Source organism: Tenrec ecaudatus, chromosome 13 (genome assembly GCF_050624435.1).
Source record: "Tenrec ecaudatus isolate mTenEca1 chromosome 13, mTenEca1.hap1, whole genome shotgun sequence".
Classification (NCBI taxonomy): domain Eukaryota; kingdom Metazoa; phylum Chordata; class Mammalia; order Afrosoricida; family Tenrecidae; genus Tenrec; species Tenrec ecaudatus.
The window spans coordinates 120,002,267-120,071,178 of NC_134542.1; positions in this window are offsets into that span (position 1 = coordinate 120,002,267).

The following is a 68,912-nucleotide window of genomic DNA, read 5'->3' on the forward strand; positions in this document are numbered from 1 at the left end:
TGCCATAGCCTTAGGCTGGAGGAGCCCTAGCCTTAGCCTAAGCCTAGGGGTGCCCTAGCCTAAGACTAGGGGTGCCCTAGCCTAAGCTTTGGGGTGCCCTAGCCTAAGCCTTGGGGTGCCCTATCCAAAGCTTAGGGCTGCCCTAGGGTTAGGCTAGGGGAACCCTAGCCTTAGCCTAACCCAAGGGGTGCCCTAGCCTAAGCCAAGGGGTGCCCTAGCCTAAGCCTAGGGGTGCCCTAGGCTAAGCCTAGGGGTGCCCTAACCTTAGGTGAGGGGAGCCCTAGCCTTAGCCTAAGCCTAGGGGTGCCCTAGCCTAAGAATAGGGGTGCCCTAGCCTAAGCTTAGGGGTGCCCTAGCGTAAGCCTAGGGGTGCCCTAGCCTAAGCCTAGGGGTACCCTAGCCTAAGCCTAGGGGTGCCCTAGCCTTAGGCTAGGGGAGCCCTAGCCTTAGCCTAAGCCTAGGGGTGCCCTATCCTAAGCCTAGGGGTTCCCTAGCCTTAGGCTAGGGGAGCCCTAAACTTAGCCTAAGCCTAGGGGTGCCCTAGCCCAAGCCTAGGGGTGACCTAGCCTAAGCCTTGGGGTACCCTAGCCTAAGCCTAGGGGTGCCCTAGCCTAAGCCTAGGGGTGCCCTAGCCTAAGCCTTGGGGTGCCCCAGCCTTAGTCTAGTGGAGCCCTAGCCTTAGGCTAGGGGAACACTAGCCTTAGCCTAAGCTTAGGGGTGCCCTAGCCAAAGCCTAGGCGTGCCCTAGCCTAAGCCGAGGGGTGCCCTACCCTAATCCTAGGAGTGCCCTACCCTAAGCCTAGGGGTGACCTAGCTTAAGCCTAGGCTTACCCTAGCCTTAGGCTAGCTGAGCCCTAGCCTAAGCCTAAGCCTAGGGGTGCCCTAGACTAAGCTTAGGGATGCCCTAGCCTAAGGCTAGGGGTGCCCTAGCCTAAGCCTAGGGGTGCCATAGCCTTAGCCTAGAGGAGCCCTAGCCTTAGCCTAAGCCTAGGGGTGCTTAGCCTAAGACTAAGGGTGCCCTAGCCTAAGCTTAGGGGTGCCCTAGCCTAAGCCTTGGGGTGCACTATGCTAAGCCTAGGGGTACCCTAGCCTAAGCCTAGGGGTGCCCTAACCTTAGATTAGGGGAGCCATAACCTTAGCCTAAGCATAGGGGTGCCCTAGCCCAAGCCTAGGGGTGCCCTAGCCTAAGACTAGGGGTGCCCTAGCCTAAGCCTATTGGAGCCATAGACTTAGCCTAAGCCTAGGGATGCCCTAGCCTAAGCCTAGATGAGCCCTAGCCTAAGCCTAGGGGTGCCCTACCCTAAGCCTTGGGGTGCCCTAGCCTAAGCCTAGGGGTGCCCTAGCCTTAGGCTAGCTGAGCCCTAGTCTTAGCCTAAGCCTAGGGGTGCCCTATCCTAAGCCTAGGGGTGCCCTAGCCTAAGCCTAGGGGTGCCCTAGCCTAAGCCACGAGGTGCCCTAGCCTATGCATAGGGGTGCCCTAGCCTTAGACTAGGGGGCTCTAGCCTTAGCCTAAACCTAGGGGTGCCCTATCCTAAGCCTAGGGGTGCCCTAGCCTAAGCCTAGGGGTGCCCTAGCCTAAGCCAAGGGGTGCCCTAGCCTATGCATAGGGGTGCCCTAGCCTTAGACTAGGGGGCCCTAGCCTTAGCCTAAACCTAGGGGTGCCCTAGCCTAAGCCTAGGCGTGCCCTAGACTAAGCCGAGGGGTGCCCTACCCTAAGCCTAGGAGTGCTCTACCAGAAGCCTAGGGGTGCCCTAGCTTAAGCCTAGGCTTACCCTAGCCTTAGGCTAGCTGAGCCCTAGCCTAAGCCTAAGCCTAGGGTTGCCCTAGCCTAAGCTTAGGGATGCCCTAGCCTAAGGCTAGGGGTGCCCTAGCCTAAGCCTAGGGGTGCCATAGCCTTAGGCTAGAGGAGGCCTAGCCTTAGCCTAAGCCTAGGAGTGCTTACCCTAAGACTAGGGGTGCCCTAGCCTAAGCTTAGGGGTGCCTTAGCCTAAGCTTATGGGTGCCCTAGCCTAAGCCTTGGGGTGCCCTATCCTAAGCCTAGGGGTACCCTAGCCTAAGCCTAGGGGTGCCCTAACCTTAGATTAGGGGAGCCTTAACCTTAGCCTAAGCCTAGGGGTGCCCTAGCCCAAGCCTAGGGGTGCCCTAGCCTAACACTAGGGGTGCCCTAGCCTAAGCCTAGGGGTGCCCTAGCCTTAGTCTAGTGGAGCCCTAGCCTTAGCCTAAGCCTAAGGATGCCCTAGCCTAAGCCTAGATGTGCCCTAGACTAAGCCTAGGGGTGCCCTACCCTAAGCCTAGGGGTGCCCTAGCCTAAGCCTAGGGGTGCCCTAGCCTTAGGCTAGCTGAGCCCTAGCCTTAGCCTAAGATTAGGGGTGCCCTATCCTAAGCCTAGGGGTGCCATAGCCTAAGCCTAGGGGTGCCCTAGCCTAAGCCTAGGGGTGCCCTAGCCTAAGCCTAGGGGTGCCCTAGCCTAAGCCTAGGGGTGCCCTAACCTTAGTCTAGTGGAGCCCTAGCCTTAGCCTAAGCCTAGGGGTGCCCTCTCCTAAGCCTAGATGTGCCCTAGCCTAAGCCTAGGGGTGCCCTACCCTAAGCCTAGGGGTGCCCTAGCCTAAGCCTAGGGATGCCCTAGCCTTAGGCTAGGGGAGCCCTAGCCTTATCCTAAGCCTAGGGGTGCCCTAGCCTAAGCTTTGGGGTGCCCTACCCTAAGCCTAGGGGTGCCCTAGCCTAAGCCTAGGGGTGCTCTAGCCTTAGGCTAGCTGAGCCCTTGCCTTAGCCTAAGCCTAGGAGTGCCCTAGCCTAAGCCTAGGGGTGCCCTACCCTAAGCCTAGGGGTGCCCTAACCTAAGCCTAGGGGTGCCCTAGCCTTAGGCTAGCTGAGCACTAGCCTTAGCCTAAGCCTAGGGGTGCCCTATCCTAAGCCTAGGGGTGCCCTAGCCTAAGTCTAGGGGTGCCCTAGCCTAAGCCAAGGGGTGCCCTAGCCTATTCATAGGGGTGCCGTAGCCTTAGACTAGGGGGCCCTAGCCTTAGCCTAAACCTAGGGGTGCCCTAGCCTAAGCCTAGGCGTGCCCTAGCCTAAGCCGAGGGGTGCCCTACCCTAAGCCTAGGAGTGCCCTACCATAAGCCTAGGGGTGCCCTAGCTTAAGCCTAGGCTTACCCTAGCCTTAGGCTAGCTGAGCCCTAGCCTAAGCCTAAGCCTAGGGGTGCCCTAGCCTAAGCTTAGGGATGCCCTAGCCTAAGGTTAGGGGTGCCCTAGACTAAGCCTCGGGGTGCCATAGCCTTAGGCTAGAGGAGGCCTAGCCTTAGCCTAAGCCTAGGAGTGCTTAGCCTAAGACTAGGGGTGCCCTAGCCTAAGCTTAGGGGTGCCCTAGCCTAAGCTTATGGGTGCCCTAGCCTAAGCCTTGGGGTGCCCTATCCTAAGCCTAGGGGTACCCTAGCCTAAGCCTAGGGGTGCCCTAACCTTAGATTAGGGGAGCCTTAACCTTAGCCTAAGCCTAGGGGTGCCCTAGCCCAAGCCTAGGGGTGCCCTAGCCTAAGACTAGGGGTGCCCTAGCCTAAGCCTAGGGGTGCCCTAGCCTTAGTCTAGTGGAGCCCTAGCCTTAGCCTAAGCCTAAGGATGCCCTAGCCTAAGCCTAGATGTGCCCTAGACTAAGCCTAGGGGTGCCCTACCCTAAGCCTAGGGGTGCCCTAGCCTAAGCCTAGGGGTGTCCTAGCCTTAGGCTAGCTGAGCCCTAGCCTTAGCCTAAGATTAGGGGTGCCCTATCCTAAGCCTAGGGGTGCCATAGCCTAAGCCTAGGGGTGCCCTACCCTAAGCCTAGGGGTGCCCTAGCCTAAGCCTAGGGGTGCCCTAGCCTAAGCCTAGGGGTGCCCTAACCTTAGTCTAGTGGAGCCCTAGCCTTAGCCTAAGCCTAGGGGTGCCCTTGCCTAAGCCTAGGAGTGCCTTAGCCAAAGCCTAGGGGTGCCCTAGCCTAAGCTTAGGGGTGCCCTAGCCTAAGCTTAGGGGTGCTCTAGCCTTAGGCTAGCTGAGCCCTTGCCTTAGCCTAAGCCTAGGATTGCCCTAGCCTAAGCCTAGGGGTGCCCTAGCCTAAGCCTAGGGGTGCCCTAGCCTAAGCTTAGGGGTGCCCTAGCCTAAGCTTAGGGGTGCCCTAGCCTAAGCTTAGGGGTGCCCTAGCCTTAGCCTAGCTGAGCCCTAGCCTTAGCCTAAGCCGAGGGGTGCCCTAGCCTAAGCCTAGGGGTGCCCTAGCCTAAGCTTAGGGGTGCCCTACCCTAAGCCTAGGGGTGCCCTAGCCTATGCTTAGGGGTGCCCTAGCCTAAGCCTACGGGTGCCCTAGCCTAAGCCTAGTGGTGCCTTAGCCTAAGCCTAGGGGTGCCCTAGCCTAACCCTAGGGGGGCCCTAGCCTTAGAGTAGGGGAGCACTAGCCTTAGCCTAAACCTAGGGGTGCCCTAGCCTAAGCCTAGGCGTGCCGTAGCCTAAGCCTAGGGTTGCCCTAGCCTTAGCCTAGGCGTGCCCTAGCCTAAGCCTAGGGGTGCTCTAGCCTAAACCTAGGGGTGCCGTAGCCTTAGCTTAGGGGTGCCCTATCCTAAGCCTAAGGGTGCCCTAGCCTAAGCTTAGGGGTGCCCTAGCCTTAACCTAAGCCTACGGGTGCCCTAGCTTAAGCCTAGGGGTGCCCTAGCCTAAGCCTAGGGGTTCCCTAACCTTAGGCTAGGGGAGCCCTAGCCTTAGCCTAAGCCTATGGGTGCCCTAGCCTCAGCCTAGGGGTGCCCTAGCCTAAGCCTAGGAGTGCCATAGCCTAAGCCGAAGGGTGCCCTAGCCTAAGCCTAGTGGTGCCTTAACCTAAGCCTAGGGTTGACCTAGCCTTAGCCTAAGCCTACGGGTGCCCTAGCCTAAACCTAGGGGTGCTCTAGCCTAAGCCTAGTGTTGCCTTAGCCTAAGCCTAGGGGTGACCTAGCCTTAGCCTAAGCCTAGGGGTGCCTTATCCTAAGCCTAGTGGTCCCCTAGCCTTAGCCTAAGCCTAGGGGTGCCCTAGCCTAAGCCTAGAGGTGCCCTAGCCTAAGCCTACGGGTGCCCTAGCATAAGCCTAGGGGTGCCCCAGCCTAAGCCTAGGGGTGCCCTAGCCTAAGCCTAGGGGTGCCCAGGCCTTAGGATAGAAGAGCCCTAGCCTTAGCCTAAGCCTAGGGGAGTCCTAGCCTAAGCCTAGGGGTGCCCTAGCCTAAGCCTAGGGGTGCCCTAGTCTAAGCCTATGGGTGCCCTAGCCTTAGTCTAGTGGAGCCCTAGCCTTAGCCTAAGCCTAAGGATGCCCTAACCTAAGCCTAGATGTGCCCTAGCCTAAGCCTAGGGGTGCCCTACCCTAAGCCTAAGGGTGCCCTAGCCTAAGCCTAGGGGTGCCCTAGACTTAGGCTAGCTGAGCCCTAGCCTTAGCCTAAGCCTAGGGGTGCCCTAGCATAAGACTAGGGGTGCCCTAGCCTAAGCTTAGGGGTGCCCAAGCCTAAGCCTAGGGGTGCCCTAGTCTAAGACTAGGGGTGCCCTAGCCTAAGCTTAGGGGTGCCCTAGCGTAAGCCTAGGGGTGCCCTAGCCTAAGCCTAGGGGTGCCCTAGCCTAAGCCTAGGGGTGCCCTAGCCTTAGGCTAGGGGAGCCCTAGCCGTAGCCTAAGCCTAGGGTGCCCTAGCCTAATCCTAGTGATGCCCTATCCTAAGCCTAGGGGTGCCCTAGCCTAAGCCTAGGGGTGCCCTAGACTTAGGCTAGGGGAGCCCTAACCTTAGCCTAAGCCTAGGGGTGCCCTAGCCTAAGCCTAGGGGTGCCCTAGCCTATTACTTGGGGAGCCCTAGCCTTAGTCTAGTGGAGCCCTAGCCTTAGGCTAGGGGAACACTAGCCTTAGCCTAAGCCTAGGGGTGCTCTAGCCTAAGCCTAGGCGTGCCCTAGCCTAAGCCGAGGGGTGCCCTACCCTAAGCTTTGGGGTGCCCTACCCTAATCCTAGGGGTGCCCTAGCCTAAGACTAGGGGTGCCCTAGCCTAAGCTTAGGGGTGCCCTAGCCTAAGCCTTGGGGTGCCCTATCCTAAGCCTAGTGGTAACCTCCCCTAAGCGTAGTGGTGCCCTAACCTTAGACTAGGGGAGCCCTAACCTTAGCCTAAGCCTAGGGGTGCCCTAGCCCAAGCCAAGGGGTGCCCTAGCCTAAGCCAAGGGTGCCCTAGCCTAAGCCTCGGGGTGCCCTAGCCTAAGCCTAGGGGTCCCCTAGCCTTAGTCTAGTGGAGCCCTAGCCTTAGCCTAAGCCTAGGGGTGCCCTAGCCTAAGCCTAGATGTGCCCTAGCCTAAGCCTAGGGGTGCCCTACCCTAAGCCTAGGGGTGCCCTAGTCAAAGCCTAGGGGTGCCCTAGCCTTAGGCTAGGGGAGCCCTAGCCTTATCCTAAGCCTAGGGGTGCCCTAGCCTAAGCTAGGGGTGCCCTACCCTAAGCCTAGGGGTGCCCTAGCCTAAGCCTAGGGTTGCTCTAGCCTTAGGCTAGCTGAGCCCTTGCCTTAGCCTAAGCCTAGGAGTGCCCTAGCCTAAGCCTAGGGGGGCCCTAGCCTAAGCCTAAGGGTGCCCTAGCCTAAGCTTAGGGGTGCCCTAGCCTAAGCCTAGGGGTGCCCTAGCCTAAGCTTAGGGATGCCCTACCCTAAGCCTAGGGGTGCCCTAGCCTATGCTTAGGGGTACCCTAGCCTAAGCCTACGGGTGCCCTAGCCTAAGCCTAGGGGTGCCCTAGCCTAAGCCTAGGGGTGCCCTAGCCTTAGGCTAGTGGGCCCTAGCCGTAGCCTAAGCCTAGGGGTGACCTAGCCTAAGTCTAGTGGTGTCCTAGCCTAAGCCTAAGGGTGCCCTAGCCTAAGCCTAGGTGTGCCCTAGCCTTAGACTAGGGGAGCCCTAGCCTTAGCCTAAGCCTATGGCTGCCCTAGCCTAATCCTAGGGGTGCCCTAGCCTAAGCCTAGGGGTGCCCTAGCCTAACCCTAGGGGTGCCCTAGCCTTAGGCTAGGGGAGCACTAGCCTTAGCCTAAGCCTAGGGGTGCCCTAGCCTAAGCCTAGGCGTGCCGTAGCCCAAGCCTAGGGGTGCCCTAGCCTTAGCCTAGGCGTGCCCTAGCCTAAGCCTAGGGGTGCCTTAGCCTAAGCCTAGGGGTGCCCTAGCCTAACCCTAGGGGGGCCCTAGCCTTAGAGTAGGGGAGCACTAGCCTTAGCCTAAACCTAGGGGTGCCCTAGCCTAAGCCTAGGCGTGCCGTAGCCTAAGCCTAGGGTTGCCCTAGCCTTAGCCTAGGCGTGCCCTAGCCTAAGCCTAGGGGTGCTCTAGCCTAAACCTAGGGGTGCCGTAGCCTTAGCTTAGGGGTGCCCTATCCTAAGCCTAAGGGTGCCCTAGCCTAAGCTTAGGGGTGCCCTAGCCTTAACCTAAGCCTACGGGTGCCCTAGCTTAAGCCTAGGGGTGCCCTAGCCTAAGCCTAGGGGTTCCCTAACCTTAGGCTAGGGGAGCCCTAGCCTTAGCCTAAGCCTATGGGTGCCCTAGCCTCAGCCTAGGGGTGCCCTAGCCTAAGCCTAGGAGTGCCATAGCCTAAGCCGAAGGGTGCCCTAGCCTAAGCCTAGTGGTGCCTTAACCTAAGCCTAGGGTTGACCTAGCCTTAGCCTAAGCCTACGGGTGCCCTAGCCTAAACCTAGGGGTGCTCTAGCCTAAGCCTAGTGTTGCCTTAGCCTAAGCCTAGGGGTGACCTAGCCTTAGCCTAAGCCTAGGGGTGCCTTATCCTAAGCCTAGTGGTCCCCTAGCCTTAGCCTAAGCCTAGGGGTGCCCTAGCCTAAGCCTAGAGGTGCCCTAGCCTAAGCCTACGGGTGCCCTAGCATAAGCCTAGGGGTGCCCCAGCCTAAGCCTAGGGGTGCCCTAGCCTAAGCCTAGGGGTGCCCAGGCCTTAGGATAGAAGAGCCCTAGCCTTAGCCTAAGCCTAGGGGAGTCCTAGCCTAAGCCTAGGGGTGCCCTAGCCTAAGCCTAGGGGTGCCCTAGTCTAAGCCTATGGGTGCCCTAGCCTTAGTCTAGTGGAGCCCTAGCCTTAGCCTAAGCCTAAGGATGCCCTAACCTAAGCCTAGATGTGCCCTAGCCTAAGCCTAGGGGTGCCCTACCCTAAGCCTAAGGGTGCCCTAGCCTAAGCCTAGGGGTGCCCTAGACTTAGGCTAGCTGAGCCCTAGCCTTAGCCTAAGCCTAGGGGTGCCCTAGCATAAGACTAGGGGTGCCCTAGCCTAAGCTTAGGGGTGCCCAAGCCTAAGCCTAGGGGTGCCCTAGTCTAAGACTAGGGGTGCCCTAGCCTAAGCTTAGGGGTGCCCTAGCGTAAGCCTAGGGGTGCCCTAGCCTAAGCCTAGGGGTGCCCTAGCCTAAGCCTAGGGGTGCCCTAGCCTTAGGCTAGGGGAGCCCTAGCCGTAGCCTAAGCCTAGGGTGCCCTAGCCTAATCCTAGTGATGCCCTATCCTAAGCCTAGGGGTGCCCTAGCCTAAGCCTAGGGGTGCCCTAGACTTAGGCTAGGGGAGCCCTAACCTTAGCCTAAGCCTAGGGGTGCCCTAGCCTAAGCCTAGGGGTGCCCTAGCCTATTACTTGGGGAGCCCTAGCCTTAGTCTAGTGGAGCCCTAGCCTTAGGCTAGGGGAACACTAGCCTTAGCCTAAGCCTAGGGGTGCTCTAGCCTAAGCCTAGGCGTGCCCTAGCCTAAGCCGAGGGGTGCCCTACCCTAAGCTTTGGGGTGCCCTACCCTAATCCTAGGGGTGCCCTAGCCTAAGACTAGGGGTGCCCTAGCCTAAGCTTAGGGGTGCCCTAGCCTAAGCCTTGGGGTGCCCTATCCTAAGCCTAGTGGTAACCTCCCCTAAGCGTAGTGGTGCCCTAACCTTAGACTAGGGGAGCCCTAACCTTAGCCTAAGCCTAGGGGTGCCCTAGCCCAAGCCAAGGGGTGCCCTAGCCTAAGCCAAGGGTGCCCTAGCCTAAGCCTCGGGGTGCCCTAGCCTAAGCCTAGGGGTGCCCTAGCCTTAGTCTAGTGGAGCCCTAGCCTTAGCCTAAGCCTAGGGGTGCCCTAGCCTAAGCCTAGATGTGCCCTAGCCTAAGCCTAGGGGTGCCCTACCCTAAGCCTAGGGGTGCCCTAGTCAAAGCCTAGGGGTGCCCTAGCCTTAGGCTAGGGGAGCCCTAGCCTTATCCTAAGCCTAGGGGTGCCCTAGCCTAAGCTAGAGGTGCCCTACCCTAAGCCTAGGGGTGCCCTAGCCTAAGCCTAGGGTTGCTCTAGCCTTAGGCTAGCTGAGCCCTTGCCTTAGCCTAAGCCTAGGAGTGCCCTAGCCTAAGCCTAGGGGGGCCCTAGCCTAAGCCTAAGGGTGCCCTAGCCTAAGCTTAGGGGTGCCCTAGCCTAAGCCTAGGGGTGCCCTAGCCTAAGCTTAGGGATGCCCTACCCTAAGCCTAGGGGTGCCCTAGCCTATGCTTAGGGGTACCCTAGCCTAAGCCTACGGGTGCCCTAGCCTAAGCCTAGGGGTGCCCTAGCCTAAGCCTAGGGGTGCCCTAGCCTTAGGCTAGTGGGCCCTAGCCGTAGCCTAAGCCTAGGGGTGACCTAGCCTAAGTCTAGTGGTGTCCTAGCCTAAGACTAAGGGTGCCCTAGCCTAAGCCTAGGTGTGCCCTAGCCTTAGACTAGGGGAGCCCTAGCCTTAGCCTAAGCCTATGGCTGCCCTAGCCTAATCCTAGGGGTGCCCTAGCCTAAGCCTAGGGGTGCCCTAGCCTAACCCTAGGGGTGCCCTAGCCTTAGGCTAGGGGAGCACTAGCCTTAGCCTAAGCCTAGGGGTGCCCTAGCCTAAGCCTAGGCGTGCCGTAGCCCAAGCCTAGGGGTGCCCTAGCCTTAGCCTAGGCGTGCCCTAGCCTAAGCCTAGGGGTGCCCTAGCCTAAACCTAGGGGTGCCGTAGCCTAAGCTTAGGGGTGCCCTATCCTAAGCCTAAGGGTGCCCTAGCCTAAGCTTAGGGGTGCCCTAGCCTAAGCCTATGGGTGCCCTAGTCTTAGGATAGGGGAGACCTAGCCTTAGCCTAAGCCTACGGGTGCCCTAGCTTAATCCTTGGGGTGCCTTAGCCTAAGCCTAGGGGTGTCCTAGCCTTAGGCTAGGGGAGCTCTAGCCATAGCCTAAGCCTAGGGGTGCCCTAGCCTAAGCCTAGGGGTCCCCTAGCCTAAGCCTAGGGGTGCCCTAGGTTTAGGCTAGGGGAGCCATAGCCTCAGCCTAATCCTAGGGGTGCCCTAGCCTAAGCCTAGGAGTGCCTTAGCCAAAGCCTAGGGGTGCCCTAGTTTTGGATAGGGGAGCCCTAGCCTTAACCTAAGCCTACGGGTGCCCTAGCTTAAGCCTAGGGGTGCCCTAGCCTAAGCCTAGGGGTTCCCTAGCCTTAGGCTAGGGGAGCCCTAGCCTTAGCCTAAGCCTATGGGTGCCCTAGCCTCAGCCTAGGGGTGCCCTAGCCTAAGCCTAGGAGTGCCATAGTCTAAGCCTAGGGGTGCCCTAGCCTAAGCCTAGTGGTGCCTTAACCTAAGCCTAGGGTTGACCTAGCCTTAGCCTAAGCCTAGGGGTGCCCTAGCCGAAGCCTAGGGGTGCCCTAGCCTAAGCCTCGTGGTGCCTTAGCCTAAGCCTAGGGGTGCATTAGCCTAAGCCTAGGGGACCCCTAGCCTTAGCGTAAGCCTAGGGGTGCCCTAGCCTAAGCCTAGGGGTGCCCTCGCCTAGCCTATGGGTGCCCTAGCATAAGCCTCGGGGTGCCCCAGCCTAAGCCTAGGGGTGCCCAGGCCATAGGATAGAAGAGCCCTAGCCTTAGCCTAAGCCTAGGGGTTCCCTAGCCTAAGCCTAGGGGTGCCCTAGCCTAAGCCTTGGGGTGCCCTAGCCTAAGCCTAGGGGTGCCCTAGCCTAAGCCTAGGGGTGCCCTAGCCTAAGACTAGGGGTGCCCTAGACTTAGGCTAGTGGAGCCCTAGCCTTAGCCTAAGCCTAGGGGTGCCCTAGCCTAAGCCTAGAGGTGCCCTAGCCTAAGCCTAGGGGTGCCCTAGCCTAAGCCTAGGGGTGCCCTTGCCTTAGGCTAGGGGAGCCCTAACCTTAGCCTAAGCCTAGGGGTGCCCTAGCCTAAGCCTAGATGTGCCCTAGCCTAAGACTAGGGGTGACCTACCCTAAGCCTAGGGGTGCCCTACCCTAAGCCTAGGGGTGCCCAAGCCTAAGCCTAGGCTTGCCCTAGCCTTAGTCTAGCTGATCCCTAGCATAAGTGTAAGCCTAGGGGTGCCTTAGCCTAAGCCTAGGGGTGCCCTAGCCTAAGCCTAGATGTGCCCTACCCTAAGCCTAGTGGTGCCTTAGCCTAAGCCTAGGGGTGACCTAGCCTTACCCTAAGCCTAGGGGTGCCTTAGCCTAAGCCTAGGGTTGACCTAGCCTTAGCCTAAGCCTAGGGGTGCATTAGCCTAAGCCTAGGGGTCCCCTAGCCTTAGCCTAAGCCTAGGGGTGCCCTAGCCTAAGCCTAGGGGTGCCCTAGCCTGACTCTAGGCGTGCCCTAGCCTTAGGCTAGTGGAGCACTAGCCTTAGCCTATGCCTAGGGGTGCCCTAGCCTAAGCCTAGGCGTGCCCTAGGCTAAGCCTTGGGGTGCCCTAGCCTAAGCCTAGGGGTGCCCTGGCCTAAGCTTAGGGGTGCCCTAGCCTAAGCCTAAGGGTGCCCTAGCCTAAGCCTAGTGGTGCCCTAGCCTTAGGATAGGGGAGCCCTAGCCTTAGCCTAATTATAGGGGTGCCCTAGCCTAAGCCTATGAGTGCCCTAGCCAAAGCCTAGGGGTGCCCTAGTCTTAGGATAGGGGAGACCTAGCCTTAGCCTAAGCCTACGGGTGCCCTAGCTTAAGCCTAGGGGTGCCCTAGCCTAAGCCTAGGGGTGTCCTAGCCTTAGGCTAGGGGAGCCCTGGCCTTAGCCTAAACCTATGGGTGCCCTAGCCTCAGCCTAGGGGTGCCCTAGCCTCAGCCTAGGGGTGCCCTAGCCTAAGCCTAAGAGTGCCCTAGCCTAAGCCTAGGGGTGCCCTAGCCCAAGCCTAGTGGTGCCTTAGACTAAGCCTAGGGGTGACCTAGCCTTAGACTAAGCCTTGGGGTGCCCTAGCCTAAGCCTAAGGGTGCCCTAACCTAAGCCTAGGGTGCCCTTGCCTAAGCCTAGCGGTGCCTTAGCTTAAGCCTAGGGGTCCCCTAGCCTTAGCCTAAGCCTAGGGGTGCCTTGGCCTTAGCCTAGGAGTACCCTAACCTAAGCCTAGGGGTGCCCTAGCCTAAGCCTAGGGGTGCCCAGGCCTTAGGCTAGAGGAGCCCTAGCCTTAGCCTAAGCCAAGGGGTGCCCTAGCCTACCACTAGGGGTGCGCTAGCCTTAGGCTAGGGGAGCACTACCATTAGCCTAAGCCTAGGGGTGACCTAGCCTAAGCCTAGGCGTGCCCTAGCCTAAGCCTAGGGGTGCCCTACCCTAAGCCTAGGGGTACCCTACCCTAAGCCTAGGAGGGCCAAGCCTAAGTCTAGGCTTGCCCTAGCCTTAGGCTAGCTGAGCCCTAGCCTAAGCCTAAGCCTAGGGGTGCCGTAACCTTAGGCTAGGGTAGCCCTAGCCTTAGCCTAAGCCTAGGGGTGTCCTAGCCTAAGCTTAGGGGTGCCCTACCCTAAGCCTAGGGTTGCCCTAGCCTAAGCCTAAGGGGGCCCTAGCCTAAGCCTAGGGGTGCCAAGGCCTTAGGGTAGAGGAGCCGTAGCCTTAGCCTAAGCTTATGGCTGCCCTAGCCTAAGCCTAGGGGTGCCCTAGCCTAAGCCTAGGGTTGCCCTAGCCTAACCCTAGGGGTGCCCTAGCCTTAGGCTAGGGGAGCACTAGCCTTAGCCTAAGCCTAGGGGTGCCCTAGCCTAAGCCTAGGCGTGCCCTAGCCTAAGCCTAGGGGTGCCCTAGCCTAAGCCTAGGGGTGCCCTAGCCTAAGCCTAGGGGTGCCCTAGCCTAAGCCTAGGGGTGCCTTAACCTAAGCTTAGGGGTGCCCTAGCCTAAGCTTAGGGGTGCCCAAGCCTAAGCCTACGGGTGCCCTAGCCTAAGCCTAATGGTGCCCTAGCCTTAGGCTAGGGGAGCCCTAGCCTTAACCAAAGCCTACGGGTGCCCTAGCTTAAGCCTAGGGGTGCCCTAGCCTAAGCCTAGGGGTGCCCTAGGCTTAGGCTAGTGGAGCCCTAGCCTTAGCTTAAGCCTATGGGTGCCCTAGCCTCAGTTTAGGGGTGCCCTAGCCTAAGCCTAGGGGTGCCCTAGCCTAAGACTAGGGGTGCCCTAGACTTAGGCTAGGGGAGCCCTAGCCTTAGCCTAAGCCTAGGGGTGCCCTAGCCTAAGCCTAGTGGTGCCCTAGCCTAAGCCTAGGGGTGCCCTTGCCTTAGGCTAGGGGAGCCCTAACCTTAGCCTAAGCCTAGGGGTGCCCTAGCCTAAGCCTAGATGTGCCCTAGCCTAAGACTAGGGGTGACCTACCCTAAGCCTAGGGGTGCCCTACCCTAAGCCTAGGGGTGCCCAAGCCTAAGCCTAGGCTTGCCCTAGCCTTAGTCTAGCTGATCCCTAGCATAAGTGTAAGCCTAGGGGTGCCCTAGCCTAAGTCTAGGGGTGCCCTAGCCTAAGCCTAGATGTGCCCTACCCTAAGCCTAGTGGTGCCTTAGCCTAAGCCTAGGGGTGACCTAGCCTTACCCTAAGCCTAGGGGTGCCTTAGCCTAAGCCTAGGGGTGACCTAGCCTTAGCCTAAGCCTAGGGGTGCATTAGCCTAAGCCTAGGGGTCCCCTAGCCTTAGCCTAAGCCTAGGGGTGCCCTAGCCTAAGCCTAGGGGTGCCCTAGCCTAACTCTAGGCGTGCCCTAGCCTTAGGCTAGTGGAGCACTAGCCTTAGCCTATGCCTAGGGGTGCCCTAGCCTAAGCCTAGGCGTGCCCTGGCTAAGCCTTGGGGTGCCCTAGCCTAAGCCTAGGGGTGCCCTGGCCTAAGCTTAGGGGTGCCCTAGCCTAAGCCTAAGGGTGCCCTAGCCTAAGCCTAGTGGTGCCCTAGCCTTAGGATAGGGGAGCCCTAGCCTTAGCCTAATTATAGGGGTGCCCTAGCCTAAGCCTATGAGTGCCCTAGCCAAAGCCTAGGGGTGCCCTAGTCTTAGGATAGGGGAGACCTAGCCTTAGCCTAAGCCTACGGGTGCCCTAGCTTAAGCCTAGGGGTGCCCTAGCCTAAGCCTAGGGGTGTCCTAGCCTTAGGCTAGGGGAGCCCTGGCCTTAGCCTAAGTCTATGGGTGCCCTAGCCTCAGCATAGGGGTGCCCTAGCCTCAGCCTTGGGGTGCCCTAGCCTAAGCCTAAGAGTGCCCTAGCCTCAGCCTAGGGGTGCCCTAGCCTAAGCCTAAGAGTGCCCTAGCCTAAGCCAAGGGGTGCCCTAGCCTACCACTAGGGGTGCGCTAGCCTTAGGCTAGGGGAGCACTACCATTAGCCTAAGCCTAGGGGTGACCTAGCCTAAGCCTAGGCGTGCCCTAGCCTAAGCCTAGGGGTGCCCTACCCTAATCCTAGGGGTACCCTACCCTAAGCCTAGGAGGGCCAAGCCTAAGTCTAGGCTTGCCCTAGCCTTAGGCTAGCTGAGCCCTAGCCTAAGCCTAAGCCTAGGGGTGCCGTAACCTTAGGCTAGGGTAGCCCTAGCCTTAGCCTAAGCCTAGGGGTGTACTAGCCTAAGCTTAGGGGTGCCCTACCCTAAGCCTAGGGTTGCCCTAGCCTAAGCCTAAGGGGGCCCTAGCCTAAGCCTAGGGGTGCCAAGGCCTTAGGGTAGAGGAGCCGTAGCCTTAGCCTAAGCCTATGGCTGCCCTAGCCTAAGCCTAGGGGTGCCCTAGCCTAAGCCTAGGGGTGCCCTAGCCTAACCCTAGGGGTGCCCTAGCCTTAGGCTAGGGGAGCACTAGCCTTAGCCTAAGCCTAGGGGTGCCCTAGCCTAAGCCTAGGCGTGCCCTAGCCTAAGCCTAGGGGTGCCCAAGCCTAAGCCTAGGGGTGCCCTAGCCTAAGCCTAGGGGTGCCCTAGCCTAAGCCTAGGGGTGCCTTAACCTAAGCTTAGGGGTGCCCTAGCCTAAGCTTAGGGGTGCCCAAGCCTAAGCCTACGGGTGCCCTAGCCTAAGCCTAGTGGTGCCCTAGCCTTAGGCTAGCTGAGCCCTAGCCTAAGCCTAAGTCTAGGGGTGCCCTAGCCTAAGCCTAGGGGTGCCCTAGCCTAAGCCTAGGGGTGCCCTAGCCTAAGCTTAGGGGTGCCCTAGCCTAAGCCTAGGGGTGCCCTAGCCTTAGGCTAGGGGAGCCCTAGCCTTAGCCTAAGCCTAGGGGTGTCCTAGCCTAAGCCTAGGGGTGTCCTAGCCTAAGCCTAGGGGTGCCTTACCCTAAGCCTAGGGGTGCCCTAGCCTAAGCCTAGGCTTGCCCTAGCCTTAGGCTAGCTGAGCCCTAGCCAAAGCCTAAGCCTAGGGGTGCCCTAGCCTAAGCCAAGGGGTGCCCTAGTCTAAGCCTAGGGGTGCCCTAGCCTAAGCCTTAGGGTGCCCTAGGCTAAGCCTAGGGGTGCCATAGCCTTAGGCTAGAGTAGCCCTAGCCTTAGCCTAAGCCTAGGGGTGCGCTAGCCTAAGACTAGGGGTGCCCTATCCTAAGCTTAGAGGTGCCCCCGCCTAAGCCTTGGGGTGCCCTATCCTAAGCCTAGGGGTGCCCTAGGGTTAGGCTAGGGTAGCCCTAGCCTTAGCCTAAGCCTAGGGGTGCCCTAGCCTAAGCCTAGGGGTGCCCTAGCCTAAGCTTAGGGGTGCCCCAGCCTTAGGCTAGGAGAGCCCTACCCTTAGCCTAAGCCTAGGGGTGCCCTAGCCCAAGCCTAGGGGTGCCATATCCTAAGCCTAGTTGTGCCCTAGCCTAAGCCTAGGGGTGCCCTAGCCTAAGCATAGGGGTGCCCTAGACTTAGGCTAGCTGAGCCCTAGTCTTAGCCTAAGCCTAGGGGTGCCCTAGCCCAAGCCTAGGGGTGCCCTAGCCTAAGCTTAGGGGTGCCCTAGCCTAAGCCAAGGGGTGCCCTAACCTATGCCTAGGGGTGCCCTAGCCTTAGTCTAGGGGAGCCCTAGCCTTAGCCTAACCCTAGGTGTGCCCTAGCCTAAGACTAGGGGTGCCCTAGCCTAAGCTTAGGGGTGCCCTAGCGTAAGCCTCGGGATGCCCTAGCCTAAGCCTAGGGGTGCCCTAGCCTAAGCCTAGGGGTGCACTACCCTAAGCCTAGGGGTGCCCTAGCCTAAGCCTAGGGGTTCTTTAGCCTTACGCTAGCTGAGCCCTTGCCTTAGACTAAGCCTAGGCTTGGCCTAGCCTAAGCCTAGGGGTGCCCTAGCCTAAGCATAGGGGTGCCCTAGCCTTAGGCTAGGGGAGTCCTAGCCTTAGCCTAAACCTAGGGGTGCCCTACCCTAAGCCTAGGGGTGCCCTAGCCAAAGCCTTGGGCTGCCCTAGCCTAAGCTTAGGGGTGCTCTAGCCTAAGTCTAGGGGTGCCCTAGCCTTAGGCTAGGTGAGCCCTAGCCTTAGCATAAGCCTAGGGGTGCCCTAGCCAAATCCTAGGGGTGCCCTAGCCTAAGCCTAGAGGTGCCCTCGCCTTAGGCTTGGGGAGCCCTAACAATAGCGTAAGCCTAGGGGTTCCTTAGCCTAAGCCTACGGGTGCCCTAGCCTAAGCCTAGGGGTGCCCTAGCCTAAACATAGGGGTGCCCTAGCCTTAGGCTAGGGGAGCCCTAGCCTTAGCCTAATCCTAGGGGTGCCCTAACCTAAGTCTAGGGGTGTCCTAGCCTAAGCCTACGGGTGCCCTACCCTAAGCCTAGGAGTGCCCTATCCATAGGCTAGGGGATCCGTAGCCTCAGCCTAAGCCTAGGGGTGCCCTAGCTTAAGCCTAGGGGTGCCATAGCCTAAGCCTAGGGGTGCACTATCCTAAGCCTCGGGGTGCCCTAGCCTTAGGCTAGGGGAGCCCTAACCTTAGCCTATGCCTAGGGGTGCCCTAGCCTAAGCCTCGGGTGCCCTAGCCAAAGCATAGGGGTGCCCTAGCCTAAGCCTAGGGGTGCCCTAGCCTTAGCCTAGGGGTTCCCTAGCCAAAACCTAGGGGTGCCCTAGCCTAAGGATAGGGGTGCCCTAGCATTAGGTTGGGGAGCCCTAGCCTTAGCCTAATCCAAGGGGTGCACTAGCATAAGCCTAGGGGTGCCCTAGCCTAAGCCTAGGGGTGCCCTAGCCTAAGCCTAGTGGTGCCTTAGACTAAGCCTAGGGTTGACCTAGCCTTAGACTAAGCCTTGGGGTGCCCTAGCCTAAGCCTAAGGGTGCCCTAACCTAAGCCTATGGTGCCCTTGCCTAAGCCTAGGGGTGCCTTAGCCTAAGCCTAGGGGTGCCCTGGCCTAAGCCTAGGAGTACCCTAACCTAAGCCTAGGGGTGCCCTAGCCTAAGCCTAGGGGTGCCCAGGCCTTAGGCTAGAGGAGCCCTAGCCTTAGCCTAAGCCAAGGGGTGCCCTAGCCTAACACTAGGGGTGCCCTAGCCTAAGCCTAGGCGTGCCCTAGCCTAAGCCTAGGGGTGCCCTACCCTAAGCCTAGGGGTGCCTTACCCTAAGCCTAGGGGGGCCAAGCCTAAGTCTAGGCTTGCCCTAGCCTTAGGCTAGCTGAGCCCTAGCCTAAGCCTAAGCCTAGGGGTGTCCTAGCCTAAGCTTAGTGGTGCCCTACCCTAAGCCTAGGGTTGCCCTAGCCTAAGCCTAGGGGTGCCCTAGCCTAAGCCTAGGGGTGCCAAGGCCTTAGGCTAGAGGAGCCGTAGCCTTAGCCTAACCCGATGGCTGCCCTAGCCTAAGCCTAGGGTGCCCTAGCCTAAGCCTAGGGGTGCCCTAGCCTAACCCTAGGGGTGCCCTAGCCTTAGGCTAGGGGAGAACTAGCCTTAGCCTAAGCCTAGGGGTGCCCTAGCCTAAGCCTAGGCGTGCCCTAGCCTAAGCCTAGGGGTGCCCTAGCCTAAGCCTAGGGGTGCCCTAGCCTAAGCCTAGGGGTGCCCTAGCCTAAGCCTAGGGGTGCCCTAGCCTAAGCCTAGGGGTGCCGTAGCCTAAGCTTTGGGGTGCCCTAGCCTAAGCCTAGGGGTGCCCTAGCCTAAGCCTAAGGGTGCCCTAACCTAAGCCTATGGTGCCCTTGCCTAAGCCTAGGGGTGCCTTAGCCTAAGCCTAGGGGTCCCCTAGCCTTAGCCTAAGCCTAGGGGTGCCCTAGCCCAAGCCTAGGGGTGCCATATCCTAAGCCTAGTTGTGCCCTAGCCTAAGCCTAGGGGTGCCCTAGCCTAAGCATAGGGGTGCCCTAGACTTAGGCTAGCTGAGCCCTAGTCTTAGCCTAAGCCTAGGGGTGCCCTAGCCCAAGCCTAGGGGTGCCCTAGCCTAAGCTTAGGGGTGCGCTAGCCTAAGCCAAGGGGTGCCCTAACCTATGCCTAGGGGTGCCCTAGCCTTAGTCTAGGGGAGCCCTAGCCTTAGCCTAACCCTAGGTGTGCCCTAGCCTAAGACTAGGGGTGCCCTAGCCTAAGCTTAGGGGTGCCCTAGCGTAAGCCTCGGGATGCCCTAGCCTAAGCCTAGGGGTGCCCTAGCCTAAGCCTAGGGGTGCACTACCCTAAGCCTAGGGGTGCCCTAGCCTAAGCCTAGGGGTTCTTTAGCCTTACGCTAGCTGAGCCCTTGCCTTAGACTAAGCCTAGGCTTGGCCTAGCCTAAGCCTAGGGGTGCCCTAGCCTAAGCATAGGGGTGCCCTAGCCTTAGGCTAGGGGAGTCCTAGCCTTAGCCTAAACCTAGGGGTGCCCTACCCTAAGCCTAGGGGTGCCCTAGCCTAAGCCTTGGGCTGCCCTAGCCTAAGCTTAGGGGTGCTCTAGCCTAAGTCTAGGGGTGCCCTAGCCTTAGGCTAGGTGAGCCCTAGCCTTAGCATAAGCCTAGGGGTGGCCTAGCCAAATCCTAGGGGTGCCCTAGCCTAAGCCTAGAGGTGCCCTCGCCTTAGGCTTGGGGAGCCCTAACAATAGCGTAAGCCTAGGGGTTCCTTAGCCTAAGCCTACGGGTGCCCTAGCCTAAGCCTAGGGGTGCCCTAGCCTAAACATAGGGGTGCCCTAGCCTTAGGCTAGGGGAGCCCTAGCCTTAGCCTAATCCTAGGGGTGCCCTAACCTAAGTCTAGGGGTGTCCTAGCCTAAGCCTACGGGTGCCCTACCCTAAGCCTAGGAGTGCCCTATCCATAGGCTAGGGGATCCGTAGCCTCAGCCTAAGCCTAGGGGTGCCCTAGCTTAAGCCTAGGGGTGCCATAGCCTAAGCCTAGGGGTGCACTATCCTAAGCCTCGGGGTGCCCTAGCCTTAGGCTAGGGGAGCCCTAACCTTAGCCTATGCCTAGGGGTGCTCTAGCCTAAGCCTCGGGTGCCCTAGCCAAAGCATAGGGGTGCCCTAGCCTAAGCCTAGGGGTGCCCTAGCCTTAGCCTAGGGGTTCCCTAGCCAAAACCTAGGGGTGCCCTAGCCTAAGGATAGGGGTGCCCTAGCATTAGGTTGGGGAGCCCTAGCCTTAGCCTAATCCAAGGGGTGCACTAGCATAAGCCTAGGGGTGCCCTAGCCTAAGCCTAGGGGTGCCCTAGCCTAAGCCTAGTGGTGCCTTAGACTAAGCCTAGGGGTGACCTAGCCTTAGACTAAGCCTTGGGGTGCCCTAGCCTAAGCCTAAGGGTGCCCTAACCTAAGCCTATGGTGCCCTTGCCTAAGCCTAGGGGTGCCTTAGCCTAAGCCTAGGGGTCCCCTAGCCTTAGCCTAAGCCTAGGGGTGCCCTGGCCTAAGCCTAGGAGTACCCTAACCTAAGCCTAGGGGTGCCCTAGCCTAAGCCTAGGGGTGCCCAGGCCTTAGGCTAGAGGAGCCCTAGCCTTAGCCTAAGCCAAGGGGTGCCCTAGCCTAACACTAGGGGTGCCCTAGCCTTAGGCTAGGGGAGCACTACCCTTAGCCTAAGCCTAGGGGTGCCCTAGCCTAAGCCTAGGCGTGCCCTAGCCTAAGCCTAGGGGTGCCCTACCCTAAGCCTAGGGGTGCCTTACCCTAAGCCTAGGGGGGCCAAGCCTAAGTCTAGGCTTGCCCTAGCCTTAGGCTAGCTGAGCCCTAGCCTAAGCCTAAGCCTAGGGGTGTCCTAGCCTAAGCTTAGTGGTGCCCTACCCTAAGCCTAGGGTTGCCCTAGCCTAAGCCTAGGGGTGCCCTAGCCTAAGCCTAGGGGTGCCAAGGCCTTAGGCTAGAGGAGCCGTAGCCTTAGCCTAACCCTATGGCTGCCCAAGCCTAAGCCTAGGGTGCCCTAGCCTAAGCCTAGGGGTGCCCTAGCCTAACCCTAGGGGTGCCCTAGCCTTAGGCTAGGGGAGAACTAGCCTTAGCCTAAGCCTAGGGGTGCCCTAGCCTAAGCCTAGGCGTGCCCTAGCCTAAGCCTAGGGGTGCCCTAGCCTAAGCCTAGGGGTGCCCTAGCCTAAGCCTAGGGGTGCCCTAGCCTAAGCCTAGGGGTGCCCTAGCCTAAGCCTAGGGGTGCCCTAGCCTAAGCCTAGGGGTGCCGTAGCCTAAGCTTTGGGGTGCCCTAGCCTAAGCCTAGGGGTGCCCTAGCCTAAGCTTAGGGGTGCCCAAGCCTAAGCCTACGGGTGCCCTAGCCTAAGCCTAGTGGTGCCCTAGCCTTAGGCTAGGGGAGCCCTAGCCTTAAACTAAGCCTACGGTCGCCTTAGCTTATGCTTAGGGGTGCCCTAGCCTAAGCCTAGGGGTGCCCTAGCCTTAGGCTAGTGGAGCCCTAGCCTTAGCTTAAGCCTATGGGTGCCCTAGCCTCAGCTTAGGGGTGCCCTAGCCTAAGCCTAGGAGTGCCCTAGCCTAAGCCTATGGGTGCCCTAGCCTAAGCCTAGTGGTGCCTTAACCTAAGCCTAGGGTTGACCTAGCCTTAGCCTAAGCCTAGTGGTGCCCTAGCCTAAGCCTAGAGGTGCCCTAGCCTAAGCCTAGTGGTGCCTTAGCCTAAGCCTAAGGGTGACCTAGCCTTAGCCGAAGCCTAGGGGTGCCTTAGCCTAAGCCTAGGGGTCCCCTAGCCTTAGCGTAAGCCTACGGGTGCCCTAGCCTAAGCCTAGGCGTGCCCTAGCCTAAGCCTTGAGGTGTCCTAGCCTAAGTCTAGGGGTGCACTAGCCTAAGCCTAGGGGTGCCCAGGCCTTAGGATAGAGGAGCCCTAGCCTTAGGCTAAGCCTATGGCTGCCCTAGCCTAAGCCTAGGGGTCCCTGGCCTAAGCCTAGGGGTACCCTAACCTAAACCTAGGGGTTCCCTAGCCTAAGCCTAGGGGTGCCCAGGCCTTAGGCTAGAGGAGCCCTAGCCTTAGCCTAAGCCAAGGGGTGCCCTAGCCTAACACTAGGGGTGCCCTAGCCTTAGGCTAGGGGAGCACTACCATTAGCCTAAGCCTAGGTGTGCCCTAGCCTAAGCCTAGGAGTGCCCTCGCCTATGCCTAGGGGTGCCCTACCCTAAGCCTCGGGGTGACCTACCCTAAGCCTAGGGGCCCGAGCCTAAGTCTAGGCTTGCCCTAGCCTTAGGCTAGCTGAGCCCTAGCCTAAGCCTAAGCCTAGGGGTGCCCTAGCCTTAGGCTATGGGAGCCCTAGCCTTAGCCTAAGCCTAGGGGTGTCCTAGCCTAAGCTTAGGGGTGCCCTACCTTAAGCCTAGGGTTGCCCTAGCCTAAGCCTACGGGTGCCCTAGCCTAAGCCTAGGGGTGCCAAGGCCTTAGGCTAGAGGAGCCGTAGCCTTAGCCTAAGCCTATGGGTGTCCTAGCCTAAGCCTAGGGGTGTCCTAGCCTAAGCCTAGGGGTGCCCTACCCTAAGCCTAGGGGTGCCCTAGCCTAAGCCTAGGCTTGCCCTAGCTTTAGGCTAGCTGAGCCCTAGCCTAAGCCTAAGCCTAGGGGTGCCCTAGCCTAAGCCTAGGGGTGCCCTAGCCTAAGCCTAGGGGTGCCCTAGCCTAAGCCTAGGGGTGCCCTAGCCTAAGCCTAGGGGTGCCATAGCCTTAGGCTAGGGGAGCCCTAGCCTTAGCCTAAGCCTATGGGTGTCCTAGCCTAAGCCTAGGGGTGTCCTAGCCTAAGCCTAGGGGTGCCCTAGCCTAAGCCTTGGGGTGCCCTAGCCTAAACCTAGGGGTGCCATAGCCTTAGGCTAGAGTAGCCCTAGCCTTAGCCTAAGCCTAGGGGTGCGCTAGCCTAAGACTAGGAGTGCCCTATCCTAAGCTTAGAGGTGCCCCCGCCTAAGCCTTGGGGAGCCCTATCCTAAGCCTAGGGGTGCCCTCTTGTTAGGCTAGGGTAGCCCTAGCCTTAGCCTAAGCCTAGGGGTGCCCTAGCCTAAGCCTAGGAGTGCCCTAGCCTAAGCCTAGGGGTGCCCTAGTCTAAGCCTATGGGTGCCCTAGCCTTAGGCTAGGGGAGCCCTAGCCTTAGCCTAAGCCTAGGGGTGCCCTAGCCTAAGCTTAGGGGTGCCCTAGCCTAAGCTTAGGGGTGCCCTAGCCTTAGGCTAGGGGAGCCCTACCCTTAGCCTAAGACTAGGGGTGCCCTAGCCCAAGCCTAAGGGTGCCATAACCTAAGTCTAGTTGTGCCCTAGCCTAAGCCTAGGGGTGCCCTAGCCTAAGCCTAGGGGTGCCCTAGACTTAGGCTAGCTGAGCCCTAGACTTAGCCTAAGCCTAGGGGTGCCGTAGCCGAAGCCTAGGGGTGCCCTAGCCTAAGCTTAGGGGTGCCCTAGCCTAAGCCAAGGGGTGCCCTAACCTATGCCTAGGGGTGCCCTAGCCTTAGGCTAGGGGAGCCCTAGCCTTAGCCTAACCCTAGGTGTGCCCTAGCCTAAGACTAGGGGTGCCCTAGCCTAAGCTTAGGGGTGCCCTAGCGTAAGCTTCGAGATGCCCTAGCCTAAGCCTAGGGGTGCCCTAGACTAAGCCTAGGGGTGCACTACTCTAAGCCTAGGGGTGCCCTAGCCTAAGCCTAGGGGTTCTTTAGCCTTACGCTAGCTGAGCCCTTGCCTTAACCTAAGCCTAGGCTTGCCCTAGCCTAAGCCTAGGGGTGCCCTAGCCTAAGCATAGGGGTGCCTTAGCCTTAGGCTTGGGGAGCCCTAGCCTTAGCCTAAGCCTAGGGGTGCCCTACCCTAAGCCTAGGGGTGCCCTAGCCTAAGCCTTGGGCTGCCCTAGCCTAAGCTTAAGGGTGCTCTAGCCTAAGTCTAGGGGTGCCCTAGCCTTAGGCTAGGTGAGCCCTAGCCTTAGCATAAGCCTAGGGGTGCCCTAGCCAAATCCTAGGGGTGCCCTAGTCTAAGCCTAGAGGTGCCCTCGCCTTAGGCTTGTGGAGCCCTAACAATAGCGTAAGCCTAGCGGTGCCTTAGCCTAAGCCTAGGGGTGCCCTAGCCTAAGCCTAGGGGTGCCTAGCCTAAACATAGGGGTGCCCTAGCCTTAGGCTAGGGGAGTCCTAGCTTTAGCCTATGCCTAGGGGTGCCCTAGCCTAAGCCTCGGGTGCCCTAGCCAAAGCGTAGGGGTGCCCTAGCCTAAGCCTAGGGGTGCCCTAGCCTTAGGCTAGGGGTTCCCTAGCCAAAACCTAGGGGTGCCCTAGCCTAAGGATAGGGGTTCCCTAGCATTAGGTTGGGGAGCCCTAGCCTTAGCCTAAGCCAAGAAGTGCACTAGCATAAGCCTACGGGTGCCCTAAACTAAGCCTAGGGGTGCCCTAGCTTTAGGCTAGGGGTGCCCTAGCCAAATCCTTCGGGTGCCCTTGCCTAAGCATAGGGTGCCCTAGCCTTAGGCTCGGGGAGCCCTAGCCTTAGCCTAAGCTTTGGGGTGACCTAGCCTAAGCCTATGGGTGCCCCAGACTAAGCCTAGGGTTGCCCTAGCCTTAGGCTAGGGGATACCTAGCCTTAGCCTAGTCCTAGGGGTGCCCTAGACTAAGCCTAGGGGTGCCATAGCCTAAGCCTATGGGTGCCCTAGCATTAGGCTAGGGGAGCCCTATACTTAGCTAAGCCTAGGGGTGACCTAGCCTAAGCATAGGGGTGCCCTAGCCTTAGGCTAGGGGAGCCCTAGCCTTAGCCTAAGCCTAGGGGTGCCCTAGCCTAAGCCTAGGGGTGCCCTAGCCTAAGCTTAGGGCTGCCCTAGCCTAAGCTCAGGGGTGTCCTAGCCTAAGCCTAGGGGTGCCCTAGCCTAAACCTAGGGGTGCCCTAGCCTTAGGCTAGGGGATCCCTAGCCTTAGCCTAATCCTAGGGGTGCCCTAGCCTTAGTCTAGCGGTGTCCTAGCCTAAGCCTACGGGTGCCCTAGCCTAAGCCTAAGAGTGCCCTATCCTTAGGCTATGGGATTCCTAGCCTAAGCCTAAGTCTAGGGGTGCCCTAGCTTAAGCCTAGGGGTGCCCTAGTCTAAGCCTAGGGGTGCCCTAGCCTAAGCCTAGGGGTTCCCTATCCTAAGCCTAGGGGTGCCCTATCCAAAGCCTAGGGGAGCCCTAGCCTTAGGCTAGGGGTTCCCTAGCCAAAACCTAGGGGTGCCCTAGCCTAAGGATAGGGGTGCCCTAAAATTAGCTTGGGGAGCCTTAGCCTTAGCCTAAGCCTAGGGGTGCACTAGCATAAGCCTAGGGGTGCCCTAGCCTAAGCCTAGGGGTGCCTTAGCCTAAGCCTAGGGGTGCCCTAGCCTAAGCCTAGGGCTGCCCTAGCCTAAGCTTAGGGGTGCCCTAGCCTAAGCCTAGGGGTGCCCTAGCCTAAACCTAGGGGTGCCATAGCCTTAGGCTAGGGGAGCCCTACCCTTAGCCTAATCCTAGGGGTGCTCTAGCCTAAGTCTAGGGGTGTCCTAGCCTAAGCCTACGGGTGCCCTAGCCTAAGCCTAGGAGTGACCTATCCTTAGGCTATGGGATTCCTAGCCTGAGCCTAAGCCTAAGGGTGCCCTAGCCTAAGCCTAGGGGTGCCCTAGCCTTAGACTAGGGGAGCCCTAGATTTAGCCTAAGCCTAGGGGTGACCTAGCCTAAGCCTAGGCTTGCCCTAGCGTGAGCCTAGGGGTGCCCTAGCCTAAGCATAGGGGTGCCCTAGCCTTAAGCTTATGGCAGCCCTAGCCTTAGCCAAAGCCTAGGGGTGCCCTAGCCAAAGCCTAGGGGTGCCCTAACCTAAGCCTAGAGGTGCCTTCCCCTTAGGCTTGGGGAGCCCTAAAAATAGCGTAAGCCTAGGGGAGCCTTAGCCTAAGCCTTGGTGTGCCCTAGCCTAAGCCTAGGGGTGCCATAGCCTAAGTCTAGGGGTGTCCTAGCCTAAGCCTCCGGGTGCCCTAGCCTATGCCTTGGGGTGCCCTAGCCTAAGCCTAGGGTGCCCTAGCCTAAGCCTAGGGGTTCCCTATCCTAAGCCTATTGATTCCCTAGCCAAAGCCTAGGGGTGCCCTAGCCTTAGGCTAGGGGAGCCCTAGCCTTAGCCTAATCCTACGGGTGCCCAAGCTTAAGCCTAGGGGTGCCCTAGCCTAAGCCTTGTTTGGCCTAGTCTTAGGCTAGGGGAGCCCTAGCCTTAGCCTAAGCCTAGGGGTTCCCTAGCCTAAGTCTAGGAGTTCCCTAGCCTAAGCCTAGGGGTGCCATAGCCTAAGCCTAGGGGTGCCCTAGCCTAAGCCTATGGGTGCCCTAGTCTTAGGCTAGGGGAGCCCTAGACTTAGCCTAAGCCTAGGGGTGGCCTAGCCTAAGCCTAGGCTTGCCCTAGCCTAAGCCTAGGGGTGCCCTAGCCTAAGCATAGGGGTGCCCTAGCCTTAGGCTAGGGGAGCCCTATCCTTAGCCTAAGCCTAGGGGTGCCCTAGCCAAAGCTTAGGGGTGCCCTAACCTAAGCCTAGAGGTGCCTTCCCCTTAGGCTTGGGGAGCCCTAAAAATAGCGTAAGCCTAGTGGAGCCTTAGCCTAAGCCTTGGTGCACCCTAGCCTAAGCCTAGGGGTGCCATAGCCTAAGTCTAGGGGTGTCCTAGCCTAAGACTCCGGGAGCCCTAGCCTATGCCTAGGGGTGCCCTAGCCTAAGCCTAGGGTGCCCTAGCCTAAGCCTAGGGTGCCCTAGCCTAAGCCTAGGGGTTCCCTATCCTAAGCCTAGGGGTTCCCTAGCCAAAGCCTAGTGGTGCCCTAGCCTTAGGCTAGGGGAACCCTAGCCTTAGCCTAAGCCTACGGGTGCCCAAGCTTAAGCCTAGGGGTGCCCTAGCCTAAGCCTTGTGTTGCCCTAGCCTTAGGCTAGGGCAGCCCTAGCCTTAGCCTAAGCCTAGGGGTTCCCTAGCCTAAGCCTAGGAGTTCCCTAGCCTAAGCCTAGGGGTGCCATAGCGTAAGCCTAGGGGTGCCCTAGCCTAAGCCTATGGGTGCCCTAGCCTTAGGCTAGGGGAGCCCTAGACTTAGCCTAAGCCTAGGGGTGACCTAGCCTAAGCCTAGGCTTGCCCTAGCCTAAGCCTAGGGGTGCCCTAGCCTAAGCATAGGGGTGCCCTAGCCTTAGGCTAGGGGAGCCCTAGCCTTAGCCTAAGCCTAGGGGTGCCCTAGCCTAAGCCTACGGCTGCCCTAGCCTAAGCCTAGGGCTGACCTAGCCTAAGCTTAGGGGTGACCTAGCCTAAGCCTAGGGGTGCCCTAGCCTTAGGCTAGGTGAGCCCTATCCTTAGCCTAAGCCTAGGGGTGCCCTAGCCAAAGCCTAGGGGTGACCTAACCTAAGCCTAGAGGTGCCTTCCCCTTAGGCTTGGGGAGTCCTAAAAATAGCGTAAGCCTAGTGGAGCCTTAGCCTAAGCCTTGGTGCGCCCTAGCCTAAGCCTAGGGGTGCCATAGCCTAAGTCTAGGGGTGTCCTAGCCTAAGCCTCCGGGAGCCCTAGCCTATGCCTAGGGGTGCCCTAGCCTAAGCCTAGGGTGCCCTAGCCTAAGCCTAGGGGTTCCCTATCCTAAGCCTAGTGGTTCCCTAGCCAAAGCCTAGGGGTGCCCTAGCCTTAGGCTAGGGGAGCCCTAGCCTTATCCTAAGCCTACGGGTGCCCAAGATTAAGCCTAGTGGTGCCCTAGCCTAAGCCTTGTATTTCCCTAGCCTTAGGCTAGGGGAGCCCTAGCCTTAGCCTAAGGTTAGGGGTTCCCTAGCCTAAGCCAAGGAGTTCCCTAGCCTAAGCCTAGGGGTTCCATAGCCTAAGCCTAGGGGTGCACTAGCCTTAGGCTGGGAGCCCTAGCTTTAACCTAAGCATATGGGTGCCCTAGCCTTAGGCTAGGGGAGCCCTAGACTTAGCCTAAGCCTACGGGTGACCTATTCTAAGCCTAGGCTTGCCCTAGCCTAAGCCTAGGGGTGCCCTAGCCTAAGCATAGGGGTGCACTAGCCTTAGGCTAGGAGAGCCCTAGCCTTAGCCTAAGCCTAGGGGTGCCCTAGCCTAAGCCTAGGGGTGCCCTAACCTAAGCCTAAGGGTGCCCTAGCCTAAGCCAAAGGTGCCCTAGCCTAAGCCTAGAGGTGCCCTCGCCTTAGGCTAGGGGAGCCCTAACAATAGCGTAAGCCTAAGGCTGCCCTAACCTAAGCCTAGGGGTGCCCTGGCCTAAGCCTAGGAGTGCATTATCCTTAGGCTAGGGGATCCCTAGCCTAAGCCTAAGCCTAGGGGTGCCCTAGCTTAAGCCTAGGGGTGCCCTAGCCTAAGCCTAGGGGTGCCCTAGCCAAAGCCTAGGGGTGCCCTAGCCTTAGGCTAGGGGAGCCCTAGCCTTAGCCTACGCCTAGGGGTGCCCTAGCCTAAGCATACGGTGCCCTAGCCTAAGCCTAGTGGTGCCATAGCCTAAGCCTAGGGGTGACCTAGCCTTAGCCTAAGCCTAGGGTCCCCTAGCCTAAGCCTAGGGGTGCCCTAGCCTAAGCCTAGGGGTGCCCTAGCCTAAGCCTAGGGGTGCCTTAGCCTAAGCCTAGGTGTGCCCTAGCCTAAGCCTAGGGGTGCCCGAGCCTAAACCTAGGGGTGCCCTAGCCTTAGGCTAGGGGAGCCCTAGCCTTAGCCTAAGCCTAGGGGTGCCCTAGCCTAAGCCTAGGGGTGCCCTAGCCTAAGCCTAGGGGTGCCCTAGCCTTAGGCTAGGGGAGCCCTAGCCTTAGCCTACGCCTAGGGGTCCCCTAGCCTAAGCCTAGGGGTGCCCTAGCCAAAGCCTAGGGGTGCCCTAGCCTAAGCGTAGGGGTTCCCTAGCATAAGCCTAGGGGTGCCCTAGCCTAAGCCTAGGGGTGCCCTAGCCTTAGGCTAGGCGAGCCGTAGCCTTAGCCTAAGCCTAGGGGTGCCCTAGCCTAAGCCTACAGATGCCCTAGCCTGAGCCTGTTCTTCCTGACTTCCACGTTAGGACACATAGACCATCTGAGTAAACCCTTTGATTCTGTGTCCTTCTCCTTCCCATAGACAAAACTGCAGCCAGCACCAGACATTAAACCTGCAGACTAAAGGTTTGTCAAAAGTCTAGAAAGAGCAGTCATACCTTGAAAACCTAGCCTGCAGAAGAGAAGACACAGAATCAAAAGCTACAACTGAAAAAAAAAAAAAAGCTCCAGGTGGGGGTCATTCAGACAACCGATTCCAATGAGTACACTTGAGCTTCTCACAGTGTAAAATTGCTTTTACTTTCATACTATTGTAATTCAAACAGTTTCCCATATCTCACCTCCAAATGTAACTCCAGCAAATTCAAGTATATTAAGGAAGAGGCAATTATTCTGGTGTTTCCCCTGCAATGATTATGGAGTCTCAAAGAGTTTTACTATTCTCAGTTCATGCCTTAGATTTTCAACTATTTGAATGTGAAGGAAATCTTAACATGCCGCATTTCATAGGCTGTCTTCAGTGTTGCCTCACCCAGATTTACGTTTTTCATTTCTAGAGTGCCTCAACATGAGTTTTTTTTTGGGGGGTTGGTTAAGGAGCATTATCATTTTCCATCATCAGTTGTTGATGGGAAATTTTACATCCTGCAGGTTCCTGTATACAATAATTACATTAAACAATGGAGCTTTCTGTATCTTCCTGTTTTTCACAACAGGTTATGCTCACTCATATTGTTAGCTTATCACGCCAAATGTCCAAGATGCACAGGTGGTGTTAATTGAAGAGCGGAATGATTCATGCATTGGTCACTTTAGCATTGCAAGTTCATGAGCATCTTGATTTTGAAATTCAGTAAAGGGAGATGATGCCTTAGCCAGTTAAATGCTACTCCTTCCAAACCTCACGTACACTCAGACATATCTGAGCAGAAGCCACATTATCTACGTGAAACAGCTTTGGGTGCTCCCCAGCTATATGCAGATGCCCACCAAACATGAGATTATTTTGCTTTCTCTGACTTGGCTCTTACTAGCATTCAGCCTCATTCCATCTCTTTTGTAGATGGGTGTGGATTCTGGGGGGGCTATGGCATAATGGTGGGCTTATGAGGTTAAAAAAATCTTGTAGCGAAGTTTTCTTGATGTGCATTTAATATTTATTTACAACTCTCTTTTATATACGTGTGTCTTGGATTTTAACATTTAAGTGCACAGATTAGCATATTCCCATAGCGGAGTGAACCTCCCTTCCGTTATGTCTATAGGTATTTCTCCTTCCTATGGGCAGCTGGACAGTAATTTATCTGGGGAACGTCTGGTAAACCATGACAATGGTGCTTCCCCAGCTTTCTGGGATGAAGGGCCAGGCCATTGGTTACCTTTATAGAAGTCTCCTGACACTTCCTAGTGATGTCTGTTTCTGGGATCATAGTGGCTTCCTCTTCCTCGGTTGGTCTTGTTGGTAGGTGCTGTCCAGTTGATCTGCTTCAAAGCAACCTCAATGTACAGGACAAGGAAAGGCTTGCCAGTCCTGGGCCACCCTCATTTCTTTCTGATGTTTGAACCCATCGTTGCAGCTCCCTTGACCATGCATTCTTCAAACGGCCTGGCTCTTTGTCACTGATCCTCCCCTTTAATCTGACCAAAAGTGTTCGTATTTTGGTCCTCTTCCTGAGAAGGTTCTGCCTAGTTTTACTAGTCCTCCACTACCTGACAGTGTATCAATGATTAGCATAAGGTTTTCAGTGGTGTATTTCGTCATCCTCAGTGTGTCCTTATTGGGGGCTCTTACAACTCTTGTTACAATCCATACACCAATTGTATCTGACATAGTCATACGTATATTGCCATCATTCTTTTCTAGACATTTACTTTCTATTGAGCCCTTGGGATCAGCTCCCCTTTCGTTCCTCCTCCCCCACTCGTGGTTCCTTGAGAGATTATAGATTGTTATTATTTTCATATCTCACATCGACCATTGTCTCTTTTATCCTCAGCTTTCTGTTGCTCCTCTCCCTGCGAGGGGTGTGTGGTTATATGTCATTCATTGCTATCGGTTCCCCTTCCTTCCATCCTCTACCCTCCTTCCCCCTACCCTTTTGGTATCTCTATTCCCATTCCTGTTCCTGGGTTCCATGTGTTGTGAGTTTTATCTCTTGTTAATACCTATGCAGTCTAGTCCAGAGTAGGTAGCGGCACTGGGGTGATGATATTGGGGGGTGAGGAGGCCTCAAGGGGTCAGAGGCAGATTGTGTGATTCATTGGTGTGATCCATGTCTCCTCAGGGGGGCCTCCACCCAGTGGGACACAGCATCTGGGATACTTGTGGCTTTCTCCTGAGACAGCATGGTGGCCAAGGGACCGGGCATTGAGGGTGGGACTCTGGGCCTGGGGTGGCAGCACTTGCAGAAGCCACCCCCTCCCCCAGGCGCCCACCTGGATATGGATGAGCACATGAAACAGTTGGCTGTGAATTTTGATGGTGGCCTCAGCGTCTCCGAACAGGTGGGGTCTGGCCTGAGTCAGCTCCCACAGCTCCAACCTGGAAGCCCTGCCCCCAGGCGGGGGTCAGCAGTTATCCCAGCATGCTCTTTCCTCCCCCTCAGCTTCTCTCTGGTCAGCCCTTCAGCTTCCTGGCTGGGTTTAGAACTTGTCCTAAGATCAGAAACCTGCTGTGATCAGAGGAAACCATCCATCTTCTAACCACCGAAGGGCAAGAAGGCGCGAATGTACAGCGATTATAATAGGTAAAGGTCATGGTAAAGTCATAGAGGACAGGAAAGACAGGGTCGAGAGAATACAATAAAGAGTCAGACATGTTTTATTAGGCATGCTCACTTCAGCTCCTCTTGATGGACCACGTGGAACTGGGAGAAGTGGAACCTTTGCTATCTTGGGACGTGTATAGGGAGCATGGAGACACACTTCTTCAGTAGTGACATGGGTCACAAGGTGGGCGGTATCTATCATAAGGCCCCTGTACTTGAGCTCACCAAGGTGAGGAAAGCTAATACCTGCATTGGGGGAAGCTACAAGGGGGGCTGGGTGTCACGGTGGGAAGAGAGGGCAAAAGGATCATATCTGCTTCTACACAGAGATACAATCAGTCATGTGCTCACATTAAGGCAGCCTAGCTGTTAACAGAGAATCCGTGGGAATGATTTTTAAAGCAGGATAATGTACTTGGACTTTACCTCTAACTTACCAAAGTAGAGGCTTTCCTACCGTGGAATACCAGCTTTCCAGATTCTCCCTGTTATAAGTTAGGGAATAGAGTCTTCGTCCTATTTCCCTCCGTGTTAACGCCCCACAAATCCCCAAGCCACAGTCTTTGCTCAAAAGGAGGTGGCCCTGTTCTCAGGGAGAAAGTTGCTGGTCTTCCTTCCCGCTGTGCCCTCGATTTCCACCAGGCGGCGCTAGAGCTGTGGGGCCACATGCAGAAGGTGGTCCTGGTGGAGGGTGCTGTCCTTGGCCAAGACCTGGCGTCTGTGGAGGTCCTGCAGCGCCAGCACCGCCTCCTGCAGGGGAGGGCCCCAGTCCCTCCCCACCGCAAGAACCCCTCTTTGTAGGCAATGGATGGATGAGGAGCCCTCACCCCCAGCTGACCCCAGGCAGGACTGCAGCCTGCCCCTGCCCCCTCTGGGATGGGGGGTGACGGGCCTGGGCTTGACTTGGCTGGGGTACAGCCAGGATGGCCTGCAGAGTCCTAGGTGGAGGAGCATTCAGCCTGCTCTCTGCCAGCTGCAGAGGGAGTTGGTGGCTGTGGACAAGGTGGTGGTTCAGATGGGGATGGAGTCCTTCCAGGTACACCCTGCGGTCCAGGAGGGCCTGGCCGAGCAGCTGGCTGAGGTGCAGGAGGCCTGGGCCACCTGAACATGAAGGCCTGGGAGCAGGGCCAGCAGCTGGAGTGGGTAGCCCATGGCCACGCCTTACTCAGGCACTGCCAGGAACTGCTGTATGTGCCACCCCACCTGGATGGGGGCTCGCTCTGTTCCATGCGGGTGGGGGCACCCAGCTCTTCCCTGCCTACTCCATGTTCTGCCCTCTGGCCCTGAGACCTGTTCCCATGCCCTGTCCCCCACCCAGCACTCGGGCTCAAGAGAAGCAGGCGCTAGTCTATATCCTCAGAAAGGCCAGCTGGGGCCAAGGAGACACTGGGGCAGAAGCTCTGCCTGAGAGCCCAGGCAGTGCGGCCGGCGGGGTAGCAGCTGCTGGACACCAGCCACGTCATGGTCCCAGAGATGTGCGCGCTGAGGGCTAGGGCCAGGGTGGTGCGTGGCCAGAGCTCCCTTTCCTGCTTCTCCCTGCTCCATGGTAATCCAGCCCTGCCCCACCCAGGCGACACCCTGAGCCCCACCCAATAGCCCTCTGCCCCCCAGGTCACAGTGTCTCCGGGAGCTGGTCAGGCAGCTGCAGGAGCTCTGGACGGCCTGGGCCCTTCACCAGGAGCACTGCCAGGTGAGCCAGGACCAGGAGGAGCTGCGGGGCATGCTGGGTCAGGCTGAGGTCTGGCTGGCCTCCTGAGAGGACCTCCTGCTAGATCCTGACTTTGGGGTGAGCAGGGATCCGCCCCTTAGAGGGCCACATGCCTGGCACCAGGACTTGGAAAGGCAGCTGGCAGCCCAGGAGGTGAAGCAAACCCAGCTCCAAATGTAGGTGAGGTTGTGGAGGGCGGGACTGAGGAGGGGTCGAGGGGCCTCCACCTGTGGTGGGGTCTCCAGAGCATTGACCTGCCCTGAGGGGCACCCATTCGGGGAAACAGCCGCAGGGTCCTGTCCTCCATGGGCAGTCTGGCTCTGTGAGGTCCATCACAGCTTCTTCTGCCCAACTGCTCCCTCCCCTCCTCCTCCTGGTTTCCCCCTCTGAGAGCTGCCCGCAGAGCAAGCCCTGTGGGACACAGAGGGTCACTATGGGTGGAAACCAATCAATAATCTCATGGGTGCAGAGCACACTCTGAGGAACACAGGGGAGGTGACACTAGCTACAGAGAATCTGAGTGGAGCGAGGGTTTGTAATCCTTGTGTAGGCTGGGGATGGGGCTGATAGCGGGGTGGGGGGGATTGATACCACAGGATCCTGTGGGACTGAAAGTGAGGACCTGAGGGTGGACGGGCAGAGGGAGTGCCCCATCCTCTGAGGTAGGAAGGTGGTCAGCTAGGGTGAGCACGGAGGAAGATGAGCAGGGGCTGCTGCAGTCACGCAAATGTCACGTAAGAATCTCACTTTAGTATAAAATGTTTGTCTCCATTGCAAAGCCACCTCTAGCAACTAGGATCCCCTCTCTCCCCATCTGGAGTTGACGAGTAAAGAAAATCAAAAACTGAAGCAAAGCAGTCCACAGGACTAACGGACCACCAACACCACAGCCCTCCATCCTTGTCCTGGAGAGCAGGAGAGTTAGATGGTGCCTAGCCACCGCCTCAAACTGCTCTGGTTGAGCTCAAACTGGCAACTTGTGCACAGCTTGAAAGCCAATGGAAGTTGACTTCATGAAGAGAGGGCATTGCAAGTTTGACAGGGACTGCTGGAACCCCGAGACCAGGGCCCTTCAAATCCAAAACAGAGCCCAGCTCCGGGAATCACCCCTGCCCAAGCAACAGTCGAGCTGATAAAGTGAACGCATGGCACCTGTGAGGCAAGTGCTTCCCAGAGCAAACGGGAACATTTGCCCTCAAAAATCAGGAGGGAGGAGGGGTCAGGGAGGAGGCAAGAAGAGTGCTGTGTTATATTATTGTTAAACTGCTCTGCATGTTTCCACTTAAAACAAAAACCCTCTATATTAAAATTCATATATATATGTGCATTATATGTGTATATATATATATTAGTCAAACCCAAGGTCAGAAAAAGGCATGCCCCGGGCTGCTCCTCGTGGCAAGGTCAGTGATCTGAAACCCATCAGAAAAACGCGGCTTAGCTGTCTGCTCCCGTAGTGACAGCCTCAGAGAGCCGCAGGGGCCGTCGTGTGCTGTCCTACAGGGCCTCGATGATAGAAATCGACTCGATGGCAATGTTTTGAGTGCTTTGAAGGTCAGAAACTGTAGACAGTGATCTATAAACATCCTTCTCTCCTGTAAGGTGTCTGTAACACAATCAAAGGAAAACAATCGGTCTGCTCTCCAGATCTTCAATGGGACCATTTCCAGGGAGCCTGGCCACACACTGCCAGGCTGTGCCTCCTCAGATCCGCTGGCACTGCTAGGAAGGTTGTGGGCCCTCAGGGGTGGGGGACTCTCCAGCCTGCTCCCCAGCAATAGAGGCACTAGGCCAAGACTGGAAGAGCCCCGGCGGGGGGAGAGTGGGGAGGTTGAGGCAGTCACTGTGCCCTGCTTCTGACACTCTTCATATGGCTGCTATGGTCACCCTTGACCTCAGGGAAGGCCAAGGGTCACCAGGGCAGAAAACACTTCCTTTTTATGGTGAGGAACATATCGGGTCTCAACTCCACTGCTAATTAACTGTGGTCTCTAGCAAGTAACCCAGCTTCTCGGTGCACCCAGTTTCCCCAGTGCTATCTGGAGTCCCCAGAAGGGCCAGGTACAGCCAGGTTGCTTGCAGCTGGGCCAGAACCAGCAGCTGCCCTCACCGTGCCCTGAAGCCAGAAGCCCAGAACTCAAAGGCTGAGCTTTGCTGAAGGTCGTCCGACATGGCCTCTCAGCTTAAGTAAGGGGTCCCAAGCTCCAGGCTGCACAAGTTGCTCCCTGGAACACGTGGCCCGGGCCCCCAATGTGGGCACACGGAAAGCCAGTTCACCTCTCAGGGGTTTGGCAAAGCCGCAGCACAGCAAGGGTCTCCCTGGAAGCCCCTCCACCCCATGCCCAGCACCTCCCCCAAACTCATCCCTGCTCCAGGCAGCTGGTACTCACTGTAGGTCCTGTCACCACTGCTGGGCCCTGGGGGCAGTGCTGGGCCACCACTCCAGCAGGCTCTCCGCTAGTGGGGCAGGCTGCCCCCTGGTGGCCACCCATCTTCACTTGGTGCAGAAACATTGCAAACTTGGTTAAGAGGAGCTGAGAAGAGAGGAGAGGGGTCACAGGGGGCCCTGGCTGGTGGGCTGTGAGACACGTCAGTGAGTGACTGGGCAGGGCAGGACTGGATAGCCATAGAACTTGCCCCTCTACGCAGAGAGGGGAATAGGAAGTCACAGGTGTCCTCAGTCCAGACTGATGTTCCCCATCAGCCCATTGTGCATGCAGCCCCCCCTCCACCACCCGTCTTCATTCGGCTCCAGGGCACCTTCCTTGCCCCTAGCCCCTTCCTCACTAGGGTGTGCTCATAGTCCTCTCTCCTCTGGCCACCTGCTGCTGGCTGCTCAGCCAGCTCTGCAAGTCCTCAGCTTCCCTCAGGAAGCCCTGCATTGCCAGCATCCTCTTCAGATCCTGGCCCCTGTGGTGACAGCCTGATTCCCCAACAGTTAGTGTGCATGTGTCCACACTCTGCAGGACAAGGGACCCAATCAAAGGGGCTGCCTGAAAGACAAGGTTCTTCATGGTCTTTGCCCAGGCTGCTCCTCTGGATTCAAGAAGCAAACCCAGGCCAGGGGGAGTTGGGGCTGGCGAGGGTGTGGCTGTGGGGAAGGGCAGGTGACTGGATCCAGGGAGCCGAGCCCCTGCCCTGCAGGCTCTCCTCAAAGGTTTGTGGGAAGAGGAAACAGTGAAGGACTCATCTATTCCTGACACATGTCTACAGGCCTCCGTCACTGTTCTCTTCAAGGCAGGGGTAGCATCTAGGGGAATAAGCAACCCCAGCCAGTTTTCTGGTACCCACAGATGCAGTGACCCTCACTGTTGGGCTGCCAACTCCCGCAGTGTCTGCAGCTGCTTCCAGAGCCTCCCCTGCATCACACCCAGCTGCTCTGAGACCTCAGTTACAAGGATCTACATATAACTTCCTCCCTGGGGGATGGACAACAGAAAAGTGGGTGAAGGGAGACAAAATATGTAAGATCTGACAAATTATCAATTGTTCATGAGTGAGGGGGAAACAGGGAGGGCGAAGAGAAAAATGAGGACATGATGCCAGGGCCTTAAATGGAGAGCAAATGTTTTGAGAATGATGAGGGCAATGAATGTACGGATGTGCTTTGCACAACTGATGTATGTATGGATTGTGATAAGAGTTGTATGTGCCCCTAATAAAATGATTTAAAAAAATTAAATCATTTAAATTTCTTAGGACAATGCCATTTGTATTTCAAAGCAACATTCACAAAAGCTATTTTTTCACCTTTACTATCTTCTATTTAGTGTTAGATAGTGCAAAAACAATTCTTATGCCTTTTTATGAGATGTAATGAGTGTAGACGTAAATTTATGCATAATTAAAAATTTGAATGAACAAAATATTTTGTTAAAGAATTTGAACTTTTGTGAAAATCATAGAAAGCATATAGCATTTTATTGAAGGGTTGGGAATTTTTTCCTCTATTTTATTCTAGTATTTGGTCTGAGGTTCTTACCGCATATTCTGATTGTTGTCATGTAAGAGAATGTACATTCCATTAAGAGAAAACTTTCCTTATAATATTTTCCTATCCATTGCTTCCTGCTGTATCTCTCATTTGTTCTTTTATCATTTTTCCTATAAAAACCCAGGCTGCTTAATTTTATTCTTATTAAGCATTTATAAAAGTTAGGAAAATATTTATTATATATACATTTTTATTAAAAATCTTTTCTTGGAGACTCTTACAACTTTTGTTTCAATCCATATTGATTGCATCAGGCTTTTTGTACATATGTTGCCTTCATTCATTTATACACATTTCTTTCCTTTTCTTTTTTAAAATCATTTTATTGGGGCTCATACAACTCATCACAATCCATACATACACCAATTGTGTAAAGCACACTTATACATTCGTTGCCTTCATCATTCTCAAAATTTGCTTTCCGCTTGGGTTCCTGGAATCAGCTCATTTGCCCTTTCCCCTCTCCCCCTCTCACCCTGCTCCTCTTCCCTCATGAACCCTTAATAATTTATACATTATTATTTTCTCTTATCTTACACTGTGCGGCGTCTCCCTTCACCCAATTTTCTGTTGCCCATCTCCCAGGGGGGAAGTTATATGTAGATCCTTGTGATCGGTTTCCCATTTCTACACCCACTTCCCTCCCAGTATCGCCACTCTCACCGCTAGTCCTGGGGGGTTCATCTGTCCTGGATTCCCTATGTTTCCAGTTCCCGTCTGTACCGCTGTGTATCTTCTGGTCTAATCAGGTTTGCAAGGCAGAATTGGGATCATGAGAGGTGGGGGGAGGAAGCGTTTAATATCTAGAGGAAGGTTGTGAGTTTCATTATTGCTACACTGAACCCTGAGTGACTCATCTCCTTCCCACTACCCCTCCGTAAGGGATGTCCAGTTGTCTACAGGTGGGCATTGGTCCCCCGTCATGCACTCCCCTCATTCACGATGATATAATCCCCCTCCCGCCTTTGTTGCTTGAAAACTGGTCCCCTCAGCCCTTCATGATCACACATGTTGGTGTGATGCTTCCATGTGGGCTTTGTTGCTTCTGGGCCAGATTTTTTACTTTCAAGCCTCTAAGACCCGGGATGCTATATCGCTTGATAGCCAGCCACCATCAGCCTTCTTCACCACACTTACTTATGCACACATTCATCTTCAGCGTTTATGTGGGGAAGGTGATCACACAATGATGGTTTTTGTTCTTTGGTGTCTGCTACCTGATCCCTTCAACACCTCGTGTTCACTTAGGCTTGTGTGCTTCTTCTCTGTGGGCTTTGTTGCTTCCGAGCTAGATTTCAGCCTGTTTGCCTTCAAGCCTTTAAGACCCCCAGAGTTTCATTATATTGTGCAGAGAGTGGCTATAAGCCAAACTCACTCGACTGCACCCAACAACAATAACAGCAGGACTTGTGCTTCTAACAATATGCTGAAGAAGACCTTAAGAGAATCTCCCCTTCGTTTAGAGCAGCGGCTCTCGACCTGTGGTTCGTGTCTATTTAGGGGGTCAAACAGCCCTTTCATGGGGTGGCCTGAATTATAGCAGAAGCAAAATTATAGCTATGATGTAGCAACAAAAATAATTTTATGGTTGGTTGGTCACGACTACATGAGGAACTGTATGAAAGGGTCGTGAGTAAGAATGTTGAAAACCACTGTCCAAGAGGAAGACTCAATTCTTGATACAGTTGAAGGGCAACAAAATAGACTCAGCCCCAATATAGATGGGATAGCACAGTGGCTGCAACAATAAACACAAGCCAAAGAAACACTGCAAGGATGGCTCAAGACGGGACAGTGTTTCATTATATTGACATAGAGTTGCTATGAGTCAAAACCCACAAGAAAAAAAAACAGGACTTGTTTTTCTAACACTGTACCTAAGTAGACCTTAAGTGAATCTCCTATTAGTTTAGCGCAGCGGGCCTCAAACTGAGGGTCGTGACCCCTTTTGGGGGATGAATGACCCTTTCACGGCAGTGGACCGTTCATTAAAGTGGAAAAATTAAAGTTATGATGTAGCAATGAAAATAATTTCATGATTTGGCAGTCACCACTACATGAGGAATGGTATGAAAGAGTCGTGGCATTAGGAAGGTTGAGAACCACTTCCCTAGAGGAAGACAGAATTCTTGGTAGAGTAGAAGGGCAGCAAAGGAGAGGCAGCCCCTACAAGATTGATTAGCCCAGTGGCTGCAACAATGAGCACAGGCAAATGAACAACTCTGAGCATGGCATTGGACTGGGCAGCATTTCATTATATTGTGCATAGAGTTGCTGTGACCAGAAACCCACTCGACAGCACTCAACAAAAATAACTACAGGACTTGTGCTTCTAAAATATGGTGAAGTAGGACTTCAGAGAAAGTCCTTTAACTTTAGAGCAGCAGTTCTCAACCTGTGGGTCGCGCCCCTTGGGAGGGTAGAATGACCCTTTCACGGGGGTGGTCGGATTCATAACGGTAGTTCAATTAGGGTGACAAAGTACCAATGAAAATAATTTTATGGTTGCTGGTCTCCACTAAATGAGAATCGATATGAAAGGGTAGTGGCATTAGGAAGGTTAAGAACCACTTCTCTAGGGAAAGACACAAATTTGGTACAGAAGGGAAGGAAGAGAGCGGCAGTCTCCAACAAGTTGGATTAGCACAGTGGCTGCAACACTGAGGCCAAGCACACAAGCACGGTGAGGGTGGCACAGGGCAGGGCAGCGTTTCATTATATTGTGCATAGAGTTGCTAAGAGTCAAAACCCACTCGACGGAACTTAACGACAATAACTACAGGACGTGTACTTCTAACAATATGCTGAACTAGATCTTAAGAGAAACTCCTCTAAATTTAGAGCAGTGGTTCTTAACTTGTGGGTCATGACCCCTATGGGGTTTCAGACGAGCCTCTCACAGGTGTTGCCCAATTCATAACAGTAGTGAAATCACAGTAATGGAGTAACAATGAAAAAAATTTACTGTTGCAGGATCACCACAACATTAAGAATTGTATAAAGGAGCCATGCCATTAAGAAGGTTCAGAAACACTGCCTGAGAGGAATACACAAAACGTGGTACTGCAGAAGGGCAGCAAGTGAGAGGCAGACCATACAAGATGGAATAGCTCAGTGGCTGCAACAATGAATGCCATCAACGAACCACTGTGACGACGGCACAGGACGGGGTAGCGTTTCATTATATTGTGCGTAGAGTTGCTGAGAGTCAAAACCCACTCGACGGCAACTAACAGCAACACAAAAAGAACTTGAGCTTCTAACAATATGCTGACGTAGATCTTAAGAGAAACGCCTCTTAGTTTAGTGTAGGCTTCTCAGCCTATGAATCACGAACCCTTTTGGGGAGTGAGTGGGTTGAATGACCCTTTCACAAGGGTTGCCTGATTCATAAGATTAGCAAAATTACAGTTATGAAATATCAGCGAAAATTTTGTATGACTGGGGGTCCACCACTATTTTGGGAACTGCATGAAAGGGTCGTGGATTTAGGAAGATTGAGAACCACTGTCTGAGAGGAAGACACACATGTTGGTAGAGTAGAAGGGCAGCAAAGGAGAGGCAGCCCCTCCAAGTTGGAATAGCTCAGTGGCTGCAACAACCAGCGCAAGCAAAGAACCACTGTGAGGAATGCACAGATGGGGGAGCGTTTCGTTATATTTTGCATGGAGTTGCTATGAGCCAAAATCCACTTGAAGGCACCTAAATACAATAACAACAGGACTTTTGCTTCTAACAATGTGCTGAAATATATCTTAAGAGACATTCTTCATAGTTTGGAGCAGAGATTCTCAACCTGTGCGTCATGACTCCATTAGGGTGATGAACTACCCTTGCACAGGGGTGGCCCAATTCATAGCAGTAGCTACATTACAGTTATGAAGTAGCAATGACGATAAATTTATGACTGGGATTGTACCCACTACATGAGGAGTGGTATAAAAGGCCTGTGGCATTAGAGGAAGGTTGAGAGCCACTGTCTTTGAGCAAGACAGAAATCTTGGCAGAGCAGAAAGGCAGCAAATGAGAGGCAGACCCCCAGATGATAGATTAGCGCAGTGGCTGCAACAATGAGTGCAGACAAGAAACCACTGTGAGGATGGCACAGGACGGGGCAGCGTTTCATTATCTTGTGTGTGGAGTTGCTGAGAATCGAAACCCAAAGGACAACACCTAACAACAATCACTGTAGGACTCATGCTTTTCACAATACGGTGCTGTAGATCCTAAGAGAAAATCCTCTTAGTTTAGAGCAGTGGTTCTCAACCTGTGGGTCGCGAGCCCTTTGGGAGGGTCAAATGACCCTTTCACAGTGGAGGCCTGATTCATGACTGTAGCAAAATTAAAGTTACGAAGTAGCAATGAAAATAATTTTATGATTGGGGGTTCATCACTACATGAGGAAATGAATGAAAGGGCAGTAGAGGGGCAGCAAAAGAGAGGCAGCCCCCCAAAAGTTGGATTAGCCCATGGTTGCAACAATGACAACAAGCAAAATAACCACTGTGAAGGTGGCACGAGATGGGGTCACGTTTCATTATATTGTGTATAGAGTTGCTATGAGCCAGCGCACACTCAAAGGCACCAAACAATAACAACAGGACTGTGTGTCTATGAATATGCTAAAGTAAACCTTAAGAGAAACTCCCCTTAGTTTAGACCAGTGGTTCTCAAACTGAGTCACAGTGCCTTTAGAAGACTAATGAACCTTTCACATGGGTGTCCTGATCCATAACAGAAGCGGAATTACAGTTATGCTGTAGCAATGAAAATATTTTATGGTTGGGGAGTCACCACTACATGAGGACTGGTATGAAATAGTAGTGGCATTCAGAAAGTTGAGAACCACTATTCTTGAGGAAGACACAAATCTTGGTACGGAAGGGCAGGAAAAGAGAGGTAGTCCCTAACAAGATGGATTACCACAGTGGCCGCAACAATGAGCGCAAACAGAAGAACCACCGTGAGGATGCACAGGGCAGGACAACGTTTCATTACATTGTGCATAGGGTTGGTATGAGCCAAAACCCATTTGAAGGCAGCCAAAAACAAGAACAGGATTTGTGCTTCTAACAATATGCTGAAACATCCCTTAAAAAGAAACTCCTCTTAGTGTAGAATAGCAGTTCTCAAACTGTGGGTCGTGATGCCTTTTGGGGGGTGGGGTGGAGAAGGACTATATCATATGGTGGCCTGATTCATAACAGTAGCATAATTTTAGTTATAAAGTAACAAGGAAAGTAATTTTATGATTGGGGGGGGGGAGGTCACCAATACATGAGGAATGGTGTGAAAGAGTCGTGCATTAGGAAGTTTGAGAACCACTGCCCTAGAGGAAGACACAAATCTGGGTTCAGTAGAGTGTCAGCAAATGAGAGTCAGTCCCCCAAAAGATGGATTAGCACAGAGACTGCAACAATGAGTGAAAACAAAAGAAAAGTGTGAGGGTGTTAGAGGATGGAACAGTGTTTCATGATACTGTGCATAGAGTTGTTATGAGCCAACTTTGAGCCAAACCCACTCGACAGCCCTTTACAACAATAAGAACAGGACTCGTGCGTGTAATAATATACTGAGCTATACCACAGGAGAAACTCCTCTTAATTTAGAACAGCGGTTCTCAACCTGTGATTTGTGACCACTTTGGTTGGTTGAAGAACCCTTTCACAGGGTGACTAGATTCATAAGACTTGCAAAATTACAGTTATGGAATAACAGTAGAAAAAAACCTTTATGCTTTGGGGACCACCACTACACATTGGGAAGTGTATGGAAAGGTCGTAGAAATAGGAAGGGTGAGAAACACTGTCCTAGAGGAAGACGCAAATACAGTAGAAGGGCAGCAGAAGAGAGGAAGTCCCTACAAGACAGATTTGCACGGTGGCTGCAACAATGAGCGCAAGCAAAGAACCACCGTGAGGATGATGCAAGACTGGGCAGGCCTTTATTATATTGTGCACAGGGTTGCTATGAGCCCAAACCCTCTCCACGGCCCGAACAACAATAACAGGAGATATCATACATCTAAGAGTATGCTCAACTAAACCTTGAGAGAAACTGCTCTTAGTTTAGAGCAGCCGTTCTCAACTTGTGAGTGGTAAATCCTTTGGGGGTGTTCGAATGACCGTCCCATAGGCGTGGCCAGATACGTAACAGTAGCAAAATTACAGTTATGATGTAGCAACAGTATAATTTTTTGGTTGGGGGGTCATTACTAGACGAGGCACTGTATGAAAGGGTCGTGGCATTAGGATTGCTGATAACCACAGTCCTACAGGAAGACACAAGTCTTGATACAGTTAAAGGGCCGCAATATAGAGTCAGCCCCCAAATAGATGGAATAGCATAGTGGCTGCAGCAATGAGCTCAAGCTAAGGGAACACTGTGAGGATGGCACAAGATGGGGCAGCGTTACATTATATGGAGCATAGAGTAGCTATGAGTCAAAACCCACTCGACTGCACCTGACAACAAAACAACAGGACTTGTGTTTCTTATAATGTGCTGAAGTAGACCTTAAGAGAAACTCCTATTAGTTTAGTGCAGCGGTTCTCAACTTTTGGGTCACGAGCCCTGTTGGGGGATGAATGAACCTTTCATAGTGGTGCCCAGTCATAACCGTAGAAAAATTAGAGTTACAAAGTTGCATTGAAAATAATTTTATGATTTGGCAGTCAGCACTATATGAGGAACGGTATGAAAATGTTGTGGCATTAGGAAGGTTGAGAACCACTGCCCTAAAGGAAGACACAAATCTTGGTAGAGTAGAAGGGCAACAAAAAATAGCCAGCCCCCCCAAATATGGCTCCAACAATGAGCACTAGCAAACAACCACTGGCAGGATGGCACAGGTCTGGGAAGCATTTCATGATATTGTGCATAGAGATGCGATGAGCCAAAACCCCCTCCGCGGAACTTAACAACAATAACAACAGGGCTTGTGTGTTTAACAATATGCTGAAGTAAATCTTAAGAGCAACTCTTCTTAGTTTACAGCAGGGTTCTCAACATTGGGTCGTGAACACTTTCAGGTGGGGGGTGTTTCGAATCACCCCTTCACAGTGATGGCCTGATTCATAACAGTAGCAAAAGTACAGTTATGAAATATCAATGAATATAATTTTATGATCCATAACAGAGGCAAAATTACAATTATGATGTAGCAATGCAAATATTTTATGGTTGGATGTCACCACTACACGAGGAATGGTGTGAAGTGGTTGTGGCATTTGGAAAGTTGAGAACCACTGCTCTAGAGGAAGACACATATCTTGGTACAGAAGGGCAGGAAATGAGAGGCAGTGCCCAACAAGATGGATTAGCACAGTGGCTGCAAAAATGAGTGTGAGCAAAAGAACCACTGTATGGAAGGCACAGGATGGGAAAGCATTTCATTACATGGTGCATAGAGTTGGTATGAGCCTAAACCCATTCGAAGGCACCAAACAACAGGATTTGTGCCTCTAACAATATGCTGAAGAAGACTTTAAAAGAAACTCTTAGTGTAGAGTAACAGTTCTCTAACTGTGGGTCACGACGTCTTAGGAGGGAACAATGAGCATTTCCCATGGGTGACCTGATTCATAACAATAGCAAATTTATAGTTATGGAGTAACAAGGAAAATAATTTTATGACTGGGGGGGGTCACTAGTACATGAGGAATGGTGTGAAAGAGTCATGACATTAGGAAGGTTGAGAACCACTGCCCTAGAGGGAGACATAGATCTGGGTAGAGTAGAAGGGCAGCAAAAAGAGGCAGCCCACAGCACGATGGAATACAACAGTGACTGCAACAATCCGCGCAAGCAAAAGAACCACTGGGAGGATGGCGCAGGACAGGACACCTTTCCATCATATTGTGCTTAGAGTTGCTAGGCGTCGAAATCTACACAACAGAATCTAACAATAACTATAGGATTTGTGCTTCTGACAATAGGATGAAGTAGATATTAAGAGAAACTCCTCTTACTTTAGACCAGCGGTTTTTAACCTGTGGTTCGCGACCACTTTTCGCGATCGAATGACCCTTTCACAGGTATGAAATGATTCATAAATGTAGGAAAATTACAGTTACGAAGTAACAATAATGTTATGATGGGGGTCACCACTACATGAGGAACTGTATGAAAGGGTCATGGCATTAGGAAATTTGACAACCAGTGCCCTAGAGGAAGACACAAGTCTTGGTACAGTAGAAAGGCCACAAAAAAGAGGCAGCTACCCAAAAGTTGGATTAGCACAGTGGCTGCAACAATGCGCACAAGCAAAAGAACCACTGTGAGGATGGCATAGGATGGGAAAGCGTTTCCTTATATTGTACATAGAGTTACTATGAGCCAAAACCCACTCGATGGTGCCTAACACCAATAACAACAGAACTTGTGCATCTACCAGTATGCTGAATTCTATCTTAAGAGAATCTCCTCTTAGTTTAGAGCAGGGGATCTTCACCTGTGTGTCACAACCCCTTTGTGGATATGGAATGAAAATTTCACAGGGGTGTCGTGACTCATAACAGTAACAAAATTACAGTTATGAAGCTGCAATGAAATCATTTTATGGTTGGGGGGGGGTCACCACTAAATGAGAATCGGTATGAAAATATCATGGCATTCGGAAAGTTGAGAACCACTGCTCTAGAGGAAGTCCCAAATCTTGGTATGAAAGGGCAGGAAAAGAGAGGCGGTCCCCAACAAGATGCATTAGCACAGTGGCTGCAACAATGAGCGCAAGCAGAGAACCACTGTGAGGATGTCACAGGACAGGGCGGCGTTTCATTATATTGTGCGTAGAGTTGCTATGAGACATACCCACTCGACGGCACCTAACAACAACAACCAATGGACTTGAGCTTCTAACAGTATGGTGAAATAGACCTGAAGAGAAACTCCTCTCAATTTAGAGCAGCGGTTCTCACCATGTGTGTCGTGACCCCTTTGGGGCTTAGACGAACCCTTTACAGGGTTGCACTATTCATAACTTTTAACAAAACGAGAGTTACGAAGTAGCAAAGAATATAATTTTATGATTGGGGGTCTACCACTACAAAGGAAACTGTATGAAAGTGCCGTGGATTTAGGAAGGTTGAGAAGCACTGTCCTAGAGGAAGACACAGATATTGGTAGAGTAGAAGGGCAGCAAAGGAGAGGCAGCCCCTACAATTTGGAATAGCTCAGTGGTTGCAACAATGAGCGCAAGCAAAGAACCACTGTGAGGAATGCACAGGACGGGGCAGCGTTTCAGTACATTGTACATAGAGTTGCTGTGAGCCAAAATCCACTCGACGGCACCTAACAACAACAACAACAACAACAGGACTTTGGCGTCTAACAATATACTGAACTACATCTTAAAGAAACACCTCTTAGTTTAGAGCAGCGGTTCTCAACCTGTGGATCGGGCCCTCTTTGGGGGTTGAGATACCCATTCACAGGGGTCGGTCTCTTCTTCATAGTAGCAAAATTACAGTTATGAAGTAGCAACGAAAATATTTTTACGAATGGATGTTCACCACAACATCAGGAACTTCATTACAGTGCCAAGGCATTAGGAAGGTTGAGAACCACTGTTTTAGAGGATAGGAAATCTGATGCAATACTGCATATTTTAACACACATGAAGTTGGAAAATAAAGGAAATTGGGAGAGGACAGTAGTATCAAGTTCCTATGAGTCAGAATTGCTCTATATCATAGAGTAGCTAAGACAATGAGAAGAAATGACAAAGTCAAAGAGCTGAAGAGAAAATTCCATAGGACACGTGGCAACAGCTTTATGCTCTTGTTAGACCCTCGAGGCCTCCTTATCTTTTGTTGGCTTTCTTAAGCCCATCACCACCACTGTGAATAGTCTTCATTAAACTCTCTTTTTTTTAAAAAAACTCTCTTTAATTAAACCTTCTGCATGGTTTGTTTTCTGCTGGAACCCTCAGAGATATTTAATTTTCTGGATTGCAATTCATCTCTAGCATACAGAAATATTTCAAGAGTTTGTTTTATGTTTTGTTTTCATCCACAATAGCATTTCCTTCCAGATTTGTTTGTCCTTGAAACATGATCAGTAGTTCTTTCCTCTCCAATGAAACCCAAGTGATACGCTGCCTGACTGCCTAGGAAGTTCATGTGTAGCCTACATGGAGATCCCAACCATTCCCTAGACAAGTGTTTCTCAAACGTCCGAATGCCATGATTCTTTCATACAGTTCCTCAGGTTGTGTTTACCCCGATCATAAAAATTATTTCATTGCTCATTCATCACTGTAATTTTGCTACTGCGATGAACCAGGCAACCCCTGTGAAAGTGTCATTGGACCCCCAAAGGTGTTGTGACCCACTGGTTGAGATCCACTACCTTAGACCAACGTATGGCCCGAGGGCTGTATAGGGCCCCCAAATAATCAATTGCTGCCAGCATCACACATCTCACCAACGAGAAGCATTTGTAGCCATCACCTTAGGGGTGAGTTCATTAAATATTTGACCTCTATGGCCCCATGAATGATGTTATAAATCACCACATGGTCCTTGGCAGAAAAACAGGTTTCCAGCTCCTGCTCCAGACCAAAGGTTCCCAAACGTATTCTGCCTACTGCCCTCTTTTCAGCAAAAGAAATTACTCAGGACCCCCCAGCAATGAAAGAATTTTGTACTATAGCCCACCATCCAGGATAAAATGTAGATATCTGATTTGTAGATCTCTGGATTTTTCTGTGCCCAGTAGGTGGGTGGTGTTGCCCACTTTGGGAAACGAGACTCTAGGAAAATCAGGTGTGTTTTCACTCTCTCTGCAAGAATTTCAGTTGAGGAGCAACATCTGTCTTGAAAGAAGTGTATCCAGATTGCTCCATAGAGGCAAGGATGGCTAGACTTCATCTCACATCCTTGGGCATCAGGAGCTATGAGGAGCAACATCACGCAAAAGGGCATCATGCTTGGTAAAGGGGCGCCCAAAAGGGGAGGACCCTCACCAAGATGGATGGACAAAGTTTCTACAACAACACACTAAAACTTAACAATTGTGAGGCTGGCACAGGAGCAGGAAGTAATTCTTTCGGTTGTATGTAGAGTCGCCACGAGTTGAAACCAACTTGACAGCATCGAACAAAACCAGATGTGGAGAAAGCAAGGCCTGGTCTGTGTACAGTGGCCCCACCGAGGTTCCTCATCAGTTGTGTTTGAATGGGCCAGGTGCTCTCACAAACCTCCTCTTCAATAGACAACTTAGAATGTTTGCTTTGTGCCCAGGAACCATCCTGAAATTTAAAATGACCATTTGGCACTGAGTTGATTGCGATTCATGGTGAGTCATAGGACTTTCAATGGGCATAACCTTTCAGAAACAGATGGCCAGGCTTTTCTTCCAAGGTATTTCTGGGTGCGCTTGAACCTCCTCAGTTTCTGTTAATGGCCAAGTGTTTTAACCATTTGTACTCTCCAGGGATGACTCACAGCTCTATATATCCTTAAAACTAACATCTCTCCTCTCTTTGGAAAGCCATGGCAATTGATCTCTTTCAGTAGATTTACCTTCTTTAAATAAAGGAATGACATATACTTCTACCACCTCACAGAAAATGTCAGAAACTCATAGCTCTCATTTAATAATGGCGTGGGTGATTACATATTGGGCTGCTAAGCCCAAAGCCAACAGTTCAATACCACCAGCCACTCTCAGGGAAAAACATGAAACTTTCCAATCCTATAAAGTTACAATCTCAAATACCCACAGGAGCAGTTGGACCCTGTCCTATAGGGTAGAACTCAGGTCATGGGGAGTCAGAGTGGATTCGATGGCAGTGAGTTTGGTTTGGTTTTTGGACTCCCCTCCTACCACAATAGCTCAAAATTACTAAGTGCATGTTATGTACTAGTGTTCTAAGCATTGCATGTACATTCACTCATTTCATCCCACGGGTGGTGGTGTGGGTGAAGCATTAGAACTGCTAACCAGAAGGTTGGTGGTTCAAACCCACCAGCTGTTCTTCGGAATCAAGATGGGGCTGTCTGAGCTCATAAAGATTTTCAGGGTCGGACGTCTGCAGGGACAGTTATTACTTTATCCTGCTGAGTTGCTATGAATCTGAATGAACTCTAGAGAAGTGGGGTTTTGGTGACTTTTGCAACCCCTTTAAGAGGAGCGCTGGCGGGGCAATAGAGAAGCCCTTGACTATTTACCACTAGCATAGCGAAACCCGCAGCAGCTTCCCATGAGAATGATGCGTCAATTTGCTCCAGTATCAGTCACAGCCTATGGGAACGCCTATAGAATGGTTCCACTCTGTCCTCCAGGCTCACTATGAGTTGGAATCGACTGACCCATTGGTAGTGCATCAGCTTCTGTCTATAGGTGAGAACACGAATGCACAGAGAGGTGAAGCCATCTGGCCCAGGGGTAACCAGGTTATTCAAGGGAGAGCTGGAATTTAAATCCCAGCAGACCAGCCTCAGAGACTACAGGCTTAGCTCTACCGTCTGCTGATATCTGGACTAAGAGTGGTTGGATTTTGCCTCCTTTGCCCTACACATCATCTCCACTGTCCCCTATCAAGCAAAATTAGCTTGAGTATTGAACAGGCACCCTCCAGCCCTGCCTGATTTCACACGCGCAGGGGAGAAAAGGATGGGGAGATCACTGGGCTGTTTTAGCTGCCACCTCTACTCGCACTGCGCCAACACACCAACAACGAAGTCAGAGAAAGAATTCTTGGCCTTGTAACCACTCCTCAGCCCTGACACCTTGCAGAGAGCCAAAGCCACTCTCTTGGACACCCACTCGACTGCTACCTGGGAACTTCCCATGGAGCATTTGGGGACAAAGGAGAGGGAGCACGCCTGCAATGTAATTAACATTATGACAACTTGTTCCCCCCTTGGAGAATGACACCATTAGCTGCTTCAATTGTGCATGAAATGTAAATTACACGATTCAGGGGTATCATGTCTGAGCAGACATGATGCTAAGTGACAAGGCTCTCCATCGAGCAGCCCCTCCCCAAGCAGGAGGAACTAAGAAACCAAAGCCCCGAGGCCGACAGCTGAGACCGAGGTCCTGTGGTCTTTGAGTGTGCCTGCTTCACAGAGCCCACAAGGGAGGATCTTTCCGGGTGGCCCTGGATGCCAGGCTGGGATGTTGCAGCCACCTGCTGTCATCACCCTGGCCCTCCCATTTTCTTTAAAGGGAGTCGAACGCTGGACAGCACTCTTTCCTCTCTATCTCTCAGAAAATTAGGAAAAAGGGGTGGTGGCTGTGGTTGTGGTAATACCCTTCTTGCTAAGGAGTTTTGGTGATGCTGTGGGTTAAGCATCGTGCTAGCCATTCTGCCTCCCATTCATTACTCTGTCTGGCTCAAATTACTTCGTGTTCACTCCCTGGCCAGCCCCCCACAGTTCCCTACCCCCTTTCACCACGAACTCTCTGGACACTACTCGAAATCAGCTTGAGACACTGGATCAGCTACACTTCTTTGTGGCCCATGAAAGAACTTTCCAAAACCTCATGTCACAAGCAGGTCCACTTGCTTTTAGAGAAGAGGCATAGGCGAAATTGTATGTTTCCACCTTGAGAGGGGCAAGCACCACCATGTACAATTAGTAGGTGACCACCAGTGTGTCACTTTTGTGGTCACCACACATCTCCTTTGGGGACCCATTTGCCCCTCTCCTAGCACCCTGATCCCTGGTGCCATGGCTAGACTGGGATGGGAAATCCATGTGGTCAACCAGGAACTTCCAGGTGGAATCAGAGCCACTGTCCCCTCTGCAGAGCCTCTGTGAGGACAGGGAGTTTGGAAACACAGCCTAAAGCTGCAGTAGGATAAATTTAAGAACTGATCACGCATTTACCCTAATGTCAACTGTACAAATCCCACAACCACCCTTCAAATGCCCTGCCACTGAGCAGAGCCAAAAGCAGGAAGAGCCAAAACCTACATATGGGTACAGGAAGACCTCTGGAAGGTGTCCCTGTGGGGTGCCAAGGAAGGGGGAGAATGGAGTTGAGGAGGCTCAGGGGCTCAGGCTCAGGCTGGGTAAGAGCCAGAGTTCCTAGTTCGACTCTCTCTTTGTCTCTCTGCCTAACCACCCACCTCCCACCCAGTCCAGGAGATTCTTTGAACGGGGCCCACAGGGTCAGAGGTGAGAGCTGTCAGCTCCTGTTACTACCCTGACTTGGGAAACCTCTCTCATTCTGGAAATTCATATATTTTCTTGGGCTTTGATCAAGATCCAGGTCAAGCTTCCCCTCCCCCTTTTCTCAGAGAGGCACTTGGTCAGAATGGCAAATAACCCTCAACCGTGCCATGCACTCCGCCTCTTCATTCCCTGTTCCCTTCGAACCATCTGCTGCAAAAAAAAAAAAATCACAAAACAGCCCGATGGAGGGCAGGTCAGTGCTTCTTTTTCAGACTTCCCTCTCATTCTTTCTCTGGTCGCATCATCATTCCAGGTACAGCAAACCCATTACTGTCCAGTCAATTCCAACTCATGGAGACCCTATGTAAGTTTTCCAACGTTGTCCAACATTACTGGAACAGACAGCCTCATCGTTTCCCTTGAAGTAGCTGGTGGTTTGAACAGTCAACCTTTGAGCTAGCAGTTCAACATTTACATGACATCCCTTCAGAGTGGTGAGTCATAGTCTGCAGACACCGTGGGCGAGAATCATTGTTCTGGCTTATTTTCATAAGGTGGGATTCTAGGTAGGCAGGTGTGACGCAGGTGTAACTGGAAGTCGACTTGATGGCAACAAACAACAACACTGATGTCATTGTTTTGGGACTTGGGAACTGAGACCTCTGAGGCATGGAGCTAAGTAACAGCTACTTCAGGTTTGTTAGGTACTTCATTGCTGAGCTCTGCTCTAGATACTGGGAATAAAGCTAGAAGGAAGGTGGCATCTCTGTTCCTGGGGTTGAGAGATGAGAGGGGTTGGGAAACTTCCTGTCCTGTTAGTAGTGGGTGTGGACATAGTTTCTGCTGTTAGATGCCATTGAGTCAGTTCCAACCGCTAGCCACCCTATGGATAATAGAATGAAACACAACCCAGTCCTGCCCCATCCTCTCAATTGTTGTTATGTTTGAGCCCCTTGTTGCAGCCACTGTGTCAATCCATTGGCCGAAGTTCTTCCTCATTTTCACTGCCTCTCTGCTTCACCTAGCAGGACGTACTTCCTCTTCCAGGGACTGGTCTCTCCCTAACAGTATGTCCAAAGTACGTGAGGGGAAGCCTCACCATCCTGGTTTCTAAGGAGTATTCTGGCTGTACTTCTAACCCACATTTGTTTGTTCTTTGGCAGTTCATAGTACTTTCAATATTCTTCACCAGCCTCCCAATTCAAATGCATTGATTCTTCTCTGATCTTCCTTTTCAATGTCCAACTTTCACGTGCATAGAAGGCCATCGAAAATATGACTAAGATGGCTTTAGTCAGGTGCACCTTAATGTAACATTCTTGCTCTTAAACACTTTGAAGAACACTTTTGAAAGAGGTCTCTGGCGGCAGCACGCGGCCCGTTTAAGGGTGAGGAGGAGGGGCGCACAGGTGGAAGCCCATGGCCCCTTTAAGGCTTGGCCTACTTGGCAGCAGCTGGAGCCTATTGAGAACATGACAGGAGGCCAGCCAGCACTTCCTATAGAGGTAAAGGGCTCATTCTGAAGGCTGTGAGCCAGTCTCGGAGCCGCACTGCCTCCATGGGCCATAATGACCTAATGCGCAAGGCCTAGGACTTCAAAGACCAGGTGTGGCCTGTGCAGCCTTCCCAGACTCCTGCCCACCAGGGAGGGCCTTGCCACCATGACCCCTGATTTGGGTCTGCAGCCCACCAGGCACGTGGCCAGCAACCAGGATCCTCGCCCTGCCCAGCTGACCCACCCAGGACCACACTCCAGACCCCCTCCCCCCACCCTGGGCCTGCTCACCACCAAGACTCTGCCCTGGGCCCGCTGCCCACCCAGGAACCTGCATAAGGGCCCTTGCCAACCCTGGGTCCAGTCCAGGCCGGGAACACACCTGGGATCCCTGTTCCAGGTCCCTGCCCACCTGGGTCTGGGCCTGCCACAAAGACCCTGCCCGAGGCCCTCTGCCTACCCAGGAAACACCCCCTGCCCAGCTAGCCCCTGGCTCATCTGGGCACTGCCCCAGGCCCCCTGCCTGCCCAAGATCTTGTGTTAGCCTGACTGGCCATGGAGGATGGAGAGGAAGAGGGACCCTGCCCAGGCCCCTGCACCCAATCCCACTTGGGAAGCCCTGGGTTGGTCCAGCCCCAAAGGTGGCTCCCCTCCTCCAGGCCCACATACCCAGAACTCCATTGGGCCCACTGCTTACCTGAGGCCTCCCCATCAAGGGCTTGGGATATGTAACCCCAGCCTGGGATGGGCTCCTAGCTTGCTAGAGCCCCATGCAACTCTCCTTAAGCCTCAACTATTTAAGATCCCTAGAAAGTGCCTGTGGGCGCCCTTGTTGCATATCACTCTGGCTGTAAGGGGCTAGGCTGTAGCTCTTGAAACTTGTCTTCTCCATTCTGAACCTTTAGGACATTGGTCCTTCCACAGGGCAGTTCTACAGAAGTGGCAGGGAACTCTATTCCCGAGTGGAGTTGGCCAGGTTTGAGTGGGGGGTGCCCTGGCAGGGACCCCAACTTGGGAGAACAGCCCATCTCCCCTTTCTCTTTCCCAGCTGCAAAAAAAGAAAAAAAGAAAGAGATCTCAAACAGCAGATTTACCCAATACAATACATCCCTTGAGTTCTTGACCGGGGCTCGCATGATCATTTATTGTGGACTCCAGAAAGAAGATAGCTCTGATCACTTCAGCCTTTTCTCCATTTATCATGATCATGTTGTAGATGACAGGGTCATAATTACATATAAATATGTCCCTGGGACCCAGCTCCTGGGGAGTCCCAAACAACTTGATGTAAAGAAAATAAGAGAGAGAAAACAAGCACTCTGAGCTCTTGGTTGGAAGGACAGTCCTTTGTGAATAGAGAGCTGCAAGGATATTGGAGTTCCGGAAGGGGGGCAAACAGTTCCACACACAACTATTTAACAAATCATTTGCCGTTGGAACCCACCCAGGGACACCATGGAGGAAAGGCCTGGCAACATGCTTAAAGCCTAGAGTCTTGAAAGTCCTATGCAATGCACACATGGGGGCACCATGCGTCAGAATCAACTCTCTCATGCCTGTTTTGGTTTGGGGCGAGCAGCTATTAGAAGCAGTGGGGTATAATGTTGAATCCCAAAAAAGGAAGGATTTGGTCACCATTAAAGTGACTTCTGACCAAATTACTAACAATCATAGGGACTTTTGTGGGAGAAAGATGAGGAGTGCTACTGCTGTAAATATTTCGTGTCAAAAACCCACAGACAGTTCTACCCTGTCCTATGCAGTCGCTGACTTGCTGTCAACTGGATGGCACTAAGATAGCACCTATCTGCTGAAAGGTTGCCATGCGGCAGGACTTGTGCCAAGTCCACTATGGTTATGCCTATGATCTTTGTGGGAGACAAAGCCCTGCTTATGTTTAATGTCTCTGTTGTCAGATCGCTCCATTGTCCAGTCCTGGCTCTATGTCCTTCTAGCTCCATGACCTGGGACAAATCATTGAACCCCCTTTGCGCTGCTGTGTGTAGAAGGGAAGTGAAAATAGTGCTTAGGTTGTGTGTTCGAGGTTGAGTTTGAATGCATCAATAGATAGAAAGACCTTGTTGTTGTTGTTAGTCTCCAGTAAGTCAAATTTGACTCCTTTTGACCGTAGTTCTGATAGGACAAATCACTGCCCAATCCTATGCCATCTTCCTGCCCATCGGCAGGTTTGAGGTCATTGTTGCGATTATGGTGCCAGTCCGTGTCATGAAGAGTTTCCCCAGATCCACATGATGTCCTCTTCTCGCAACTGGTCTTTCCTAACGACATGACAACATTTTGCCATTCTCTCTTCTAAGAACATTCTGTGAAGAGTGTCCTGGCTCAATTTCCTCCAGGACTGATTTGCTCGTTCTCCTGGCCACACACAGTATACTCCACACACGGTCTTTGCCATCACTGCCATTCAAATGCCTCAATCCTTCTGAGAATCCTGGTCCTCACTGTTGTCCCCATGAGAAACTCCATTTCTCGCAGCTTGCTTCAGATCTGCTGAAGTGGAATCTGAGTTTCTGTTAGGCCCCAAGGGCATTGTATTTGTGTGCCTGCTAGAAGCACGGCTGGGGAACAATGTCTGGCCCATAGTAAGTGCTGTATAATTATTGGTTGTGATCAGTGTCATTATTTATTACTCCATCTAATCTTTCCAGCACACTCACAGGTCAGGAAACCAAGATTCTGAGCCTGCCAGTGCCTTTGCTGAGGTTACCCCTCAGGAGAGGGCAGGGGCTCCATGCAAATCGAATATAGGATCAGGCCAACATTTGGATCACTCTGAATAGAGACACAGTCAATGCTCATTAACCAGTCACTCCCCATTGCTTTCGTCACCCAATCCTTATCAACCGTGACTCTGCTTGCTGTCTATGGATTTCCCTATGGATTCTGCATATTTTATATCAATCTCATTATGGTCTGACTTGTTTCACTCAGCAAAAGGTGTTCAAGGTCCCTGCATGGTGTAGCATGTTCCAAAACATCATTCCTTTTTAAAGGCTGAATAATATTCCATTGTATGACTTAGATATTGTTTGGTTTATCCATTCTTCGGGCCCCGGGCACTTTGCTCATAGTCACCTTTCAGCTATTGTGGGTAGTGCTGCAGTGATATTGTATACCACATCTCTTTGAGTCTCTGTTTGTTATTCTTTGAGGTATATGCTTAGATGTAGAATTGTGAGGTGGTCATGGATTTCCTCTTCCTTGGATCCATGATCAACGCTCATGCAAGCAGCAGTCAACAGCTTAAAAAATGCATTGCATTGTATTGGCTAAATATTCGCAAGACCTCTTTAGAGTATTGAAAAGCAGGGATGCTATTTTGAGAACTAAGGTGCATCTGACACAAGCCATAGTATGTTCAACACTTCCTATGCATGTAAACTTTGGAGATTAAATAAGGCAGGCCAAAGAAGAATCGATGCATTTGAATTACGGTGCTAGGAAAAAAGAACCATAGAAAGTACTATGGACTACCAGAAGCACCAATAAACTTGTCTTGGAAGAAGCACAGGAGAAATGCTCCTTAGAAGTAAGGATGGCCAGATTTTGTCACCCTTTGGATATGTATTTTCAACATGTTGTCAGGAGAGACCAGACCCAGGAATAGGACATCATGCTTGGTAAAGTGGAAGGGCAATGGAAAAGAGGAAGGCTCTCATGGGATGGATGGACATGGGGGCTGCAGTAATGGGCTCAAACATAAGAACAATTGTGATGATGGTACTGGGTGGCGTTGTGTTCTGTTTGACATAGGGTTGTTATGAGTGGGAACCAACAGGACCGACCCTAACAACAATAGTAAATCTCTGACTTGTTAAGAAGAAACAAGCATTTTTCATTTCCTCTATGAGCCAGGCACTGAGAAGACCCTGAAGGTCCAGATAGAAACAGCACTTGACTCCTACCCATGATGGGTTCCCAGTCTAGGGGTGAGGCAGCAGATCTCCACTTTTGGATGAGACCTATGCAGCCCTCTTGGGGTTCTAGTGTGTGCTGGAGAGACTCCAGTTAACTTTGCTTTTCTCTATACCCGCCTTTAGGGAAGTGGAAGAACTTTAGAATAAAGCATCCCCCGAGATTTCTGTTGCACAATTAGACAAAAGGAAACCAATGGTGGCTAAAGAGAGTGAACAGAGAATCCAGAGCTGTGTCCGGGTCCTTGGCCATGCAGCTATCAATCAGCACAGTTGAGTTCAGTAATCAGGAAGCGAAGATCCTCAATATCTGGATCCAGTAGGTATAGAAGGCGTAGCTTCAAAGATAAAGAAGGATAAACCCTCTTTCGCTTTCAGGAGGAACTCACCCAGGGAGAACTCATTCAGGTGGGACTGCACTAAAGCCTTAGAACTGGGAGGGTCCATAGGAGCATGTTTACTGCCAGAACGGTGGCTTCCCATTCAAGAGCTTCTATCATATTCCAGCTCATGAATGGTCCTTCGAGTGCCTTGGTTCTTTTGCTGTGACTTCTGTGGCATCACTTGAACTCTCCATCCCCTCCATCCAGGAGCAGTGGCAGGAAAAATCTATTAGGGAGAAGTGAGAGAGTGAGCTAGGAGGTATTCCGTACACAGATTGCAGTCTCCTTCAGCAAAGGCCCTGTGGGGTGGGGACTTAATTTTTCTGATTCTCTCCTGTTAGAAGTCAACATGGAGCTAAAGAAGCATGAATGGAAGAAAGCAGGATGATGAGCTGACAGCTTTTCCATAAGGAAATAATAGCCAGAAGGGCTCCAAGTTGGGATGAGGGGATGGTGGGGAGGGGAACACACGTGCTGCTACCAAGAGGAGAGTGAGGAGCAAGAGACCAGTAGAGACTAGTCTCAAAGCCATCTCCAATAACATTTCCCCAACAGGCTGTTTTCCTCTCTCCACTCTAAACACGTCAGCCTTCACCTCCACCAAGCACCGAAACCCCAATGCAGCCTTTATCTGCCCATTCCTCCCACTAATTGGTCCAGGTTACTATGGGAACTATGGGAGTAGTAACGGGTTCCCTCTATTACTACCTACCTCCCTGATTTCAGCACAGATCAATCAACCCATCCCCGCAGCCCCATATCTAAGGGGAAGGTCCTAGGGGAGAGTAAGGAAAAGATAGATTCAACACAGGACTAGAACAATAGTGAAAAACTTACAAAGAGAGCGAGTGATGTAATTCCAGAGTATTAGTCAATTCCTTTTGTCTTTCCAGCTACCATCCTCTCGCCCAGCTTAACTCCCTGAAGGAGGAAGGATCTCTCAGTGGGTGTCTGCAAAGGTGAGGTTCCAGGCCACTTGGGGGCTTCTGAGGGTTCCCTTCCAAATTTGCCTTCCCTCCCTTCAAAAGAAAGTCACTGGAACTCACCAGCCAGAGTTGGCAAGGCTACCACTGAGTTGCCCAGTTAAGGTTTATGTCCTGGGGAAAACTGTAGCTCACAAAATGCCTTCAAGGGATTGTTTCTTCCCTACAAGCTCTTCCAGAATCTTGTCATTCTACATCCCAAGTTGGAGTCTATGTTTCCTCCTTTGAACCCACGCCAGCCTTATGGCTCTCCAGGAGTCAAGTTTGGCAGGTGAGGTGCGGTGTGACTTCTGAGGTAATACAGCTCCCAACTGGCTCTTTCTCTGTAGAAGACCCTCGGAGTCCAGTCCCCTTGCTGTGAGGAAGTGTGATGAAGAGGCCACATGCAGATGCTGACACTAGTCCCACTTAAAGTCCCAGCAAACACCAGTGGCCATTGTCAAGTACACCAGTGGGGAAGCTGTGTGAGATGTCTCCATCATAAGCCATTGTCAGACGGCAACCGCACAGAAGAATCTGCTAGCTTAGTACTGCCAATCCCCAGAACCATAGGAAATGATGACTGATGAGGAAGATAATAATTGACTCCAATTTTGTTTCAAACTGGAAGAAATGCGCTGCACAGCACCGGAGTTGTAGCTCTGGAGCCACAGTCCCGATGCAGATGTATTAAATAATTTATTATCTAGAGATTGTTCCTGGTCCTCACCCTTCCCAGCTTCCCTGTGCCCACCCAGTCCAAGCAGCTGCTTCATCACTTATTCTGTAAAAGTATGTGAGGGTAAGTCAGAAAGCATTGCTCTAAAACCACAGACACTTTATTAAACAAAAATATCAAAATGTGAAGTGACTGTTTCTAGACATAGCCGCCATCTTGATCTACATCGGGGAGGCAAACTTTTGAGATAGAAGAGCCTACTTTTTCTCTCACAAAAATTGAAACATTCTTTGAGATAAAAAAATATATTTTTGCAACTTCAATCACTATTATCTGAATAATCACTGTTCTTGAAAAGGTTTCCATTTTACTTCAGAGCCACATGCATGGACCGAGAGACCCGCAGTGTATACCTGACCCCTGCTCTATAGACTTCAGTAATTGTTCTCTGAGGGATTCTCTGCTCATATACACTTCTAGTCACACGACATACCATGACCAACAGGGTCGTTCAAACCCTCTCCAGAGATTCTTCAAGGGTGTGTGTGTGTGTGTGTGTAAAAAGAACACGAAGTCAGAAGACATCCAGAGATTATGGATGGGTATGAGTGTGAACGTGTGTGTGTGTGTGTGTGTGTCTGTAAAATGGACACGAAGTCAGAAGCCCTCTACAGATTCTGCAAGGGTGTGTGTGTTTGCATGTAAAAAGGACATGACTTTAGAAATCCTCCAGAGATTCATCAAGGTTGTGCGTGTGTGTGTGTGTGTGTGTGTGTGTGTATAAAGGACAAGATGTCAAAAGCCCTCTAGAGATTCTTCAAGGGTATGAGTGTGAGTGGGTGTGTAAAAAGAACACGAAGTCAGAAGTCCTCTGAAGATTCTGTAAGGGTGCATGTATGTGTGTGTTTGGAAAAAGGACAAGAAGTCCGAAGCCCTAAGGAGATTCTGGAAGGGTATGATTGTGAGTGTGTGTGTGTGTGTGTGTGTGTGTGTGTGTAAAAAAACACGAATTCAGAAGCCCTCTATAGATTCTGCAAGGGTGTGTGTGTGTCTGTGTGGGTGTGTGCGTGTAAAAAGGACAGGAAATCAGAATCCCTCCAGATATTCTGCAAGGGTGCGTGCATGTGTGTATATGTGTGTGTGTGAGTGTGTAAAAAGGACACGAAGTCAGAAGCCCTCCAGAGGTTCTGCAAGTGTGTGTGTGTGTGTATGTGTAAAGGACAGTAAATCAGAAGCCTTCTAGAGATTCTGCAACGGTGTGTATGTGTGTTTGTGTGTAAAAGGGACACGATGTCAGAAGCCCTCTAGTGATTCTGCCTGGGTATGAGTGTTGGTGTGAGTGTGTGTGTGTGTGTGTGTGTGTGTGTGTGTAAAAGGAAACAAAATCAGAAGCCCTCTAGTGATCCTGCAAGGGGTGTGTGTGTGTGTGTGTGTGTGTGTGTGCTTGTAAAAAGGACATGAAGTCAGATGCCTTCCAGAGATTCTGCAAGGGTATGGGTATGCTTTTGGCTGTGTGTGTGAGTGTGAGTGTGTGTGTGTGTGTGTGTAAAAAGGACCCGAAATCAGAAGCCCTGTTTGTGAACCCTGGCTCTATTCCTTAGTGTTCCTTATCTCTCAATTTTGGATGTCCAGATACCTGAGGGTGTCATGGTTCTGTGTTGGGGTTCTAACGGCAAGGACAGAAGTTAGGCCACACCAGGCACTCCAAAGGAGAAAGTTGACACTTTGTGGTCCCCTAGATAGTTCGTATCAGAAACCCACAGGGGCAGTTTTGCTGTGTTCTGTAGGGTCACTGTGAGTCAGAATCGACTCAGCGACAGTGAATGTGGTTGAGTGTTTGAGCACAGTTCCTTTCATCCTCTGTGCAGGCATCTCTGTTTTAAAGGAGTTAGGTCAGTCCCATGTATTAGACTCTCCTTCAGAGCAACTGGGCAGGTGTGTGTCTGCGTGTTTCTAACGTCATCTTGTTTTTCTCATTCAAGGGATGTGGAGAGCAGGGTTCTTCAAATCGGTTTAAGGAGAGAAAGGAGATTAAAAAGAGAACAAAGAAAAGGAGGGTGAAAAAGGATTGGAGCGGGGGTCTGAGGAGAAGAGGGCGTTGCTCAGGCTTCTAAGGCTGTCAATCAGCCTGGTAGCCAGCTGTGAGCTTACCTGGTGCACCTCCAAGATCCCAGAATCCCTAGTTGACAGTGGAATTTGCATAGCGAACTGGCTCATTGAGCCAAGCCGGAGGCCTCTGTCTGCAGAAGAGACCAAGCCCTGTGCTGCAGCTCCTGCTCCCATCTGCAAGCAGTGGGGTCCAGATGCGGGTCCTGTGTCTGCTTCCTGTTGTAAAAGGCAGTGTTGGGACAAGTAGCCTTCTACTGAGTCTCTCCTCCGTCTACGCAGTCGACCCCCTTACCTGGGGGAGCAGGCTCCAGGCTTGCTGTGGCCAGCTAATAGCAAGTAGTAGGCATAGCGCTAATGAAGAGAGGAGACAGCTGGGCAGAGGGCCTAAACCTGCTGAGCGCCATGGCCCCTGAGACACTGGCGAGCTGTTGGCTCCCAGCTCCCTGTCCCTGACTCTTACCTGCCTCCCTCTGTCGAGTTCACTCTTGAATTTCAGTCTCCATGCAATCTCACCCAGCCTTGCTGCCTGACTGGAGAGGGACACTGGAGGCTGTTAGAATGGCGCTGCTCAGCCTCTTTGGGCTAAAGAATCTGACGTGAGCCAGCAGCTCCATGAAGTTCCCTCCCTCAGGCAGTTTTCTGCCTCTCCATCCCCCTTAGTCTCCCTGCAGGCCTGGCCCTGGGCCCTGACCTTCCACTTGCTTCCTCATCCAACATGTGGAGGGCTGGCTCTTGCCAAGTACACACATGGGTGCAGACATGAGAGATCCCACTCTCTCCTGGAAACCAGGAGGTCTATAAACAAGGGCACAGCTGAGGCCTGTTCTTACCCAAATCATGTGCATCCTTCTCTCTGCCCTCTGCCCTGGGGTAGAGACAAGGGCTCTGGGAAGACCGGCCACCCCATCACTATGGGGCATGGCCCGATGGTGCTGGTGCACAGAGCACTGGGCAGGCAGGGCTCCCTACAGGCCCTTGCACCGTGTGGGGCTACAGAAGGGGAGAAAGGCAGAAGAGTGCTGCCAGGAGCCAGCTGCACTCTGGCAACGTGGGGTCCTCTGGGCTGGGCCACTGAGGTGGGGTGCTAAGGCTGTGCTCCCCTCTCCCTCTCCCCAGGTGTGTGGTTGTGCTCTTCAATCCCCGGAATCACAAGCAGCACCACATCCTCAACAGCTCCAGGTAAATGGGCTCTGGGGCTTTGGGGAGTGCCACCTTTCCCCAGGGATGGCCAGAGGGGTGCTACCTGCTTCTCTGTGGCATTGGGCCCTGTTGGGCCCTAGGCCTGCAAGGGAAGCAGCACAGGGAGGGCGGGTTTGCTGCCCTTGTTTAGAGAGGGGACTGTGAGAGGCCAGGCCTGGGCCAGGCTGCCAGTGCCCCTCTTGAGCCTGCCCCCATTCCTTTCAGGAAAACCATCACTGCCTTTGCCTTCTCTCCTGATGGCAAGTACCTGGTCACCAGCGAGGTGAGTGAGGAAGGAAGCTCAGGCACTGCAGAGGGGGTGGCCTGGCCTTAGCAGAGAGTGACAGCCTGCGGCCCGCATAGGACTGGTGCCAAGTTTGACTTTCTGTACTGGTGTCCACTTTGGGTGTTTGGTCTGCCCTAGAGCAGTGTTCTTAGGCTGTAGCCTGCATCAGAAGTGCTATGGTGGCCCCATAGTACAGACTGCTGGCTCTCTGGCTCAGCAGGTCTGGGTTGGCTCTCTTCAATTTGCAATGCTAACAAGTAGTTCCCAATGAGGCTGAAGCTGCCAATTTGGGAAACACATTTTGGAAAACACCTCCTTAAAACATTCCTTATCCCTGCTGGTCACAGTGTGGAACAGGGCTGCCCTCCCATAGACTTGCCCTGTGAGGCTGTGGGAGCAAACCGCAGGAGTGATGGTTCTTGCCCATGCAAATCACGCCAGGAGCCCATCCCTGAGAGTCCCTGTTCCCCAACACTGATCACATTCCCTCCGGGGGTGTCCTTGATTCATGTGCAGGCACATTAGGTTAGGTGTCCTTCATTTATGTGCAGGCTCTTGTCCAGTGGCTGGGAAGGCCAGGCCTCTGTGGATGGGGAGGGAGCTGGTTGCCTCTGGCTTTTACTTCGGGGTCTTCGTCCCCGCAGAGTGGACACATGCCTGCTGTGTGGGTATGGGACGTGTCGGAGCGCAGCCAGGTGGTGGAGCTTCAGGAGCATAAGTATGGCGTGGCGTGTGTGGCCTTCTCACCCAGCGCCAAGTACATTGTCTCAGTGGGCTACCAGCATGACATGATCTTCAATGTCTGGGCCTGGAAGGTGAGTGGGCTGCTGGCCTCAGGACAGGCAGGGCCGGGAGGGGAGCCAAGAAACTGCTGACAGGTGGCCTTCACTTCCACCTGCTGGCCTCAGTCCCTTTCTAGAGAACTCTGAGCAGAAAGGAGCAACTGGGTATCTAGGATGCTAAAGACAGGGCAGAAGGAGAGGTCAAGTTCACAGCTTGTCTAACCTCCTTCAGTGTGTAAGTTTCTTTTCCCTCAGCTCCTAGAAGCAGAGCCTTGATTTCCCTTGACTTTCTCTCCAGGAAAACATTGTAGTGGCTTCCAACAAGGTGTCCAGTCGGGTGACAGCAGTATATTTCTCTGAGGACTGCAGCTAATTTGTCATTGCAGGCAACCGGCACATCAAATTCTGGTACCTTGATGACAGCAAGACCTCAAAGGTGAGGCAGCAAGTAGCCACCAGGGTGGGGTCTGCCCAGATCTGTTCCACCTGCGCCCACTTCTGCATGCTCAAAAGCCCCTTGGAAGTCTCAGCTGGGCCAGGTGCTATGTCAATCTGCAAGGGAAGCCTTTTCCCTCCTCCCCAGGGCCTGCTTTTCAGGGGGTAGCCTGCAGGGTGGGTGGGTGGGTGGCACCTGTGGTGTGCCTCCACAAGTGAATGCCACTGTGCCCCTGCTGGGCCGCTCCGGGCTGCTGGGGGACCTGCGGAACAACTTGTTCACTGATGTAGCCTGTGGCCGCAGGAAGAAGGCTGACAGCACCTTCTGTATCACATCCTCGGGGCAGCTGTGTGAGTTCAGTGACCAGAGACTGTGGGACAAGGGGGTGGAGCTGAGGGTAAGTGAATGCTTTGTCGGCACCCTCCCGTCTGTCATCTCCAGTCTCCAGGGGTCCTGGGGCTAGCAGCAGGGTCTGTATGCACGCTGGGGGAGGCCCCAGGCGGAGGAAGCTGTTTGGGGACCTCTCTGCTCGCTCGTGGTCTCTGTCTCTGCCTCTTCCTCTGCTTTCCTCTTTTGCGAAGCACAAAGACAGCATCACAGTAAGTGTGCTGGCCCTGTCCGCTGCCTCTGCTGCCTTTCTCTTGGCCGGCCTTTTCTGAGTGTGTCTTTGCCTAAACATCAGGTGCCTTATAAGGCTTGCTGACTCCTTCCCCCTAATTGCACTGGGCTGTGGGCCCTCTGGCCAGCTGCTGTTAGAGGGAGGGGCATTGAGGGGCTCTGACCAGGGCAGCTGGCCTGCCTTGCACTTGTCCTTACCTCTTGGCTCATGGCTGTTGAGGTGTCGGGTGAAGGAGTGGGCAGACGCCCTTGCTGACTGGGGGTGTCATAACCTGAGTCTAGGGGTGCACTAGCCTGAGGCTAGGGGAGCAGTAGCCTTAGGCTAAGCCTAGGGGAGCCCTAGCTAAAGCCTAGGGGTGCCCTAGCCTAAGCTTAGGGGTGCCCTAGCCTGATCCTAGGGGTGCTGTAGCCTTAGGCTAGGGGAGCCCTAGCCTTAGCCTAAGCCTAGGGGTGCCCGAGCCTAAGCCTAGGGGTGCCCGAGCCTAAGCCTAGGGGTGCCCTAGCCTTAGGCTAGGGGAGCCCAAGCCTCCGCCTACGCCTAGGGGTGCCCTAGCCTAAGCGTAGGGGTGCCCTAGCCTAAGCCTAAGGGAGCCCTAGCCTTAGTCTGGCCTTGAATTGCCCTAGCCTAAGCCTAGGGGAGCCATAGACTGAGGCTAGGGGAGCCCTAGCCTGAGGCTAGGGGAGCCATAGCCTTAGCCTTAGCTTAGGGGTGCCCTAGCCTAAGCCTAGGGGTGCCCTAGCCTAAGCCTAGGTTTGCCCTAGCCTAAGCTTAGGGGTGCCCTAGCCTTGGGCTAGGGGAGCCCTAGCCTTAGGCTAGGGGAGCCCTAGCCTTAGCCTAGGCCTAGAGGTGCCATAGCCTAAGCCTAAGGGTGCCCTAGCCTGAGCCTAGGGGTGCCCTCGCCTTAGGCTAGGGGAGCCTTAAACTTAGCCTAAGCCTAGGGGTGCCCTAGCCTAAGCCTAGGGGTGCCCTAGCCTAAGCCTAAGGGTATCCGAGCCCTAGCCTAAGCCTAAGCCTAGGGGTGCCCTAGCCTAAGCCTAGGGGTGCCCTAGCCTAAGCCTAGGGGTGCTCTAGCCTTAGGCTAGGGGAGCCCTAGCCTTAGCCTAAGCCTAGGGGTGCCCTAGCCTAAGCCTAGGGTTGCCCTAGCCTGAGGCAAGGGGTGCCCTAGCCGAAGCCTAGGGGGGCCCTAGCCTGAGCCTAAGGGTGCCCTAGCCTGAGCCTACGGGTGCCCGAGCCTGAGGCTAGGGGAGCCCTAGCGTTAGTCTAGCCTAGGATTGCCCTAGCCTAAGCCTAGGTGTGTCATAGCCTGAGTCTAGGGGTGCACTACCCTGAGGATAGGGGACCCGTAGCCTTAGCCATAGCCTAGGGGAGCCCTAGCTAAAGCCTAGGGGTGCCCTAGCCTAAGCCTAGGGGTGCCGTAGCCTGAGCCTAGGGGTGCCGTAGCCTTAGGTTAGGGGAACCCTAGCCTTAGCCTAAGCCTAGGGGTGTCCTAGTCTAAGCCTAGGGGTGCCCTATCCTGAGCCTAGGGGTGCCGTAGTCTAAGGCTAGGGGAGCCGTAGCCTTAGCCTAAGCCTATGATTGCCCTAGCCTAAGCTTAGGGGTGCCCTATCCTGAGTCGGGGGGTGCCCTAGCCTGAGGCTAGGGGAGCCGTTGCCTTAGCCTAAGTCTAGGGGTGCTCTAGCCTAAGCCTAGGGGTGCCCTAGCCTTAGGCTAGCTGAGCCCTAGTCTTAGCTTAAGCCTAGGAGAGCCCTAGCCTAAGCCTAGGGGTACCCTAGCCTTAGGCTAGGGGAACCCTAGCCTTAGCCTAAGCCTAGGGGTGCCCTAGCCTAAGGCTAGGGGAGCCCTAGCCTAAAGCTAAGGGAGCCATAGCCTAAGCCTAGGGGTGCCCTATCCTAAACCTAGGGAAACCCTAGCCTAAGGCTAGGGGATCCTTGGCCTAAGGCTAGGGGAGCCCTAGCTTTAGCCTAAGCCTTGGGGTGACCGACCCTAAGGCTAAGGGAGCCCTACCGAAGGATAGGGGAGCCCTAGTCTTAGCCTAAGCCTAGGGGTGCCCTAGCATAAGGTTAGGGGAGCCCTAGCCTAAGGCTAGGAGAGCCCTAGCCTAAACCTAGGGGTGCCCGAGCCTAAGCCTAGGGGAGTCCTAGCCTTAGGCTAGGGGAGCCATGGACTAAGCCTAGGGGTGCCCTGGCCTAAGGATAGGGGAGCACTAGCCTAAGGTTATGGGAGACCAAGCCTAAGTCTAGGGGAACCCTAGCCTAAGCCTAGGGGTGCCCTATCCTAAGCCTAGGGGTGCCCTAGCCTTAGGCTAGGTGAGCCCTAGCCTTAGCCTAAGCCTAGGGGTGCCCTAGCCTAAGCTTAGGGGTGCCCTAACCTGAGCTTAGGGGTGCCCTAGCCTGAGCCTATGGGGGCCCTAGCCTTAGGCTATGGGAGCCCTAGCCTTAACCTAAGCCTAGGGGTGCCCTAGCCTAAGCCTAGGGGTGCCCTAGCCTGAGTCTAGGGATGCCCTAACCTGAGTCTAGGGGACCCATAGCCTGAGTCTAGGGGTGCCCTTTCCTAAGCCTAGGGGTGCCCTAGCCTAAGCCTAGGGGTACCATAGCCTAAGCCTAGGGGTGCCCTAGCCTTAGGCTAGGGGAGCCCTAGCCTTTTCCTAAGCTTAGGGGTGCCATAGCCAAAGCCTTGGAGTGCCCTAGCCTGAGCCGAGGGGTGCCGTAACCTTAGGGTAGGGGAACCCTAGCCTTAGCCTAAGACTAGGATTGCCCTAGCCTAAGCTTAGGGGAGCCCTAGCCTAAGCCTAGGGGTGACCTATCCTGAGGCTAGGGGAGCCGTTGCCGTAGACTTAGTCTAGGTGTGCCCTAGCCTAAGCCTATGGGTGCCCTAGCCTAAGCCTAGGGGTTCCCTAGACTTAGGCTAGGGGTTCCCTAGCCTAAGCCTAGGGGTGCCCTAGCCTAAGCCTAGGGGTGCCCAAGCCTTAGGCTAGGGGAGCCCTAGCCTTAGCCTAAACCTAGGGGTGCCCTAGCCTAAGCCTAGGGCTGCCCTAGCCTGAACCTACGGGTGCCCTAGCCTGAGCCTATGGGTGCGCATGCCTGAGGCTAGGGGATCCATAGCCTTAGTCTTGCCTAGGATTGCCCTAGCCTAAGCCTAGGGGTGTCATAGCCTGAGTCTAGGGGTGCCCTAGCCTGAGGCTAGGGGAGCCGTAGCCTTAGCCTAGGGGTGCCGTAACCTTAGGGTAGGGGAGCCCTAGCCCTAGCCTAAGCCTAGGGGTGCCCTGGCATAAGCATAGGGGAGACCTAGCCTGAGCCTAGGTGTGCCCTCGCCTGAGCCTAGGGGTGCCCTAGCCTGAGGCTAAGGCAGCCCTAGCCTTAGCCTAAGCCTAGGGGTGCCCTAGCCTAAGCCTAGGGGTGCCCTAGCCTAAGCCTAGGGGTGCCCTAGCCTAAGCATAGGGGTGCCCTAGCCTAAGCCTAGGGGTGCCCTAGCCTAAGCCTAGGGGTGCCCTAGCCTAAGCCTAGGGGTGCCCTAGCCTAAGCCTACGGGTGCCCTAGCCTAAGGCTAGGGGAGCCCTAGCCTTAGCCTAAGACTAGGGGTGCCCTATCCTAAGCCTAGGGGTGCCCTAGCTTAAACCTAGGGGTGCCCTAGCCTGAGTCTAGGGGTGCCCTAGCCTGAGCCTAGGGGTGCCATAGCCTGAGTCTAGGGGTGCACTAGCCTGAGGCTAGGGTAGCCGTAGCCTTAGCCTAAGCCTAGTGGAGCCCTAGCTTAAGCCTAGGGGTGCCCTAGCCTAAGCCTAAGGTGCCCTAGCCTTAGGCTAGGGGTGCCCTAGCCTGAGCCTAGGGGTCCCGTAACCTTAGGGTAGGGGAGCCCTAGCCTTAGCCTAAGACTAGGATTGCCCTAGCCTAAGTTTAGGGGTGCCCTCCCTGAGTATAGGGGTGCCCTAGCCTGAGGCTAGGGGAGCCGTTGCCTTAGCCTAAGTCTAGGTGTGCCCTAGCCTAAGCCTATGGATGCCCTAGCCTAAGCCTAGGGGTGCCCTAGCCTTAGGCTAGGGGTTCCCTAGCCTAAGCCAAGGGGTGCCCTAGCTTAAGCCTAGGGGTGCCCTAACCTGAGCGTAGGGGTGCCCTAGCCTGAGGCTATGGGAGCCCTAGCCATAGCCTAAGCCTAGGATTGCCCTAGCCTAAACTTATTGGTGCCCTAGCCTGAGTCTAGGGGTGCCCTAGCCTGAGGCTAGGGGACCGTTGCCTTAGCCTAAGTCTAGGGGTGGCCTAGCCTAAGCCTAGCGGTGCCCTAGCCTAAGCCTAGGGGTGCCCTAGCCTTAGGCTAGGGGTTCCGTAGCCTAAGCCTAGGGGTTCCCTAGCCTAAGCCTAGGGGTGCCCTTGCCTTAGGCTGGGGGAGCCCTAGCCTTAACCTAAGCCTAGGGGTGCCGTAGCCTAATCCTAAGGGTGCCCTTCCCTGAGCCTAGGTGTGCCCTCGCCTGAGCCTACGGGTGCCCTAGCCTGACGCTAGGGGAGACCTAGTCTTAGTCTAGCCTAGGATTGCGCTAGCCTAAGCCTAGGGGTGCCATAGCCTGAGTCTAGGGTTGCCCTAGCCTGAGGCTAGGGGAGCTGTAGCCTTAGCCTAAGCCTCGGAGTGCCCTAGCCTAAGCCAAGGGGTGCCCATGCCTAAGCCTAGGGGTGCCCTAGCCTAAGACTAGGGGTGCCCTAGCCTAAGCCTAGGGGTGGCCTAGCCTTAGGCTAGGGGAGCCCTAGCCTTAGCCTAAGCCTAGGGGTGCCCTAGCTTAAGCATAGGGGTGCCCTAGCCTCAGGCTAGAGGAGCCCTAGCCTTAGCCTAAGCCTAGGGGTGCCGTAGCCTAAGCCTAGGGGTGCCCTAGCCTAAGGCTAGGGGTGCCCTAGACTAAGCCTAGGGGTGCCCTAGCCTTAGGCTAGTTGAGCCCTAGCCTTAGCCTAAGCCTAGGGGTACCCTAGCCTAAACCTAGGGGTGCCCTAGCCTAAGCCTACGGGTGCCCTAGCCTGAGCCTACGGGTGCCCTAGCCTGAGACTATGGGAGCCCTAGCGTTAGTCTAGCCTAGGATTGCCCTAGCCTAAGCCTAGGGATGCCATAGCCTGAGTCTATTGGTGCACTAGCCTGAGGCTAGGGGAGCCGTAGCCTTAGCCTAAGCCTAGGGGAGCCCTAGCTTAAGCCTAGGGGTGCCCTAGCCTGAGCCTAGGGGTGCCTTAGCCTAAGCCTAGGGGTACCCTAGCCTTAAGCTAGGGTAGCCCTAGCCTTTTCCTAAGCCTAGGGGTTCC